Genomic DNA, 72,089 nt, shown 5'->3' on the forward strand with positions numbered 1-72,089 from the left:
ATCATTAGGGAAACTATATACTCTAGAATGTCCTAGATTGAGTGGTTTCTAAGGTTTTTGTTACTTTTATTACTAGAATTGGGACTTTTATTACTAGGACTTTTATTACTAGAATTGGGAGAATTCTTGGTAAACTGGGATAAGCTGGTCACCCTAATTGTAGCAGTATCTGATTAGGTGCAAAATGAATAAAAGAACCAATGAGGACTGTTGAAGGTTGAAATCAGTAACATAATGGTAGCTGGCAGTTCTGGATAGTGCTCTGTATTTTATAATTGACTATCTCATCTTAATCTTATGACAAATAAAAGAAGGCAGAAGAGGTGTAATTATCACTTTGTACTGATGGAAAAATTGAGCCACACAGATTAAGTGGCTAACCAGATGACACACAACTGGTTAGTGACAAAAGACTTGGGTGTTGCCTCCAGCTCTCGACAAATAAGATAGCTTGCATTGATTTGAATTGCTGGAGTCCATGTTTCTTCCTCTGTACCATATTGTTCCTCTGGTACAAACACAATGGAATTGCTTTTTTTCTCATTACTTAGCTATTTTTTGTCATGGTGCTCTGTTATAGAACAACAATCTTGCAGTTAAGAAGAAGTAAATAGAAATTCATGACCATTATCCCCTCAACTACTAACCATCAGGAAGCACGGAAGCTAGACATGAGTTGTGACCCCCACACACAGGCATGCTAAAACGTTGTTGCCAAAGATCATGCTTACAAAACCTGTGATATGGTTCCTGGTGGAGGAAAGAACTGAAGACTACTACCACTAGTCCAACAGAGAAAACTGAGTGGAAAACTGAGAAAACAAGAAAGCGAGAGTCACATATTGAAGTCAAGGTGACAGCCAGAGTGACCAGCCTCTAGGCCTGGAATTGAGGAGATACACACAGCCTTCTAGCATGAGAAACAGGGCTCAGCAATTATGAAACAGAGTGTGTTAAGGCTGTATTTGAAATTGTTCTGAAGAGCAAGAAGAGCATAAATTATGATTATGACACGGATAACTTGATATCAGGTAGAATGAAAACCCTTTTTAAAATTAGAAAAGTTACAACCAAGCCCAAACCAACATTTCTTTCTCTTTTTTTCAATATCAGTCACAAGAGTATAAATATGGAAAAAATCCTAAAGCTACAGTTTTCTGGCCAGTTCCATTTCTAGAAATTCAAGCAGCATTTGGTTTATTAAATGGTATATATTGTCAGTCTTAAATTCAAGTTGGTATACTGTCTCTCAAACCAGGAGAAACCACTTGCTACAAAATGATATAAACATAATCTGCAATAGAAATGGAATAGCTTTATCCTAGTGGAAAAAACCCTCCACGTTTTTGTAGAACCAATGTGGAATGTCCGTATGCATGGAACAGGGAAGAGCTCAGGCTTTGCAGTCAGGGAGACTGAAGTTCAAACCTCAGTTGTGTTGGTGAGTAATCTTGGGCATTATGTCTCATTTTTTTTATCTGAAAAATTAGTGTAATAATCTATATACTCCACAGACTTATTGTTAAATGGGATAATGTATACAGAATATCAGAATAGAGCCTGGCACACAGTAGGGATTCATTCAGTGCTATTCCCTGTCTATTCTCTCTCTTTCAATAGCTGCTCCACCATATGCTACCCTCAGACTCCCTCTTTTCCTAAATCTGGAAGTAGGACTGTTTCCTTGGTTCCTTCTACCTGATGTCCCAGAGCACAGCATATAGAATAGGGTCAAAAACATTTCAAAGGATATAAAATCATGGTTCCCTAACTATAGTCCCTAATGCACCTGAGATGATATCTAGGAAATTCCTGCCATTAATCAACATCACCTATTCCATACTGGGAAGGATTAAACCATAGTATTTGTATTATACATTGTAATACTTAAACTCTTTTCAAGCCATTAAAAGGCTTACAGTCTAGAAAAAATCTCCAATGCATTTTAGAAGAGCTATAAGGACCCTTTCTTTCTTTATATAAAACTAATGACACACAAAGGGACACTAAGGGGTATATGAAATAGGTTGTCAACTCAGACCTCCTGTCCCTTCCCATTGGGTAGTACTTACCTAATGCTATAATTAAAGCATTGGTTCACAGACAGAAAGCTCCAAGAGTTTAAATGGCAAAATGGCTATAAAAGCCTCCAGAAGGATACCTAGTTAAAAAAAAATAGTCTTCTCCCTTCAAACATTATTTTTCTAGGCTCTAGAGTTATTGAGACATTTTACATTTGATATCATGCTTTTTGGCAAATGTATAAATGGAAGAATAAATTTTGATGAATTATTTATCTTTGAAAAGGAATCTGTGATAGTTAATTGTGGTGTCAAGTTGAATAAGAAACACCTAGCAGATTAGTAGAGCACTGTTCTGGGTGTGTCTGGATGATTTACTGAAGACAGAAGACCCACCTTGGGTATGGGTGGCACCAACAAATAGGATTTTAGCCCAGAAGGAATAAAAAGGGGAAGAATAAGAAGAAAGTCTTGTTTTCTGCTTCTTCAGAGGAGCTCCAGTTTTTGTCATCACCTTTGGATGTCCATCTCCAGGCTTCAAGTACAGACTCCAGCCTTCCAGCAAAGACCCTTCAGGTTCCTGATACGGACTCCCATAGCACTCTGCAGTGAGCTTCAACTTTTAACTACATCCTCTGGCCCTCCAGTGCAGAGACTAGCCTTTTGCATTCTTCAACCCCTGACTCTGAAGGTACCCATTGTAAGTATACCTTGTAAATCTTTTATATGACAATTTACATATGATGTTACATTATATATTATGCATATTTATATTAAATCTGTTTCTCTAGTGAACCCTAACTGATACAGAGAACTATAGAAACAAAATTTATTTTGTTATCTAAATGTCTCATTGTATAGTAATACCGATACTATTTCAGTCATTAAGAAATTACATAAATGGCACACACTACTGAGGTCCTGAGTCACACGGAACATGCTGAATCAGCCCACTGCAGACAGGCAGGTCTGCACACTTGCTACCGAGGTCCCGAGTCATGCAGAACATGCCAAATCACCCCACACCCTGGCAACAATCCACTGGACACCTCCCCCCCAGCTCCTCTGTACAGCCACCTGGTTCCACACTACAAAGACGCAGAGGACACTGGACCTCCAGGCTACTGTACTGAGTCTCGCTGCTCCTGGCCCAGAGGAAGGGGCTTCCTGGCCACCATCCCTATTGCTGCTCCCGGACCCTGTCCCGCCTCTCCCAGCTCAGAGGAGGTAATCTGTGCAGGTGCCAAAAGCACCCCCCCCAGTCGAAATGAGAAAACACGTAAATAAGTCTCAAAACCAGACTTCCAGATCACCTACAGCAACCCCAAAGGGAAATGAGATGGAACACTCTGATACACAACCAACTGGACCCACTGAACTGACAACAAAAGGGGATCTGGAAAAAAATGAAATCAGAAATAATTTCTCAGATAACAGGAGAAATTGTGCCCCTAGTGCAAGACATGATTAATAAATATAGAGAGGAGCTCAGGAACATGATGGAATCCCAACATAGGAAACAAATGGAATCCATAAAACAGATGCAAATAGATTTCCAGGACATGAAAAACTCCATTGAAAGCCTACACAGCAGAATGAGCCAATGTGAGGACAGAATTTCAGATATAGAAGATAAGATTGCAATTAGTGACCAAGAAAGAAAACCTGCTTCAAAATTATAAGGGAACATGAGAAATCAATCCAGTAGCTGCTAGATAATGCAAAGAAGAATAACATAAGACGGATTGGAGTCAATGAAGAAACAGGAGAGAGTGGAGATGACATAAAAAAATGTCTTCACAGAAATAATGGCAGAAAACTTCCCAAGCAGGGGAAAAGAGCTTGACATACAGATAAGTGAGGCATATAGTACTCCAAATAGCCTTGATCAAAAAAAAATCTACACATAGGCATATAACTGTTAAGATTCCAGAAACTCAACAGAAGAACAAAGTTCTCCAAGCAGTCAGAGAAAAGAAATAAATCACATACAAAGGAAAGCCCATCAGAATCACAGCAGACTTCTCAATGCAAACCATCAGGGCAAGAAGAGCTTGGAGTGACATATTCCAAGCCCTGAAAATAAACAGCTTCCAACCCAGATTGATGTAGCCTGCAAAACTATCTTTCAAATTTGATGGAGAAATAAGATACTTTCATGACAAAGAGAACCTTAGGAACTTTGTGAATAAAAAACCAGCACTCCAAAGAATTTTACCCAATATCCTAGGAACAGACATTGAGGATCACAATCCCAGGAAGCAAAGCAGAATGAACCCATCTGGCATGACAAGAAATTAAATGTAAAGGGGGAGGACCCAACAAAAAGAAAAAGTCATGGCAATGACAAGTCAATACGTTTCAGTTATAACCATCAATGTTAATGGTCTCAATTCACCAATCAAAAGAAATAGACTGGCAGAATGGGTCAAGAAGCAAAATCCAACAATATGCTGCATACAAGAAACACACTTAATTCGAAAGGAAACTCATAGACTGAAAGCCAAAGGGTGGAAAACAATACTCCAAGTGACAGGAACCTGAAAAAAAGCAGGAGTAGCTATCCTCCTTGAAGACCAAGTAGATTTTAAACCAACACTGATTAAGAGAGATGAAGAAGGACACTACATCCTTGTAAAAGGAAGAATCCAAGAGGAAGGGATGACAACCATAAATATCTATGCACCAAACACTAGTGCACCCAACTATATAAAACAAATACTAGTGGACATGAAAAGACATATATGCACTAATACAATTGTAGTGGGGGACCTCAACACCCTACTGTCACAAATAGATAGATGAACTAGACTAAAAATAAGTAATGAAATATTAGAATTCAATCAAACTCTAGAACAAATGAATGTAACAGTTGTTTACAGAGTCTTCCACCCCACAAAATCAGAATACACATTCTTCTCAGCTGCACATGGGTCATTCTCCAAAATAGACCACATACTCACACAGAGAACATGTTTAAGTAAGTGCAAAGGAATTGAAGTTATCCCCTGTATATTATCAGACCATAGTGTGGTGAAATTGGAGATTCATACCAAAAGAAACTCAAAAAATTTCATAAACATGTGGAAATTGAACAACACACTTGTGAATAACCAATGGGTCACAGAGGAAATTAAAGAAGAAATCAGACAGTTCCTTCAATTAAATGACAATGACAATACAACATATCGGAATCTATGGGACACAATGAAAGCAGTCTTATGAGGGAAATTCATAGGAGTGAATACACATATTAGGAAAACAGAATGAGCCCAATTAAACAACCTGATGCTGAACCTCAAGCTTCTAGAAAAAGAAGAGCAGGACAACCCCAAAGCTCATACAAGGGAGGAAATTATAAAGATCAGAGGAGAAATCAATGCAATGGAGACTAAGAAAATGATACAAAAAAATCAATGAAGCCAAGAGTTGGTTCTTTGAAAGAATCAACAAAATTGACAAATCTTTAGCCAACCTTGTGAGAAAAAGCAAAGAAAAGGCCCAAATGCATGCAATTAGGAATGAAAAGGGTGAAATTACAACACACCCAGGAGAAATCCAGAGGATCATCAATACCTACTTCCAGAACCTATGCACCAATAAGATGGACAACACAGAAGAAATGGACAGATTCCTAGATACATAGGAATTACCAAAGTTGAATGAAGAAGACCTAAAAATTCTAAACAACCCAATATCAACCAATGAAATTGAAAATGTAATTAAAAATTATCAACTAAGAAAAGCCCAGGCCCTGATGGCTTCAGTGCTGAATTCTACAAGACATTTAGAGAGGAACTGCCGCCACTACTGTTTAAACTCTTCAGTGAAATTGAAAGGGAAGCAATACTCCCAAATTCATTCCTGGAAGCAAGCATCACCTTGATCCCCAAAGCAGAGAAAGACCCAACCGAAAAGGAGAACTATAGGCCAATCTCACTAATGAACATAGATGCAAAAATCCTTAATAAGATACTTGCAAACAGAATGCAGAAGATCATCAAGAAGATCATACACCCTGATCAAGTGGGATTCATCCCAGGGTTGCAGGGATGGTTCAATATACGAAAATCAATCAATGTAATACACTATATCAATAGAGCCAAGGACAAAAACCATATGATTATCTCAATAGACCCAGAAAAAGCATTTGACAAAATCCAACATGCATTCATGATAAAAATCCTACAAAAAATTGGAATAGATGGTCTCTACCACAAACTGATAGAAGCCATCTATGAAAAACCAACAGCCAATATCATACTAAATGGTCAAAAACTGAAATCCTTCACACTCAAATCAGGAAAAGACAAGGATGTCCACTATCACCACTCTTGTTCAATATAGTTCTGGAAACATTAGCCACAGCAATTAGACAAGAGAAAGAAATAAAAGGAATAAAGATAGGAAGTGAAGAAGTCAAATTGCCATTAATTGCAGATGACATGATACTCTATATAGAAGACCCAAAGAACTCCACCAAAAGTCTTCTAGACTTAATAACCAAATTCAGTCAAGTAGCTGGTCACAAGGTCAACTCACAAAAATCAATAGCTTTCTTCTACACAAATGACAGACTCACTAAGAGAGAAATAGGGCAAATAATCCCTTTCACAATAGCATTCAAAAAACTGAAATATCTAGGAATTAAGGAAAGAAATCAAAGACCTGTTCTCTGAAAACTATGGTACTCTGAAAAGAGAGATTGAAGATGATATCAGAAAATGAACAGACATCCCCTGTTCCTGGGTAGGAAAGATTAATATAGTGAAAATGGCCATACTTCCAAAACTGCTATATAGATTTAATGCAATTCCAGTTGAGATCCCAGCAACATACTTCATGGACCTTGAGAAAACAATCCAAAAATTCATTTGGAACAAGAAGAGACCCAGAATAGCAAAAGCAATTCTAGGTAACAGAGACATGGCAGGGGGTATCACAATCCCCAACCTGCAACTATACTACAAAGCTACTGTGATAAAAACAGCATGGTACTGGCAAAGAGACAGACCTGAGGACCAGTGGAACAGATTAGAAGATGCAGAAACAACACCAGACACACTCAGGATTGTCATCTTTGATAAAGGAGCCAAACACGCTCACTGGAGGAAAGATAGCCTCTTTAATCAATGGTGCTGGACAAATTGGGCTTCAACTTGCCAAAGATTAAACCTAGACCCATATCTCTCACCATGCACTAAACTAAAATCAAAATGGATTAAAGATCTAAATATTAAAATAGAAACTCTGAACCAGTTGGAACAGAGGTTAGGTAGAACCCTTGAAGACATCGGTGTAGGAAAAGATTTTATGAACAAAACCTCACTTGCCCGTGAACGAGCACAAACAATCAACTACTGGGATCTCTTCTTATTAAAAGGCTTCTACACAGCAAGAGAAACCACCAGCAGTGTGAAGAGACAACCCACAATGTGGGAAAAAGTCTTCATCTGCTCTTCCTCAGACAAAGGTCTATTATCTCAAATGTATAAAGAACTTAATAATATCAGACCTCCCAAATTTAAAGACCCAATCCGAAAATGGGCATCTAAAATGAGCAGACATTTCTCAGACAAAGAAGTAGAAATAGCAAATAAATACATGAAAAAATGTTCAACATCACTGGTCATTCGAGAGATGCAAATGAAAACAAGCTGAGATTCCACCTCACTCTGGAAAGAATGGCTGCTATCATGAAATCAACCAATAACAAATGCTGGCGGGGCTGTGGGGAAAGAGGAACCCTGCTCCACTGCTGGTGGGAGTGTAGACTGGTGCAACCACTGTGGAAATCAGTATGGAGATACCTCAAAGAACTGGGACTGGAAATCCCATTTGACCCAGCTATTCCCCTGCTGAATATCTTCCCCAAAGAATTAAAAGAATCATACCACAGTGATGTATGTGCACCCATGTTCATAGTAGCACAGTTTGTAATAGCTAAAAGTTGGATACAGCCCAAATGCCCATCAAGTGGAGACTGGATAAAGAAAATGTGGTTTTTTAATAAAATGGAGTACTACTCAGCCATAAAAAATGAGAAATTAGAGACATTTATAGCTAAGTGAATGCACATTGAGGCGATACTCTTAAGTGAAATAAATAGGACACACATGTGTAAATCCCAAATAGTTTCTCTAGAGTGAGAAACTGAAAATGTAAATAAGGACTAAAATGTATAATAGGTAATGTGAAATAGGAAGAAAAGAGGCAAAGGGGAAGGAAGTGGGAGGGCTAGGGGAAAGGATAGAAGGGAATGGGATTAATATGAGAAAATGGAAAAATAGGAACAAAATCTTTGTAAATAGGGAGGAATGGAGGGGTTGAAGGGAGGGCTGGGCAAGGGTGAAAAGTAAGAACCAAGAGAGACTATGTAAAGGTGCAAATTTCCAATGATGAATGTCATTATATTGTATACCGAAAATGTACCAATGATTAGAATGAATAATCGATAATGCAAAATAGGAAGAAAAGGTCCAAAGGTGTAGGGGTAGTGAGAGGGGCAGGGGAAAGGAAAGAAGGGAAAGGAAAAATGCTGAGAAATGGAAAAAATGGAAATAAAGTCTTTGTAAATAGAGAAGGATAGAGGGGGTGAAGGGAGGGTTAGGAATGCGGAAAAAATAAGAACCAGGGTGCATTATGTAAAGTTACAATTCCCAATGAGAAATGTAACTGTGTTGCATACCTAAAATGTACCAATAAAAAATTTTAATAAAAAAAATTTAAAGAAAGATGGTACATAAATGTAGATAAGGTAGGAGTAGGTTGCTTTAAGTCATCTATCAGCTTTCTATAGCAGTGATTTCATTTTTAAATTAATATTTAATGTTGCAATCAGTTATGAATAATTTTGTTGCACACGAGAAATGAAAATGTTGTTACCCTTCTTAAAACCTGCAACATAGAAATTACATGAATTAAATTTCAGGACCTTTAATCAGAATGAAGAAACCTCAAAATTTTTATATATAAAAATGTTTTTATTGGGCCGGGGATTTAGCTCAGTGATTCTGCCGCCTGCCCTGCATGTGCAAGGACCCGAGTTTGATCCCCAGTACCAAAAAAAAAAAAAGGTTTATATTTATTCAGCTATAGAAACTGAAAATCCTAGGATTTTAAAGTTTTTTTCTGAATATTCCGTTTCTAGCTGCACTAGAAACCAGTACTTGTATGGGTGGATGTATATTTATATATTTTCCAAGTTGGGGTATTTTCTTTCTCTAAAAATTCAGGTGTGACAATAAGCAGTAGGTTGGAAAAGATAAAAGCCAAAGTTTGGTTGAATTGAATAAAAGTATGGACTGCTTTCTATTTAAGTTCCCCAAATATTAATAATCTTATAGAAAACAAATTTTGTTGTTGGTCAGTTTCATTATGGTTAGAAATAATGCATCCCAGGAATAATTTTTTTTTTTTAGTTTTTCCAAAGATTTATTGAAGCAGAAACAAGTTGGTCAGATACTTGCTGGAAAAAAAGCAGTTTTAATGGTATTCAAAAATACTTTGTAAAAAGTATTCTAGCACAAAACTTCCTTGTAAACTACATTATGTTGTAAATTTTTTAAACACTTTTAGGAGTGTTGGTTGTTAAGAACTAGAGTTTATATCTATTCCAAATCTATCTTGCACTCCTGTAAAACTGCAGAAAACACTTGAAAGCTGTTTAAGATATGGATCTCTTTTTTATTCTTGCTGGTAAAATTCTGCCGCACCGAGTATGTGCACTTTTTATTCAAGATCATCGTGATGCTGAGAAGTTTCACTGATAACCTGCCCATCTCTAGTTTCAATTGTCTTAATCAGAAGTGTCCTTTTTGAGTGGGTGTCAACCAGAGGGAGAGACTCCAAGTTGGTTTCCCTCAGGTTCAGGGAAGAAAAGTTTGGAAGAGGCAGAGAAATCCTGCTCTCCTCGCCTTCCAGCACCTTCCTGTAGGTGGCGATCTCAATGTCAAGAGCCATCTTTTTTCCTTTCCCTTCCCTCCCCTCCCCTCCCCTCCCCTCCCGTTCCCTTCCCTTCCCTTCTCTTTTCTCTTCTCTTCTTTGGTACCCGGGAAGAGCCACCTTAACATTGAGTAGCAGGTCTTGGTATTCACGAAGGTGACGCACCATCTCTTCCTTCATGTTCTGAATCTCATCCTGCAGGAACCCACTGGTGTCTTGGTAGATAGCAGCTTGGACAGCAAAGTTCTCCTCCATTCACACATCTGGCGTTCCAGGGACTCGTTAGTTCCTTTAAGCGCATCCACTTCACAGGTGACTCATTGGACTCCCGCTTTGCCTGGTGCAGGGCATCGTTGTTCAGGTTCGCAGCCTCTGAGAGCTCTGCAAACTTGGACTTGTACCATTCTTCTGCCTCCTGAAGGTTCTTGGCAGCCACACTTTCGTACTGCTGAAGTACGTCACTCAGGGAAAGCCTTGAGATCAGGCTTGGAAACATCCATGTCGATCTGGACGTGCTGTTCCTGAATCTGGGCTTACAGCTCTGGATTTCCTCATTATGTAGTTTCTTCAAAAGGGCAATTTCTTCTTGCAAGGATTCCACTTTACATTCAAGGTCAAGTGACAGACACGTGTTGTCCACACCCTGTCTGAAAAATTGCAGGGTGTCCTTGGCTAAATATTAGCTAAGAAGAATGACAGTGAGGCTTATCTACTGTTAAGGAGTGAATTTCTGTGTACCCCAATCCCCAAGTGACTATACTGAAGCTCTAACCCCAATGTGAAGGTATTTTGAGATGGATTTGGGGGGGATAATAAGAGTTGGATGAAGTCGTAAGTGTTAAGATCTAGTCCAATGAGATTAATGTCGCCCCCTATGAGAAGATGCTAGAGAAGGCACACTTTTTTTTCAGATTTTATTTATTTATTTATTTATTTATTTATTTATTTATTAATTCATTTATTGCTACATTTTAGGTATGCAATACATTAACATTTTTCATTGGGAACTTGTACCTTTACATGATGTATCTTGGTTCTTTTTCTCCATTCCCTGCACTCCCTTCAACCCTCCACCCTTCCTATTTACAAAGACTTTGCTTTCATTTTTTCCATTTCTCATCATTTTTCCTTTCCCTTCTTTCCTTTCCCCTGTCCCTCCCACTTTTCCTACCCCTTTGGACCTTTTCTTCCTATTTCGCATTATCAATTATTCATTTTACTCATTGGTACATTTTAGGTATACAGTATAATGACATTCATCATTGGAAATTTGCACCTTTACATAATCTCTCTTGGTTCTTATTTTTCCCCATTCCCTTGCCCTCCCTTCAACCCCTCCATTCCTATTTACAAAGATTTTGTTCCTATTTTTCCATTTTCTCATATTAATCCCATTCCCTTCTATCCTTTCCCCTACCCCTCTCACTTCCTTCCCCTTTGGCCCTTTCCTTCCTATTTCACATTACCTATTATACATTTAGTCCTTATTTACACTTTCAGTTTCTCACACCAGAGAAACTATTCAGTATTTACACATGTGTCCTATTTATTTCACTTAAGAGTATCGCCTCAATGTGCATCCACTTAGCTATGTTTCTAACTTCTCATTTTTTATGGCTGAGTAGTACTCCATTTTATTAAAAAACCACATTTCCTTTATCTAGTCTCCAGTTGATGGGCATTTGGGCTGTTTCCAAGTTTTAGCTATTACAAACTGTGCTACTATGAACATGGGTGCACATATATCACTGTGGTATGATTCTTCTAATTCTTTGGGGAAGATATTCAGCAGGGGAATAGCTGGGTCAAATGGGATTTCCAGTCCCAGTTCTTTGAGGTATCTCCATACTGATTTCCACAGTGGTTGCACCAGTCTACACTCCCACCAGCAGGGAGCAGTGTTCCTCTTTTCCCACAGCCCCGCCAGCATTGGTTATTGGTTGATTTCATGATAGCAGCCATTCTTTCCAGAGTGAGGTGGAATCTCAGCTTGTTTTCATTTGCATCTCTCGAATGACCAGTGATGTTGAATATTTTTTCACGTATTTATTTGCTATTTCTACTTCTTTGTTTGAGAAATATCTGTTCATTTTAGATGCCCATTTTCGGATTGGGTCTTTAAATTTGGGAGGTCTGATATTTTAAAGTTCTTTATAGATTCGAGATAGTAAGCCTTTGTCTGAGGAACAGCAGGTGAAATTTTTTTCCCACATTGTGAGTTTTCTCCACACTGTGTGGTTTCTCTTGGTGTGCAGAAGCTTTTTAATAAGAAGAGATCCCACTTGTTGATTGTCCTAGTTCACAGGCAATTGAGGTTTTGTTTATAAAATCTTTTCTTATAACAATGTCTTCAAGAGTTCTACCTAATCTCTGTTCCAGGTGGTTCAGCATTTCTATTTCAATATTTAGATCTTTAATCCATTTCGATTTTAGTTTAGTGCATGGCGAGAGATATAGGTCTAGGTTTAATCTTTGGCAAGTTGAAGCCCAATTTTTCCAGCACTATTTATTAAAGAGGCTATCTTCCCTTCAGTGAGGGTGTTTGTCTCCTTTGTGGACAATGAGGTGGCTGAGTATGTCTGGAGTTGTTTCTGCATCTTCTAATCTGTTACACTGGTCCTCAGGTCTGTTTTATTTGCCAGTACCATGCTGTTTTTATCACAGTAGTTTTGTAGTACAGTTGCAGGTTGGGGATTGTGATACCCCCTGCCATGTCTCTGTTACCTAGAATTGCTTTTGCTATTCTGGGTCTCTTCTTGTTCCAAAAGAATTTTGGAATTGCTTTCTCAAGGTTTGTGAAGTATGCTGCCAGGATTTCAATTGGAATTGCATTGAATCTATATAGCACTTTTCAAAGTATGGCCATTTTCACTATATTAATCCTTCCTACCCAGGAGCAGGGGATGTCTGTCCATTTTCTGATATCATCTTCAATCTCTCTTTTCAGAGTGCCATAGTTTTCAGAGAAGAGGTCTTTGATTTCTTTCGTTAGGTTGATTCCTAGATATTTCAGTTTTTTGGACGCTATTGTGAAAGGAGTTATTTGCCCTATTTCTCTCTCAGTGAGTCTGTTGTTCGTGTAGAGGAAAGCTATTGATTTTTGTGTGTTGACCTTGTATCCAGCTACTTTACTGAATTTGGTTATTAAGTCTAGAAGACTTTTGGTGGAGTTCTTGGGGTCTTCTATATAGAGTATCATGTCATCTGCAAATAATGATAATTTGACTTCTTCATTTCCTATCTTTATTCCTTTTATTTCTTTCTCTTGTCTAATTGCCATGGCTAACGTTTCCAAAACTATATGGAACAAGAGTGGTGATAGTGGACATCCTTGTCTTTTCCTGATTTTAGTGTGAAGGATTTCAGTTTTTGACTATTTAGTATGATACTGGCTGTTGGTTTTTCATTGATAGCTTTAATCAATTTGAGGTAGAGCCCATCTATTCCAATTTTTTGTAGGGTTTTTATCATAAATGCATGTGAGATTTTGTCAAATGCTTTTTCTGCATCTATGGAGATAATCACCAGAAATCAAACCACACCGATACCTTTATCTTGGGCTTGAATCTCCCGAACAATGAGAACCTAATTTCTCTTATTTAATGCATCCAGCTTGTGTTATTTTGTTGTAGGAATCTGAGCAGACTAATATATTTACTAAAGGGAACATGGACTTACATGCTCTTGCTAGGAAGGAATGATTACATATCATTGAACCTAAATGAAATGGGGTGCCTTCTTGAAAATTTAATTTGTGCCTGTATTTATTTGTTTATTGTTTGTTTTGTTTTTGCTCCTGGGTCATCCTTTGGAGCATATTCACTGTTTTCATGAACATGGCTTAGTCCCCTTATGACTTACCCCTTATTGGAATAATAATCAAGCCCAATGTCAATGAACAGTGGAGAAAACTAAGAAGAGCTTTGTACTGAGAATACTAGGGACGACGAAGCCTTTGTAGATGAGGGTCTGAAAATGAGTATATTCCCAGCCTTACTCTTGGTATTTAAATCCCTAGGAAGATAAAAGACACGCTGGTTAGGTCTCCTTAAATGGTGGATTGTTAAGTCATTCTGACAGCACTCTTGGAACAACTGGTACTTTCAAGGCTGGTTTCAAATTAAACTCTTACCCTGGGAACTCAAATCATGGGTTCTGGACTAAGTTTAGATATAAGAAAGAAAATTAGCCTCATTCAAAGATCCAAAATGGTAGAACCAGCTTTTTTAAGGGCATAGCTCCCAGTTTCCATCTACCACCAGAGAACTGATCCAAACATTTCTCATTGCCCATTAGATCTTATGAGACAATTTTTCTTCAGCGATATCACAACTTAGTGAGAGGCTTTGGCAATAAATATCTGATCTCTGCTTGGATGTGGAAGTCAGTCTGACCCTCCATTATTCTGTGTACATCCTTGAGGTTCTCTGATATTGAAGAGGAAGAGTAGTTTCAAAGAGACTGAAATTCTTAATAATCTGAGATGTGGTATTCAAGTTGATTTTACATTTTAATTTAGAAAATAAAAGTAATCTATATATCCTTGCAGTAGACAAGTGTGATTGACTACCATGCATGACCATGGCAGTGTGTACCACAGTAGTTCTAAGTATGTGCTCTATGGGAGACTTGAGGCCAAACAAATGGCCATTTAGAAAGAAATCAAGGTCTCTGTGCTTCTTTTCAAGGGAATTGCGGAAGAATTTCTTTCCCAAATGTTTAACATGTAGTTGCATATAGAACTAAATGAGACTAAAAATGACAAAACTCATTTCTGTATTTGGTCTATTCTGGAACATCTCTTAATTCCTCTCTCAAGCTACCTTCACAAGTAAAATAAATGAGAGAAACATGTGAGATCTAACTTTGCAAAAGAAGAGTTGCGATTTAATCCTCCATTTGAGAATCTCTGTGAAAATGAAATAACTGAAAACAAATCTCAGGTTGATAACCTGGTAGACAGACAGGCATAATATATACATACTAAGAGACCAACCAGATTAATGTACTCAATTAAGTCTTTCAGGATGAAAATCAATTATGTTTTCTGCTACTAAATAGTTTGAAGTGCGATGTTTTTCTCTCCTTCGTGATTCTATATGAAGAATCTTGTTCTGGATTTGTTAACTTTCAGATTCTACAATAATTTCAAATGAAAGAGAGATTGAGTTTTACGTGCAATTTCTCTTAACCTTTTTGTCTTTGTTTCTCTTCACTCTCCTTTCATTCCACACCTAAATCTCACCTCCACCCCAACCACTTGGAAGAAAGTTTCTTATGTAAACTCACCAGCATTCTGGTAATATTCTTCTTTTACTTTGTAATGGGGATCAATCTTGGGACCTTGTGCTTGTGAGGCAGGCTGCAGAAACACTGAGCTAAATCCCCGGCCCTCTGGTAATATTTTTAAAGATCCAATTAAAGAGGTATAAGGATTTGATTATATGATCAGGATTCTTTTAAGACCAAAAATTATACATTTCTTATACTTTCATGATTAATCTTTCCCCAGTTGAAACTGATACAAACAAAATAAAACCCTACTCATATTAAATTAATATTTAGAAAAATAAAAAGATGAGTACTTGGTTGAGTTTTTGTTGCTACTTTTGATTTTCCACACTTTGAATAAAAGAAGGTTCATAGAAAACATTCTTACATTTGTACCCTGAATAGTTGAAGTAATCTATCTTGTTCTACAAGTTGACATGTTAGATATGTATGTTATCTTGCCATGACAAAATGTTTTTTAAAAATATTAAAACTGTGTGGGCTTGATTCTTTGTAGATATGTAAGCCATTGTCAGATTACCAGGTTAACACTGTAATCCTCAATCTGCCATCTTTATCTAAAAACAAACTAACTCTTATCTAGGATTTATTAATTTGTCCCTTTTGCCTTTTCTTGTGAAGTGGCTCATTTTTACACATTTTAATCTTCTCAGTGCATATCTGTGGTTGGCAAGGAAACAACAACACAACACTTAGCTCTGCTGTTAAAAGGTAGATAACCGGTTAAAAGAAGGAAGAAGCAAATGAATTAAAAAAAGATTAAATTTTCTGCTCTTTCTAAAATCTATAAGTTTTCTTAATAAAAATCAGTATGTGTTTGTGGCTAGTGAAGTGTTTTGCAGTTATAGATGCAGACTAAATAATATTTAGTTCAGGAAAGCTAACTGTATGTACTTAATTGTTGGACTGTTTATAGTAATCTCATTTCTAACTGGAAAATGTTTTCAGCATCCAAAGACACAAAATTTTAAATCAGTCTTAATTCATGTGGCTTTATATTGGCTGTAAAAGAAATGGAATGACAAAATTTTAGTGTAAAATATTTAAAACAAAGCATCCTGTTTTAAAATATACCCTATGCTATAATTTACTCTGTTACCATTAATGATTAGGTATCTCAATCTTCTCTTACATATTAGAAATTTCTAGTAGCCTTCAGTGTATCTATGTGTATGTTTGATGGTGGTTGGCAGTTTCTCCCTGGTACTTATTTTGCACAGAACTGATTCATTCTGCTGTTACTGACTGCTTCCTTGTCAGTGTTCCTACTGGGTAGTGAGTTCCTTGAGACCCCAAACTCTCTTTGTTTTATATACTTCTGCTTAATTCAATCTTAGATATGCATTTGCTTTTCTTCCATAATTCACTGAATAGTAAGTATGAGGGCAATTTATTTGACTTACTTCCTATCCTCGGAACAATCAAATAGCACGGACATCTCATTGTCCTCATTTTTTAGGTGAGGAAATGAAGGCATAGAGAACACAGCCTAAGATCATGTACATGGCAGAAGCAGGCTCCAATCACAGGCAGTCTGACTTTAGAGGCTTTGCTGTTTCTTTCATAAATAGTGCTCTACATGAATGATTTGAGATGAATAAGGTAATTGAGAGAGAATGGTGGTGAGGAAATCCAAAATAGATGGGTGGATAATAGAAAACATCTTCCCAAATCTTTAAGCCAGATCTTTGAAAGTTGCTTATTACTTGGCTCCAGTTTTCATTCCTCCACCCCTCTTTTTTATCTTGCCTATAAATTATTTGAAATATGTTTGTATTCATATTAGTATATGGTTATATCCCCTCACAGTTAAAAAAGATCAGAAGTGCTCCAATGGAAATCCATACTCCAGAGGTGATTAGTTAAAACTGGAAGGTTCTCAATAAGGACTTTGCACTCCCAAAGCAAATGTTTCAAATATTATTATCTATATATCCTCCAAAATGTTGGTTATGAGGATATTAGAAATTGTTTTCTTATCAGTGAGATAAATTGTGATTATAATAGACATTTACTTCTATTAGACAGAAAGGTTTGTATATAAAACTTCTCTTACGGGAATAAAATTTGGGAATCCAAGTTGCCCCATAGCCAATGCCTACGATACAGTGCCTTGGTGTAGAATTCTGGTCAGCCCTATGTCCCACAGCGCCCCTTTTAGAGAGGATTTTGTTAGCCAGTTTACCTGGCTGAGTCTGCTAATACATGTTCCATTTACCAAAGAGACTTGCAGGCAAGATGCTCACAAGAACACACAGAAAGGCAGAAACCCTTTCACCAACCTCACAAAAACTGGCTCTCGGAGTAGGTTTTGTAGACATGTCAGAATTTGGTCCGAAACTTGCAGGTAAGAAAGTTGTGATGAAGAAGATGTAGAGTTCTCACCCTCTTCTGATCGTCTGAGGCTACCAACAATGATAAATTGTTAATGGCCAGGGTGGGTTTGGACATTTCATAAAACCTAACTTTCTCTTTCTACTGTCTGAGAATATTAAAATTATCTCTCATAATGCCATTTACCTGCTGCTGCAATTCTCTTACTTTGCACAAGGGCCACACCCTGTGTATGCATAGAAAATTTTTCATGCATCTAACCTGCAAGTATGAACACATGGTATCATATTTCCCCTGAAGGGCTTACAGAAAAAGTCTTCAAGCTCCAGTGTGACATGGGGTGACTTTACAATGAATTAGAATTAGACAACTCAATCAAGCATTGAGTAACAAAATTTCCAAGGATGCCAGTGGCCTCTCATGGCTTCCTTTTCCTTTCTGAAAATAAAAATTTAATAGTAGTACCAAAAAGGGAATTAAAAAATGTAAACTTTTGACTCCAGTTGGAAAAATCCCCACCCAGAGGATGTTACCAGAAGCACTGCAATAGTACTTCTAAATGCACCTCTGCAAATGATGACCATTACATCTAAGCTGACTGAGGGAAGAAAAATCTGTCACTCTAAGCATTCACGTAATAAAGAAGATAAAAACCAACATTCTCTGTTTATATTATTACCATTATATCTACCATTGGGCACAAATATTTATGGAAGGCTATATTCATATTATTGTTTTTCATTTAGGTACTCAATCCAGGAATGTGGATTTTAATTGAGTGATTAAAACTTCCTCTGGCTTCTAGAAAATAAGAATACTATAGATTTTCAGCAAAATAATTTTCAAAAGAAAATACATAGTGTTCTAGTTACTGAATATTTGAGAAAGTCTTTGAATTTTGGTATTTTCTTTTGCTGGTAATGGTTTTAGAAGATTTAAAAGGCTAAATTTATTCAATTTTTACATCTAAGAACTCAGTACTACAGAAGACTCTGAGACTTCCTCTTGTATCCCCATCTTTCTCAATCAAAACAAAATATTTGGGAGAGATTTCCTTAATGCTATTCTTAAATATCTATAAACTGAGAGATTCCATAGCATACATTTCTACCTATAAACAAATTACATTACAAGTCTGTTTTACTACATTCTATGGTTTGGGTGGTTTTGTTTTGTTTTTTGTGCAGTATTGGGAATCGAACCCAGGGCCTTTTGCACTGAGCTAATCCCCAGGACTTTTGTTTTTTTAGATTGTAAGTCAGGGTCTACTAAGTCACTAAATTACCCAGGCTCCTCTCAAACTTGTGATCCTCCTGTCTCAGCCTCACAGAGTGCTGACCTAAACTTTTAAACTATGCCTCCACAAGCTCGGATTTACTCTCCCATTTAAATTAGGTTGCATCAGGAAGAACTGACAAAGTATCTGGAGAGCTGTAGTACTATTTACCAAGTTAATTTAAACATTGTATGACAGTGATGAGCTATGGGATCCAACCCACGTTTAGTAAATGTCTGCTAAGTACTAGGCACCCTGCCACACAAGAATAAATTATGTGTGTCCCTGCCGCTAAAAGGAACACCCCTGTTGGTCACCAGGAAAAAGGCTAAAGCCTGAAGTAAACTAATCCCATCAAGATATGTGGAATAACTACATTTTAGCCAAAGAAATGTCAAACATAGCCTTTCTGCATGCCGGTGTATACATCTTGCTTTGTAATCTTTCTTTTCTGCTTGGCTAAGAGGAAAAGGGAGAGTAAAAGTGTAAAGATAAGTAATTGAGAACAGAAGATGTAGAACAGGGAATGCTGTGGCTTGAATATGTCCTTCAGAATTCTCATGCTAGACAATTAGACCCCATGTGGCAGTATTGACAGGAGTAAGGCTTTTAAAAGATGATTAGATCATTGGGGCACCACCCTCATGAACTGATTAATGCTGTACTCAAGGGTCTGGATTAGTTATCTCAAGACTAGGTTGTTACAAAGTGAGGCTACCTTTTGGGTCTCCTGTCTCCTGTATGCACCAGCTTGCCTTTTATTCCTCCACTGTCTTATGATACAATGTGAGGCCCTCACTCAAAGCCAAGCAGATGCCAGTGCTGTGATATTGGACTTCCAGCCTCCAGAACTGTGAGCCAAAATAAATTCATGCTGCTATCTAGTTTTCAACTTAATTAATGTTCAATAAAATCGAAAACTAAGTTCCTCCCTTATACTATCCACATTGGAGTGAGTGGAGTTCATGGCTACTGTGTTGCGAAGCATAAATCATAGTACATTTCCACCACCACAGAGAGCTCTGCTGATAAACCCTGCTTTACATCAGTCACTTCCCAAATGCCCCAATTTGAAGAACAGGGTGGCTCTGGTGTCTACATTGTTCATTTGTGCATATGGGTCTCATAAATGGGAGACTGGAACTCAAGTTGCCTTTTATGGCGACTCTAGGTGTCATCGATGGAAAGAGGAGCAGATAGAACATTTTTGAAATTGCCAACACTGCTGTTTTCCTCCATACCATACTTATTGAGGAGAAAGCAATTTGATAACACAATGGTCCCAATACATATCCCCAGCCAGCAGAAATCCTACATCCTAAGTCCGCTCTCAGAGAATCAAAGTGCCTCACAGATCCATCCTGACAGCTACCAAAGGTGCTGATCTCAATGTCACTATCAGTATTGTCCACGTTCTGTTTTTACAGATCCAGGTATTAAGTGAGCCATTGATGATTGCTCTTTTATGTCATAGGTATATAATTGTTCAATCATTAGAACTACTATAATCATGAATATTAAAGATGTCCATAAACCTGGGTGAATGGGAACTATTCTGAAAAAGATTGGGACTCTTTTCTCTCATTAAAATTTATCCCGTATTTAAATTCTCTGGTGACTCTCATATCTTGGCAATACTATTCCTTGATCTATTTTCACAGTAAAACATATCCACATCTCCTTGGGAAAATCTGTAAATACAGATATGATTCAAAAAATATGGTGAATGTTTAAATTTTAAAAACTTTATTGCAGAAAAGGTATTGCCATTCATCCCTCTCAATTAATCCTCTAACAGCATATTCTATAATTTGCTGTTAAACTATCTTCAATTTTTTACTATGCAAATGATGAAAATTTTAACTATAAATTTTTCCAGCATTTAGAAAAACTTAACATCTGCTAATTTTTAAAAATAAGTTTTACTTATAGTGTTCAACATAGTGTTAGGAGACACATATAGATAATAAAGTAATTGATCAACTTAACATACTCATCATCAAAGTTATCTTCCCATTAATGGTCAGAATAACTAAAATCTACTCATTTAGCAAAAATTTCAAATATGATAGAATTTTATTTCCTATAGCCTTCATGTTTTATATTAGATCTCTGGGTTTGTTCATATCCACATATCTGCTTCTATGTATTCTTTGACCTATATCTTCCCATTTACCCTCTTCCGGAGGTAGTCACTGTTTTTGTTCTCCATCTCTGCATATTTGACTTTTTAAATATATTATACAAGTATGATTGAAACATATAATGAATGCTTGAATTTTTAAAAAATGTATCACAGTAGACGTCATATTGCCATTAATCCTCTTCAAAATATCCCCTTACCCTGCTTCAAACACACTTATCCTTTCATCCTTCCACTCTCTGAAGCAGTGCTGAAGTACTCTTTCATGATGTCTTCAGTCCTGCTGTCATGTCTGCTTAGATATTCTCAATTGATTCAAAATGTTTACCATTTATAGTCATTTTGACTTTGAAGAGGAGCCAGAAGTCACACAGGGCTGGATACAGTGAATAAAGTGGATGAGGACACACTGTAATGTTTTTCATGAGCCTGCCTTTCCATTGGATGACCCTCAGCATCAGCAGCAGGATTCACTATATTTTTTTTATTCACCATATTTTTAAATCATGCTCATAAAGACACTTACAAAAGACAATTTTCAGAACTACTTCAGAAAGTGGTATGATTGGATAAATGTGTTTGAAACGAATATGATTATTTTGAGTGGAATTAATGGTAATGTGTCTTTTACTGTAATTTTAAAAGATTTAAACATTCACTGTATTTTTTAAATGTATAACTTTATTATCATTCACTAAACACACACATACACAAAAATTCAAATTATTCAAAGAAAAGCAATGCAAGGGAAAAACTATAATAACATTCAAATATAACAACTCAACCAAAGGAAAACTGAAAAATACTTAAACATTTTTCCATATAATTAAAAAAATCTCAAGCATTAACAAGACAACAGAAGATGTGATTTGTTTTAGAAAGATTTTCAAAACTAATATTGAACAAATAGTGGTCTGAAAAGAAATTCTAATTAGCTAGTAGACTCCACATAGGCCAAATTTTTTAAAATTTAAATTTCAATACAGTCATGTGACACGTGATGGAAGTATAATCTGAGAAATATGTTATTAGGCAGTTTCATCTGTGTGAATCGCAAAGTACTACACAGAGTGCCAACTACTAAGTGCAAACTGAGAAGGTATATGTCAATCATCTGTGATGGCCCCTTGATATTATCCAAATACGCAGTTAAACACGAGATACATGAGGCTACCACTGGCACAGCAGCACACTGTTTTACAGTAAGATCTTTTATATAAGTAGGATTATGCTCTAAAGGATGAAAAGCACAGCATGTTATGATAAGTACCTAAAACAGTAACAGTTATTTATCACTCTATCGAGTACTGTGTAGTGTAGATAGTTGTATGTGCTTCTTCTGGAAACATACCCTTCTCTCCTTTGATCTCAGTGACTCTTCCTTCCCAACCCACTGATGAGCTCCAGCCTAGTCTCTATCTACATCTCTTCCTATAGCTTTAAACACAATCTATATATGGATTCTTTGCAGATTCCATCCTGTAACTCTGATCTCTCCCTTTCCCCTCCTGCCACCCCTACCACTTTGAACTTTTCTTCCTATTTCAAATTATCCATTATTTGTTTTAATCATTTTAATCCTTAATTATACTTTCAGTTTCTCACACTAGAGAAACTATTCGGTATTTACACATGTGTGTCCTATTTATTTCACTTATGAGGATGGCCTCAATATGCATCCATTTAGATATAAATCTCTCTAGTTTCTCATTCTTTATGGCTGAGTAGTACTCCATTTCATAAAAAAACCCCACATCTTCTTTATACATTTTCCCACTTGATGGGCACTTGGGCTGTTTCCAAGCTTTAGCAATTATAAACTGTGCCGCTACAAACATGGGTGCACATATATCACTGTGGTATGATTCTTTTAATTCTTTTGGGAAGATACCCAGCAGGGGCATAGCTGGGTCAAATGGGACCTCCAAGCCTAGTTTTTTGAGGTAGCGCCATACTGACTTCCGCAGTGGTTGCACCAATCTTCACTCCCACCAACAATGGAGAAGGGTGCCTTTCTCCTCACAAGCCCCCCAGCACTTGTTATTGGATGATTTCTTGATAGCAGCCATTCTTTCTGGGGTGAGGTGGAATCTCAGTATTGTTTTCATCTGCATCTCTCAAATAACCAGTGGTGTTGAACATTTTTGCACATATTTATTTGCTGCTTCTACTTCTTTGTCTGAGAAATGCCTGTTCATTTCAGATGCACATGTTTGAATTGGGTCTTTGAATTTGGGGGGTCTGAATTTTTTCAGTTCTTTATTCTAAATAGTAGTCCTTTGTCTAAGGTACATCTGCTGAAAAATTTTTCCCACATTTTAGGCTGTCTCTTAGCTCTGTTGGTGGTTTCTCTTGCAGTGCAGAAGCTTTTTAATGAAATGAGATCCCAGTTGTTGATTCTTTCTGCTAGTTCCCATGCTACTGAGGTTTTGTTCATGAAGTCTTTTCCTATGCCAATATCTTCAAGAGTTCTACCTAACTTATCTTCCAGCAAATTTAGTGTTTCTGTCTTAATATTTAGATCTTTAATCCACTTCAATCTTAGTTTAGTGCACAGTGATAGATATGGGTCTAGTTTTAATCTTTGGCAGGCTGAAATCCAGTTTTTCCAACACCATTTATTAAATAGGCTATCTTTCCTCCAATGAGAATGGTTGGCTCCTTTGTCAAAGATGAGGTGGCTGAGTATGTCTGGAGTTGTTTCTGCATCTTCTAATCTATTCCACTGATCCTCGTGTCTGTTTCTTTGCCAGTACCATGCTGTTTTTATCACAGTAACTTTGTAGTATAGTTTCAAGTTGGGGATTGTAATACCCCCAGCCATGTCTCTGTTGCTCAGAATTGCTTTAGCTATTCTAGGTCTCTTCTGGTCCTAAATGAATTTTTGGATTGTTTTCTCTAGTTCTGTGAAGTATATTGTTGGAATTTCAATTGGCATTGCATTGAATCTATACAATAGTTTTCAAAGTATGGCCATTTTCACTATATTGATTCTTCCTACCCAGGAACAAGAGATGTCTTTCCATTTTCTTATATCCTCCTCAATCTCCTTTTTCAGAATGCTATAGTTTTCAGTATACAGGTCTTTTGTTTCCTTTGTTAGATTGATTCCTAGATATTTCATTTTTTGGATGCTATTGTAAAAGGAATTGTTTCCCTAATTTCTCTATCAGTGAGTCTATTATTTGTGTATAAAAAGGCTGTTGTTTTTTGAGTGTTGACCTTATATTCAGCCACTCTACTAAACCTGTCAATTAAGTCTAGAAGTCTTTTGGCAGAGTATTTTGGGTCTTCTATTTAAAGTATCATATCATCAGCAAATAATGATAGTTTAACTTCTTCCTTTCCTATCTTTATTCCTTTTATTTCTTTCTCTTTTCCAATTGCTATGGCTAATGTTTCCAGAACAATATTAACAAGAGTGGTGATAGTGGGCATCCTTGTCTTGTTCCTGATTTTAGCATGAAAGTTTTCAGTTTTTGACCATTTAGTATGATGTTGGCTGTATGTTTTGATCACATCTCATATTCAATTAAGTACAACAGACATAATATAAGTAGTCTCTTATCCATTCAGAGCAGGCTTCTCTACCATATTTGTCAAGATTACTAAGCCATTTTCAAAAAAGAATAACACCTTTATTTTTTGAGATTGTGGCTTTTGAAATTGTGAAGGAGAGAATACAGACTAACAACTTCTATTTCCTATTCAACTGCAACATGTTCTCTAAGAAACGTACCTTGGGCTGAGGGTGTAGCTCATTGGTAGAATATGTGGGTAACAGGCATGAAGTCCTGGGTTTAATCCCTACCACTAAAGGGGTGGTGGCAGGAGGCACGGGGGAATGTAGTTCAGTGGTAGGGCAGTTATCTACTTGTAGCATCTATAAAGCCCTGGGTTCATCTCCAGCGCTGGAAAAAATAATAGCCTTACCTACTTTTGATAGGTTAAAGTTAAGACTACATTTGAAGGTCTCCCCTGGAAACCTGCATTTTAAATAGTTTATCAATAGATTATCACAGTGCAAGTTCATTGAAGAAAAAGAATCTGTCTCCCCCCTCCCGCCCACTATATTACTAATACCCAGTTCAATGCTGCAATAATAGTAAGCATGCAGTAAAGTCTTGGTGAATGGATAAAGGAGAGGCTAGATAAGCAGTGGCCTTTTTTCCTCCAGTATCTTTTTTCTGTAAATTGTCAGTGGCAAGGACTGATGTGTATTTACTGATACCTATTCTCTTCAGCTCACAGACATACAGCTAGCCTGAATTTTCCAGCTCATCTTGCAGTTAGGTTTGGCCATGTGACTAACTGCTTGTCTATAAAATGTGGGCAGAAGACATGTATGTCCCTCAGGCTTGCCCCACTGAATTCATTTATGGCCCAAACCAAATATTCCAGGGAAGAACTCTGAGGCTCTAAGGCAGAGCCCACACAATGGAATGAAAGCCCTATAGAACCATGTGTTCCTTTGCCAGAACTGCCCTAGTGAAGTGCCATGAACGAGGTGGCTCCATATACAGAAATTTATTTACAGCTTTAGAGGCTAGAAGTTTGAAGTCAGGTGTTGGCAGGTTGGTTCCTTGTGAGGGCAGTGAGGAAAAGATCTGTTCCCAGCTTCTCCCTTAGCTTATAGGTGGCCATCTTCATGTTCACAATGCCTTTCTCTCTGATTGCATGCTTATGCCCAATTTTATAAGAAAACCAGTCCTACTGGATTAGAACCTCCCCCTTCCACCTTCACTATGGCCTCATCATAACTAATTACATCTATAATAGCCTTATTTCCCAGAAGATTACATTTTGAGGCACTGGGGCTCAAGGCTTCAACATATGAAAGTTTTAATCCATTAACAGGCCACAAGGAAGGAGACCTAGCAAAGAAGGGCACCTACGTTGTATAAGACATTTCCATGTTAAGTCACTGAGATGCTAGGCTTGGTGTCTCTTGCTATAACTAAGATACCATCTCATCACACTAAGCTTGTTTTTGGGAGTAGCAAATATAGTAATCTACCCTTATATCACACCTTTGGGAAATGTAAGAAATAAAAATAAAAACAAAATAAGTAAGCTTCAAGCTGTCTCTCAGCATCCAGGGTTAAAATTCTGTCTGGACTTCCAATATTTGATTGCTTCCTTGAATGGGTCACTGTCTGGAGACAGCCACTATCATTTGGGCTGTGACAAAAAACCAAACAGGCCTTGAAGGTGAAGAACCTAGACTTCAGTTCTGTAATTGCCTTTAAAAATCAATGTGACCTCAAGGCAAATCATGTTTTTCTCTGAGCTCTCATTTATTCATTGGCAGAAAGAAAACAGTACTTCCCTTTTAGGACTGCTAAGGGAATTAATCTAATTGAACTAATCTTCACAATTATCACAGAGTCTAGCAAGGGGTAAATTCTTAATACAGTTTTTAAAAAGTTAAGAGGCAGATTTTTTATCTGGGAACTGTGATCTCACCCTCCACATCAGCATTTAGTGTTCAAAGGACATAGGATTTGGCATCTACATCAGTAAAATAAACCTGCGGACCAATGTTTGAAGATATGTCCTGTAGAAGAGGAACTATATGTGTTCTAGGTTTGAACTTAATACGAACTGTCAGCTGTCCAAAGCAAGTACTGTGTTCTTGTCATTGATCTACTCATAAGCCGTATGTTCTTCGGTAATCATCTGTCAAAACCATTCCACAGTCCAACATTTTAAGGAATAGCCTACCTGTGTGTCAACCCATGCCAAGCTCAGCACCATGAAACTAGGCCACCACCCACCAGGACCTTGAATGATCACTCTGAGACAAAGTCCAGGCTTCCTGGCCTCAGGCTCCCTCGAAGGTGACCTAGTCCTGAGCAAGCACAGAGCAGGTTGTTGATACTAGACTTTCAAGACACAGAGTGAGAATGGCCAACTCCATCACTTACCAAAGGCTTCAGGGGGCATCATCTTGAATATCTTGCATTCAGATAACCCATCACACCTCGCATTGTTTCTGTTCTGAATTACTACCTGAGGTAGGAGCCTCTCTGGCTTCTGTGCTCCTCTGTGATTTTCTTGTGCTTTCTGTCCCCTACGCAGCCTCCTGCTGCTCTTTTTTCCCCATCAGCTTTTCCTCTGAATCATATAGAATCTCCATACTGTGGTGAATACAGTATATTCCTCATTTCCACTTCCTTGGCCTGGTTGAACCCTGGCTCTCCCTAGACCCAAAGCTTCTCTTGCAGTTGTTTGTTCTCACACACTTATATATGATGCATGCCCCAGGGAAAGTGAGTCTGGGCACCAACTGCCACCACCCCCAGCCCCACTTCCGGATCATCACTCCTCTACCATAAGCTAAGAAAACTTCCTCCTGGGAAGGCAGATGCCATCTGGCTCCACTTTCAACTACATGCTTAATTGCTGCACAAATGGTGGAAAGGACTAATTTTAGCATTTCTATCATTTCACAAGTCACAAATTTAGCAGCATGAATTAGTTCCACTTAATGTAGGTTGGAATCTTTGCTCTGCCCCTAACTAACTATTTGACCTCTAGAAAAATTAACCTTTCTGGGCTTCAATACTTTAAAACATGGGAATAAAAATGACTACTGAAGAAGATGACCATGTGAATTGAATGGCACACTATAGGTGAAATTGTGGTAATAATCATGTTACTGAATTGAATTTGGACAGAAGTATATTTAATAATGTGAATATAATTTACCCTGAGGTAACAAAAGCTAAGTTAAGGCTATTTTCTTAATTCAGTCTTATTGCTTTCTTAATATTACATAAGGACCTCTTGTCAGATGACATATCCCATTTAAGACAGAGGTCCCATAAGATTGTAATGGAGGAGTAAAATGACAAATTCCTGTTACCTAGTGACATTATGGCCATCATAATGTTATAGTACAGAGGTCTGCCCATGCCCTACCTGGGTCCTGAGTCACAAGAACACACCACATCACCCCGCTGCAGACAGGCTGTTCTGCCCATGCCCTACCGAGGTCTTGAGTCACACAGAACACACCGAATCGCCCTGCTGCAGACAGGCAGGTCTGCCCACACCCTACCGAGGTCCCCAGTCGTGAGGAACACACCCTGAATCAGCCCGCTGCAGACAGGCAGGTGTGTGCATGCCCTACTGAGGTCCTGAGTCTCCCAGAAGACACCAAATCACCCCGCTGCAGACAGGCAGCCACCTGATTTCACACTACAAAGACGCAGAGGACACCAGATCACCAGAACAAGGTACTGAGTCCCACTGTTCCTGGCCCAGAAGTAGGGGCTTCTGAGCCGTCTTCCCACTGCTCCTGGTCAGAGGAAGGGGCTCCCAGTCACCATCCCTCCCACTGCTCCCAGCCCAGAGGAAAGGGCTTTTGGGCCACCTTCTGTCCTGCTGCTCCTGGCCCAGAGGAAGGGGCTTCCGGGCCAGCATCCCTCCCACCGCTCCTGGCCCAGAGGGAGGGGCTTCTAAGCCACCATCCCACTGCTCCTGGTCCAGAGGAAGGGGCTTCCCAGCCATCATCCCTCCAGCTGCTCCCATCCCACAGGAAAGGGCTTTTGGGTCACAATCCCTACTGCTGCTCCCAGCCCCTGTCCCACCTCACCCAGCTCAGAGGAGGTAATCCGTGCAGGTGCTAACAGGCCCTGCCCCAGTTGAAATGAGAAAACATGTGCATAAGTCTCAAAACCAGACTTCCAGATCACCTACAGCAAGCACAAAGGGAAATGAGATGGAACACTCTGATACTCAACCACCTGGACCCACTGAACTGGCAACAAAAGGGGATCTGGAAAAAATGAAATCAGAAATAATTTCTCAGATAACAGCAGAAATTGTGCCCCTAGTGCAAGACATGATTAATAAATCTAGAGAGGAGCTCAGGAACATGATGGAATCCCAACATAAGAAACAAATGGAATCCATAAAACAGATGCAAATAGATTTCCAGGACATGAAAAACTCCATTGAAAGTGTACAAAGCAGAATGAGCCAATGTGAGGACAGAATTTCAGATATAGAAGATAAGATTGCAATTAGTGACCAGGAAAAGAAAAATTGCTTCAAAATTATAAGGGAACATGAGAATCAATCCAGCAGCTCCTAGATGATGCAAAAAAGAATAACATAAGACTGATTGGAGTCAAAGAAGAAACAGGAGAGAGTGCAGATGACATAAAAAAATCTCTTCACAGAAATAATGGCAGAAAACTTCCCAAGCAGGGGAAAAGAGCTTGACATACAGATAAGTGAGGCATATAGGACTCTAAATAGCCTTGATCAAAAACAATCTACACATAGGCATATAATTGTTAAGATTCCAGAAACTCAACAGAAGAACAAAGTTCTCCAAGCAGTCAGAGAAAAGAAAAAAATCACATACAAAGGAAAGTACATCAGAATCACAGCAGACTTCTCAACACAAACCATCAAGGCAAGAAGAGCTTGGAGTGACATATTCCAAGGTCTGAAAGAAAACAGCCTCCAACCCAGATTGATGTAGCCTGCAAAACTATCTTTCAAAATTGAAGGAGAAATAAGATACTTTCATGACAAAGAGCACCTTAGGAACTTCATGAATACCAAACCAGCACTCCAAAGAATTTTACACAATATCCTAGGAACAGACATTGAGGATCACAACCACAGGAGGCAAAGCAGAATGAACCCATCTGGCATGACAAGAAATTAAATGGAAAGGGGGAGAACCCAACAAAAAGAAAAAGTTGTGGCAATGTCAAGTCAATATATTTCAGTTATAACCATGAACATTAATGGTCTCAATTCACCAATCAAAATAAAGAGAGTGGCAGAATGGGTCAAGAAGCAAAATCCAACAATATGCTGCATACAAGAAACACACTTAATTCAAAAGGAAACTCATAGACTGAAAGTCAAAGGGTAGAAAACAATACTCCATGTGACAGGAACCTGAAAAAAAGCAGGAGTAGCTATCCTCTTGGCAGATCAAGTACATTTCAAGCCAACACTGATTAAGAGAGATGAGGAAGGACACTACATCCTTGTAAAGGGAAGAATCCAAGAGGAAGAGATGACAATCATAAATAACTATGCACCAAACACTAGTGCACCCAACTATATAAAACAAATACTAACGGACATGAAAAGTCATATATTCAATAGTACAATTGTAGTGGGGGACCTCAACACCCCACTGTCACAAATAGATAGATCAACTAGACTAAAAATAAGTAATGAAATACTAGAACTCAATCAAACTCTTGAACAAATGAACTTAACAGATGTTTACAGAGTCTTCCACCCCACAAAATCAGAATATACATTCTTCTCAGCTGCACATGGGTCATTCTCCAAAATAGACCACATACTCACACAGAGAACATGTTTAAGTAAGTGCAAAGGAATTGACATTATCCCCTCTATATTATCAGACCATAGTGTGATGAAATTGGAGATCCATAGCAAAAGAAACTCAAAAAATTTCATAAACATGTGGAAATTGAACAACACACTTCTGAATAACCAATGGGTCACAGAGGAAATTAAAGAAGAAATCAGACAGTTCCTTCAATTAAATGACAATGACAATACAACATATCAGAATCTATGGGACACAATGAAAGCAGTCTTATGAGGGAAATTCATAGCAGTGAAGACACATATTAGGAAAACAGAACAAGCCCAATTAAACAACCTGATGCTGAACCTCAAGCTTCTAGAAAAAGAAGAACAGGACAACCCCAAAGCTCACACAAGGGAGGAAAATATAAAGATCAGAGGAGAACTCAATGCAATGGAGACTAAGAGAATGATACAAAAAAATCAATGAAGCCAAGAGTTGGTTCTTTGAAAGAATCAACAAAATTGACAAACCTTTAGCCAACCTTGTGAGAAAAAGGAAAGAAAAGGCCCAAATGCATGCAATTAGGAATGAAAAGGGTGAAATTACAACTGACCTGGCAGAAATCCAGAGGCTCATCAATACCTACTTCCAGAACCAATATACCAATAAGATGGACAATACAGAAGAAATGGACTGATTCCTAGATACACATGAATTACCAAAGGTGAATGAAGAAGACCTAAAAATTCTGAACAACCCAATATCAACCAATGAAATTGAAAACATAATTAAAAACTTATCAACTAAGAAAAGCCCAGGCCCTGATGGCTTCACTGCTGGACTCTACAAGACATTAAGAGAGGAACTGCTGCCACTACCGTTTAAACTCTTCAATGAAATTGAAAGGGAAGCAATACTCCCAAATTCATTCCTGGAAGCAAGCATCACCTTGATCCCCAAAGCAGAGAAAGACCCAAATTAAAAAGAGAACTATAGGCCACTCTCACTAATGAACATAGATGCAAAAATCCTTAATAAGATACTTGCAAACAGAATGCAGAAGATTATCAAGAAGATCATACACCCTGATCAATTGGGATTCATCCCAGGGATGCAGGGATGGTTCAATATATGAAAATCAATCAATGTAATACACTATATCAATAGAGCCAAGGTCAAAAACCATATGATTATCTCCATAGACCCAGAAAAAGCATTTGACAAAATCCAACATGCATTTATGATAAAAACCCTACAAAAAATTGGAATAGATGGTCTCTACCTCAAACTGATAGAAGCCATTTGTGAAAAACCAACAGCCAATATCATACTAAATGGTCAAAAACTGAAATCCTTCACACTCAAATCAGGAACAAGACAAGGATGTCCACTATCACCACTCTTGTTCAATATAGTTCTGGAAACATTAGCCACAGCAATTAGACAAGAGAAAGAAATAAAAGGAATAAAGATAGGAAATGAAGAAGTCAAATTGTCATTATTTGCAGATGACATGATACTCTATATAGAAGACCCAAAGAACTCCACCAAAAGTCTTCTAGACTTAATAACCAAATTCAGTCAAGTAGCTGGTCACAAGGTCAACTCACAAAAATCAATAGCTTTCCTCTACACCAATGACAGACTCACTGAGAGAGAAATAGGGCAAATAATTCCTTTCACAATAGCATCCAAAAAACTGAAACATCTAGGAATTAAGGAAAAAAATCAAAGACATCTCTGAAAACTATGGTACTCTGAAAAGAGAGATTGAAGATGATATCAGAAAATGGACAGACATCCCCTGCCCTTGGATAGGAAGGATTAATATAGTGAAAATGGCCATACTTCCAAAACTGCTCTATAGATTTAATGCAATTCCAATTGAGATCTCAGAAGCATACTTCACGGACCTTGAGAAAACAATTCAAAAATTCATTTGGAGCAAGAAGAGACCCAGAATAGCAAAAGCAATTCTAGGTAACAGAGACATGGCAGGGGGTATCACAATCCCCAACCTGCAACTCTACTACAAAGCTACTGTGATAAAAACAGCATGGTACTGGCAAAGAAACAGACCTGAGGACCAGTGGAACAGATTAGAAGATGCAGAAACAATGCCTGACACACTCAGCCATCTCATCTTCGACAAAGGAGCCAAACACCCTCACTGGAGGAAAGATAGCCTCTTTAATAAATGGTGCTGGAAAAATTGGGCTTCAACTTGCCAAAGATTAAAACTAGACCTATATCTCTCACCATGCACTAAACGAAAATCAAAATGGATTAAAGATCTAAATATTAAAATAGAAACTCTGAACCAGTTGGAACAGAGGTCAGGTAGAACTCTTGAAGACATCGGTGTAGGAAAAGATTTTATGAACAAAACCTCAGTTGCCCATGAACTAGCACAAACAATCAACAAGTGGGATCTCTTGTTATTAAAAAGCTTCTGCACAGCAAGAGAAACCACCAGCAGTGTGAAGAGACAACCCACAATGTGGGAAAAAATCTTCACCTGCTCTTCCTCAGACAAAGGTCTACTATCTCGAATCTATAAAGAACTTAAAAAGATCAGACTTCCCAAATTTAAAGACCCAGTCCAAAAATGGGCATCTGAAATGAACAGACATTTCTCAGACAAAGAAGTAGAAATAGCAAATAAATACATGAAAAAATGTTCAACATCACTGGTCATTCGAGAGATGCAAATGAAAACAACGCTGAGATCCCACTTCACTCCAGAAAGAATGGCTGCTATCATGAAATCAACCAATAACAAATGCTGGCGGGGCTGTGGGGAAAGAGGAACCCTGCTCCACTGCTGGTGGGAGTGTAGACTGGTGCAACCACTGTGGAAATCAGTATGGAGATACCTCAAAGAACTAGGACTGGAAGTCCCATTTGACCCTGCTATTCCACTGCTGGTGATCTTCCCCAAAGAATTAAAAGAATCATACCACAGTGATATATGTGCACCCATGTTCATAGTAGCACAGTTTGTAATAGCTAAAACTTGGATACAGCCCAAATTCCCATCAACTGGAGACTGGATAAAGAAAATGTGATTTTTTAATAAAATGGAGTACTACTCAGCCATAAAAAATGAGAAATTAGAGACATTTATAGCTAAGTGGATGCACATTGAGGCAATACTCTTAAGTGAAATAAATAGGACACACATGTGTAAATCCCAAATAGTTTCTCTGGTGTGAGAAACTGAAAGTGTAAATAAGGACTAAATGTATAATAGGTCATGTGAAATAAGAAGGAAAGGGGCAAAGGGGAAGGAAGTGGGAGGGCTAGGGGAAAGGATAGAAGGGAATGGGATTAATATGAGAAAATGGAAAAATAGGAACAAAATCTTTGTAAATAGGGAGGACTGGAGGGGTTGAAGGGAGGGCTGGGCAAGGGTGAAAAATAAGAACCAAGAGACTATGTAAAGGTGCAAATTTCCAATGATGAATGTCATTATATTGCATACCTAAAATGTACCAATGATTAGAATGAATAATCGATAATGTAAAATAGGAAGAAAAAGTCCAAAGGTGTAGGGCTAGCGGGAGGGGCAGGGGAAAGGAAAAAAGGGAAAGGAAAAATGCTGAGAAATGGAAAAAATGGAAATAAAGTCTTTGTAAATAGGGAAGGGTGGAGGGCGTTAAGGGAGGGCAAGGAATGGGGAAAAAATAAGAACCAAGATGCATTATATAAAGGTACAATTCCCAATGAGAAATGTAATTGTGTTGTATACCTACAATGTACCAATAAAAGAATTTAATACAAAAAAAATAATGTTATAGTACAATGAATTACTCATGCAATTATGGTGATGCTGTTGTAAATAATGCTACTGTGCTGTCAGTCCTATAAAAGTATAGCATCAGCACTTATGGTCAGCATATAATATTTGATAATGAAGCAACAGTTATTAAATTTTATTAGGCTATAACTTTTATCATTGTTTTAGAGTGTATTTCTTCTACTTATATGTAAAACAGTTTTTCTATAAAACAGTAAGGCATATTATGCAGGCAGTATCCTTGTAAATCTCATCGTTACCATATTTTTGAATTGCATTTAAAGGTCATGTTGAGTGACTGACCCATACCATCTGGATTGGTTTATGTGTACTCTAAATTAACACAGTGATCCAAGTACATTCTATGATGTTAACACTCAATGACAATGCTTAAAGATGCATTTTTGAGAATATTCCTGTCAGTAAGCAAGACACAATTATATTTAAAAGCTACTTTGAAAAACTCTTCTGCATGATATTATAATGGGGGATGCATGTCATTATATATTTGTTAAATCCCACACATTCTACAACACAAAGACTGATCTCTGACACAAACTGTTGGCTTGAGTTAATTATACTGGTTCAGTATTAACTCAGTGATATTATAACAAATGTACCACATTAATATAAGATAATAACAGGGGAAACTGGGAAAGGAATTATTGGGAAACTATTAACTTTTCACTTACATTTTCAGCAAACCTAAAGCTACTAAAAAAACTATTAGTTGAAAAAACAATTTATACGAAACAAGTTTCTCCACGAACTGATAATTATTGAAGCTGGTGATGGGTACATGCAGATTCACTATATTCCTTCTAAGTCTATAATAATAACATTTTTTAAAATGTGTTTGCTTAAACTGAGTCTCTTAATCAACCAGAAGGAGATAGTTCACAACTTCTCCAAATAACAGGAATTCACTTTAATTCATCTAGTATTTATTGATTTTTTTAATCATTAAACTTGAGAAGTTCAAGAACACTTTTGGATATGATGGAATCCTCCTTCAAAATTCTTAAATCTTATTGTAGAGGTAAGAGGACTACGTATGAAATGAACAACCCTAGAAAACTTCATGCTGGAGAATTTATATCCATGGCACAAAACGAAAGTTTTTAGGAAAAAGTCTGAAGAAACTAAATAAAATTTCTACCAATAAACCAGGAAGTTCTGAATATCTGAATGTTAGGAGTTCTGCCAGTAAGAACATATGGATTTTTGACCAATTTGGAGACATAGGTTGTCACATTCTTTTCAGCCCAGATTTCTATTTTTTAATTTCAAAGAAAAGGAGAGATGATGCTAAAACCATACATTAAGACCTCATTCTTAAGAAAGAAAGAAGGAAAAGATGAAGCACTGTTAAAGTACACCTTAAGGACACAGCTGGGCCTGAAGTTGGGCTAGATGATATCTTCTGAGCAGAGAACAGTGCTGAGCATCAAACTGCCAACAAATGCTCCTTCACAGGGTCACCAGACTTAAGAATGTTAGTATGAGCTTTGGAAGAGTTCAGATAAGAAAACAGTTTTGTTTTAGGCTAGTTTTGTTTATGTGAATACATACTTTACAGATTTACTTTGTTCCTTTTTAAAGTGGTTGAGATTTTAGAGTACTTACGATAAATTTTGCCTTCTTGGAAAATTAAATGATAGTTCTGCATAAAAGTTTAATGTTGATTGTCACAGAATTTACATAAGTGATTTATCAAAAAGGATTGTGCTTTTAGAGTTTCACAGAGAAATGCTGAAATTATAACTCCTTGGAACATAGAGCATTTGGGACTCTGTGCAGGACTATTTGTTATCCTAAAATTAGGTCTCAAAATCAAATTTCCTGAAAAAGTGTCGAAGGGATTGTAAATTTCAAATTGTGGCAGCTTTCACAGCACACAGGTACATTGTGATGGCTTTTAATTTAGATCATGGAAAAGGAGAATAGAGATTTGAACCTAATCTCTTCTCTCTGTCTCTCTGTCTCTCTCTCTCTGTCTCTCCCCCCTTTCTCTCTCCCTCCCTCCCTCCCTCCCTCCCTCTCTCTCTCTCTCTCTCTCTCTGCTATGAAGTCCTTTGAATAATAAGTGAAATCTTGGAAGAATAATACAGAAGATGTCTAGTCTGCAATTTCCTTCCCTGACTTCTCATGGGAGTTTTAAATCATTCTCTATGCTACTAATTGCTTCCAATTCCTAGAAATTTCTTTGGTTTTAAGAAATAAATCCAGGAAACCACTGCCTCAGTCTAGAGGGAAGAAAGCAAGGTATGTGTGCAAAGTACACTTTTAAACACAGATGCAGCAGCAGTCACTGAGAACACAGGCACCGTGATTGATGTTCACCTACCCTGATTCCTGTGACCACTCTGCCAAAGAGCTACTTCTATTTTCAGGGGTGGTGGTGCTGCTGGCAGGGGCCCACACCAGCTACACGAACTGCTGTGCTCCTGCTGCTGCTGTTTGGTGGCACTCAATCTGTAAAGTGCTAAGGACACACAGCTAGTATGTGGCTAAGGGTTTAACTCCTCCACCTGGCCCCAAAGCCCAGCTTCTTATCATGACGCTTGCATAGTTTTAGTTTGAACATCACACTCTGGGTCAATAATTTCAACACAGGAGAAAAGGTTAAATTTTTTGTTCTGTTTCTTTAAGACATTATAGTTATTATAATGGCAGACGGTAAAATGTGCAAATTAAACTCTAGAAGAAATCTTTGGCCTATCCCACAGTTTTGCTCAAGGACAGCTCTTCTTTTAAAACTCATATTATTAGGTATGATTATAATTTCTTATCCAGTTCCACCAGATTTCTATAAAACTGCTATAAATTACAAGATTATTTTTTAAAAGTAAAAAGCCTACTTCTTACTGTTAAGATCCCTAAAGTATACACACCATTATGTCAAGAATATGAAAATTGCAGTGTCTCGAGATAAGCTGGAGGGAGCATCAGGTAAACACAATCAAAACTCCTGGGAACAGAAATTGAAACCATTGATTTCATAAAGCTAACTGGATTATGCTGAACCTTGATTCCTCACCAAATAAAAAATGGACAAAATGTGGAGACTTTCCCAAAGTCACAGGCAGAATGCCTATCAAGTGGTAATAAATGACAGACCTCTTTGCTTTGCTCTCTGATGTGACCCAAGTACCTGGAACAATACCTACCACATAACAGGCACTCAATAAATATTTGTTGAATTTTTTAAAAAAGGGGTAACCAAAAAGAGTTGCAAGAAGATCAGCCAAATGGTACACATTTTCCTGACAAAAAGTGCCACTTGGGGTTTGATGAGCTTTATAAATACTGTAACACTGAGGATCGCTCCTCTAGTCCTGAACGCTTAATGCTTAAAGTTGAAATCCCTTCTTTCATGTTTTCTTCTTATGGCTAAATAGAGAGATAAGGTTTTGTTGGATATTTTCTGAATGGTTTTCCATAGCATATGTTTCTCTGTAGGAGGTGGTGGCTGCATTGGTAAGAAGTTGCCCTCTTGAATCCAGATCTGGCAATTCTAAAAGGCAGTTTCAATTTTAGCAGGTAACCAGTCAGCTGCAAAGCTGTGTCAGCTGTGGATGCAGTCACCTGAGGCTTAACCAAGCTACAGGATCTGTTTCAAAATTCATTCATATGGCAGCTGGTTTCCCAGTTCATTACAGACTGGCTGTCTTCAAAGGACCTAGATAGGTAAGTGAATTCCAGGTCAAGGAAGAGTTTAACAGAAAAATTGTTTTCTTACTGTTTTTCTCTCCCTTTTGGTTGTGATATTTTAGCATTGTGTCCTCTTTTGACTCAGTTTGCCCTGAGGTGTGAAGTGTCTTGTTAGAGCTCATGTAGGGTTCATATGTAGCCTTCATTCTGGCAATGAAGGAGCCAAATCTCTGCATGACAACTGGTAAGAAAACCTCATGCACATACCAACAAAATGATGGCTATGAACTAGAAAAGCAAAGAGAAAGATGAGAGACAATCTTTAGAGGAAATGACTGCTCACCTGAGTGAAGTAAGCAATGCTCCTAGGAAATTACCTTCCCAGAGAATGAGGCACAAGTGTTCATATGTCTTTGTTGGAAAGTCTGTTCAAAATTCTCATCATCATTATCTAATCAGTTTGTCCTACACTGTCTGAATGGTGACTTAAATTCCCATAAACGAAGCTTGCTTTTGAGGGAAGAATTGGGCAATTTGGCACTTTAATTTTGTACATGGGCCACCAAGGTGCCCTGCGATGGAAACTCTCAAAAGAGAAAAGACCCACAGGACACTTTGAAGTCACTGGGCACAGCTGGCTCATAGTGAAATGGAGCTCTAAAAATGCTGGGTTTCCAAAGTTTCAAGAGCAAAGACTTCATTGGGAAAAAGGGAAGCATATGGTTCTAAAATAACCCATATGATTTTTCTTAGCAATAAAATTAAACAACTTGTCTTTAAAAGGCTGAAAAGCCTCTTTCAGGACAGAGAGAGAGAGAGACTGAGACTATTATTTGTTTGTGTCAAGCCTGACATTAAGGAAAGATATCACTGAACAAAATAACCAGATGAATGGAATAACAAATTGGAAAAAAGAAAGAAAGAAAGAAAAGATGTCCTGCTTGTAATGTGTGTGTGAGAGAGTTGAGCAAGTCCAATCAGAGCTGTGCTTCTCTTCCACATTTCCTAGTCAGGTCGCTTGTAGGTACATAAAATTCAGATTCTTACACATACATTCCTTTTCCTTGTTACTTTACTTGAGGTATTTATCCTGTTCATCTACTCCTTAATGAAAACATGTTTAAGACTTGGCTCATCTTGAAGGTCTCTGTAAAGCCGGTTTCATTCATAATTTGTTAAATGTTAAAATGCCCTACAGTTAGCACCAGATAGATTACTACTGATTCATCTCACCTAGGACAATCATAGACTAATAGCATGGGTTTGGCTTTTAGAAAATTGGTAATTGTCTTTAACTAAGGTATTTAATATATACTTTATTTCTCTATCCACTTTATATCATTGAATTGATCAAAAGAGTTTACTTTTTTATCTTAGATGTGTTCTAAATATATTTCTATTTTATTTTAGAATAATTTTGAAAGTTTACATACAAAAACAGTAAAAGATTTACATATTAAAATATGTAATTTATGTTAAAATAAAAAATAGAAATAGAATACATGGTTATTTATTATAAGTGCTACATATAAAAATATAAGAAAATAAAATCTCTCTGACCTCACCATTCAAAAATAACCAAGTTAGTGTATTTTCTTCCACTCAGTTTTTGTTTCTATCCCATATTTGTACATGGCTAGTATCATGTTTTTCAATTTTTTTCACCTTACATCAAACATACTATTATTTCATAAATATTTTTCCATATCATTAGTTTTTGAAGAACTTAAGTTCATATAACATATCTTAATATGGATTGAGAATACTTTACACTTTCTATCGAAAGATACACTATTTTACTCTATTCAAAATAATGCTGTAATTATTAAACATTTTTTTCCATAAATTCCTAAACAAACTTTCCCAGAAGTAAAAGTAGAGAGCCAAAGTTCAGGCTCCTTTCTCAGGTTTACAGACCACATCATCACATTGCTTTTCTTATCCATTGAGGGCATCAGCAGTGTGAGAACATCCCTATTCCCACTTCCAAACACTTAGAGATAATCTCACTAAATTTTTATATTCTCACTCAAATATTCTCATATCTTCTCTTTTTTCCTTTTCTTTTTCTTTCTCCTTGAAATTAACTTTAAGTATCCCATTATTGCTTTGCATTTCTTTGGCGAGCACTGCAGTTAAGAATTTTATCACGTCTATTAATCATTTATAATTCTCTTATGTGAAATATTTCCAAAGTTCACTTTTGGAAGTGACTTTCCCTTTTGGCTGGGGACTAGTTCTAGGACTAGTTCCAATAAATGTACACATTCCCTTCTGATTCAGTGAAAACAGACAAATATCCAGAAGTAATGATTTCTCCACTGCTGATATTACTTCAAATGTCCACACAGAACATTTGATTTTAAGGTGCAGTAATGTTTTATAGGACCATTATGTAGCTGTAATTATAAATTATTATACAACATCCTGAATCTTACACCCTTTGTGGTAAGAACTCATTCTGAAATGACATTTAAAATCAAAATTTAAATTTTTTTTTGTCTTTATTCCATCTTGGGAGAGTGTCCTAAAATCAAGTTGGCTGTGAATTTTGGGAAAATCTTATCCACAGGTCATAATGTTCCCATGTGCCAAAATTACTTGGCTTAGGAATTCTGGATAAGATTTAGACATATAGGATGAGTCTTTTTATTTGGCATAGAATTGGCTGCACAAGAAAATACTTAAGGGATATGTAAAAGGAAACTATCAATTAAGAAAGATCAGTTGCTTGTTTACGAAAACAGAGCTTGTTCCCTCGGTGTTTCTCCATTCAAAATGTAAGCCAAATCATGTTTCAGTAGTGAGGATTATGCACTGACTATTTCAACTCAAAGTGGAAGTTAGGCCTACCCTCTTCTCCCAGTGGTCCATCTCTGCCATTTCCCCCCTGCTTTCACCTTGTCCTCAATCCCCTCATTCACTCTGCTCCATCCACTCTTGGGTCTGGACTGTTCCTGAAATAAGCAAACCACCTGGACTTTACATTAGTTGTTCTCTCTGATTTAGCATTCTTTCCCTAAAGCATCAATGGAACAAAGTTGCTTACTGGTTCAAATACTTAAATATCAGCTCTTAGTAAGCTATGATAAAATACCAGACATAAACAATATAAAAGGATGGAAGGTTTATATTGGTTCATGATTTTCACAGCTTTCAGTGCCGTCAGCAAGTTCCATTGCCTTAAAATCCCTGGTGAGGCAGAACATCATGGCAAAAAAAAGCATGGTAGAAGAAAGCCCCTCACCCCATGTGATGAACAACAGGGAGAAAGGAACCAGCAACAAGATATAGTCCCAAAAAGTACTGCCCCATTACCACTCCCTTCAACTATGCTCCTGTTTTCATTACCTCTCAGTACTTAAATCAAATTATGATCCTATCAGTGGGTAATCCATGAAGTTAGAGCTCTCTTGATTAACACTTCTGCATTGGTTCAATGCATGAGTCTTTTAGGGATGCTTCGTATTTAAACCAGAATATCACCTGACTCTTTTATTTAAAATTGTGGCCTAAACTCTATTCTCCCTGAATATCAAGGACTGGTGACTGCTTTCTCTTACTATACTCTTCATGCAGATCACTTCTTGTCAACAAAATGTGTTGAGTTTTTCCACACACCAAGCAATTTTTTCAAGGGACAGTGGAAACTAACTGAATATCTTATAATTCAATTCAATTCAATTCTGACACTAATCAGACTTTAGCCTCATAGGGTAAAGTTTAGTCCATGAAACTGTCCTTCACTTCAAAGGTCTATTACAAATTCCAGGATGTGACATGTACTTCTGACCAATTGACTATAAATCATCAGTTCCCATGATCCTTCCATTCTGTTTTGATAATTTGTTGTCAAGACTCACAGAACTTAGGGAAACACTTTATTCATGTTTGCCTATTTTAAAAGATAAAGATGAACAGCCAGATATGGAGGTATATAGGGCAAAATACAGTATATGGGAGGGGGCATAGAGTGTCCATGCCATCTCTGGATGGGCCCTCTCCTCATACCTCCATGTGTTCAGCAGCCCGGGGCCACTCTGAACTCTGTGGTTCAAGGGTTTTTATGGACCTGTAAGAAAGTATTAACTCCATAATCTGTTATCTGTCCATCTATTTATATTTCCTATTGGTTCTCTTTCTCTGGAAAATACAGACGGACAAATCCTGACCAATTCAGATTTTGATACTAAAAGGAGTTCTAGAGGAACATAATTATAAAGATGGGTTTTCTAAATTGGTTCTGAAATTGACTTTCTATTCTATTTGATTGAAAGATGCTAATCACTATTTCCAGTAGTAAAGATAGGATTATAGGCATCAGCATGACTTTATAGAGAAATGAAAAATATCTGCATTGAGTACTCCTGATCAACTATTTATATAGAATCAATACATTAGGGGGTTCTGTATATGATACTTTCAAAAACTTTTTGAAAATTAATTAATATAATGATATTGGTTTTTGTGTCTTATATTGCTGGATGAAGTGTGTATTAAAATTAAAATTCCCAGCCCAAGTAACATATAAATGATCTAAGAACTTGTATGTGTGCTCTGATGGGATCCTTTATCTCCTGCAGGTACTTAGCTAACATTTCTGAAAATCAAATGTAAGACTTCATTGTGCAAATGGTGGAATCATGACAGAATTTGAATTCCCAGCCTTGCAGGATTTCTACTATGAAAATGAAGGCACTGATTGGGAAGGAACAGGGTCTTACAAGGTCTGATGAGGATATATGAGAAGATGCTTGATAAAACAGGGATCACTGAGGCCCAAAATTCTGAAGCATCTTCTTTACTAGTGGAAGAGTTGCTCCCAACCCCAGTAACATCTGAGTATCAGAGAGTGAGAAATCAACCCAACTAAAATTCAGAAATCTTCCTCAGTGAAATTTCTAAAAGTCTAGTAGTGTGGGTTATATGGTGATACTCTTTCTAAGGAGAAGGATAATTTTTTTGTGTCTGGCTTCTCTGACAACCTTGAAATAGAATGTCAAGTGGGCATCTCTGGATTTTAGAAGTGACATACTCTTCATTTGGATGTGTCATTCTGCTCACTGAGTGATCTGGAAAGCTCCTAGTTCAGGGATGGGGCCCAGAACAAGACAAAGCTCCACAATTAGTCCAGGCTGCTCTGCCACTTGGGCCATATGATCCAACAGATACTAAAGTACTTGAAGTGGCAGTGGCAGATGGGGATACTATTTGCAAGTCTCTATAGGAGAATGATAGCACAGGCCTTTAGGATTTTGGAACAAGATCCTGCCATCACCCACAGAGAAATAGCTGTTTGCCTACTGCTGAGCCTTAGTAGAGATGAAATACTTGACCATGGACTACCAAGTCAACATATGGCTTAGACTGATTGATGTTATCTGACCCATCAAGTCATAAAGTTGGGAATGCACAACAATATTCCATTATCAAATGGAAATGGGACATATGATGGGAGATGAACAGGCCCTGAAAGCACATGAAATATTAGCCCAAACACACTGGCTCTTACCCCTGTTACACTGCCTTCTCTCTCCTTTTCAGCACCAATGACCTCATAGAGAATTCTATAATCAGTCAATGGAAGAGGACAGGATTCAGGCAGATTTAGAGGTAGTTATGTATGTTATACAGGTACTAACCCCAAATGGACAACTGTAGCACAACCCCTCTCTGCAACATCTCTGAAGGAGAGTGGTAAAGGAAAATCCTTCCAGTGTTCAGGAAGGAGAAGAAGAAATAAACATCCTTTCAAAGAAGGAATAGTTAGACATGAAATTGTATGCCAATTCATAGACTGTGGTCGATGGTTTGGCTGAATGGTTAGGAACTTGAGAGGTATATGGTTGGAAAACTGTTGGCAAAGAAATTTGAGGAAGAGGAGAATGGATAGAGATCTTTGAATGAGAAAAGAAAATATATTTGTGCCCCATGTGGTGCTTACAAAAAGATGGCCGCTACAGAGGAAAAGTGGAAGAGTCAAGTCAGCAAGACCCATTCTAGTTAGGCTGTCGGGCTACTAACTAGATACTAGTCAGGCTCTTTCTCTAGCTACCTCTGCTATCATCCAATGGGCTTATGAATGAAGCATCCTTAGTGCCAGGCATGGAGATTATTCATGGATTTAAATTTACCAAGGCCAACCTGGCTACAGCCATCACTGAGTGGTCATTTTCTAGCCCTTGATATGACACCATTCCCCAGGGTGATCAGAGGCTTGGTAGCAGTTTGATTATACAGACCATGTGTATCATGGAAGAGGTAACATCTGTCCCTAATTGTATACACATTTTGCATAAAGATTTGGCTTCTTTATGTAACTTCTAACAAAAATACTTACTGTGGACTTACATAATATCTTATCTACTATCATAGTACTTCCAACAATTGCTTCTGATCAAAAGAATTCACTTCACAGCAAAGAAAAGGTGGTAATGGGCTTCTTGCTCATAGAATTCACTGGCCTTTCAGATCATCCTCAAGTAGCTACCTTGATAGAAGGGTAGAATAACCTTTTAAAGACTTAGCCATGGCATCAGCTAAGTGATAATATCTTTCAGGGTTCCAAAATACGCTGAGTCAGTATCCAATATATAGTGTTGTTTCTGTAATAGCCAAAACTCACAGGTGCAGGAACTAAGGGCTAGAAATGGGAGTGATATTACTTTCCCATAGTGATTGACTAACAAAATTTTACATCCTATTCCCATTACTTTATATTCTATTGGCCTAGAGGTCTTACCTCAGAGGAAAGAATGCTTCTTCCAGGAGAAACATCAATAATTCCATTGAAGTGGAAATTGAGACTGTCACCCAGCTACTCTGGGCTCTTCATTCCTCTGAATCAACAGACCAAGAAGGGAGATACGATGTTGCTTGGGGTGATTGATCTTGACTACTAGGAGAAATTGGATTACTACCCAGTGGAGGTAAAGAAGAGCATATCTAGAATGCAGGAGGTGTCCTAGAGCAGTGGTGACAAACCTATGGCACGCATTCTGCAGTGGGCTGTTTGTATCATTGAAAGCCCTAAAAGGTTTGCCATCACTGCCCTAGTGTCTCTTAGTATTAACTTGCTCTGTGATTAAGGTCAGTGGAAAACTACAATTCAGTATAAGCAGAACTATGAAGGGCCATGCGTCTTCAGTAATATAGGTTTGGGTTACCTTCACCCAGTAAAGAACCATGACACACTGCGGTGCTTTCTAAAGGCAAAGAGAATGCGGAATCTGTAGTAGGAGAAGGTAGTTATAAATACTAGCTACTAACATGTGACAGAAACAAAGACTATAATTGCTATAGTTTCTCTTATTTTCTTTTAAATGTTTGTGTGTGCATGTGTGTGTGTAAAATAAATATCTTGGTTTTCTTCCCTCTTGTTCCCTTGTCATACAATTTAAGATATTTTGACCTCTGTATCAGTATTTATTGTTAATTTTACATGATGGTATTTAAGTTTAGCTCTATCAATGAATAATGAACACTACTCTTGGACTTTATTTCCTTTCCCATGGATATGATTGGTGCATATTTGGTTGTATACAATATAACTGTATCATGTTAGGTGGAATTATGGTGTAGTTATTGTCCTTAGAGGTTAAGTATATTTAAGAACATATCTTCTAAAGAGTGTGGATTTGTAATTGTTGATTTTATGTGTCACTTGACCAGGCTAAGACATCCCCAGGTAGCTGATAAAACATTATTTTTGTAAGGGTATTTCTGGATGAGATTAGCATGTAAATTAGTATATTGAGTAAAGATTGCTTTCAGCAATGTAGGTGAACATCATTCAATTTGTTGAGGGCTTCAATAGAACAAAAAGGCAGAAGAGGACAAATTTCCTCTCTGTTGGAATTGGGACATCCATTTTCTCCTCCCTTCAAGTATTGGCATCCTGGCTTTCAGTCTCTGGACTGGAACTGGGAGTCAGACTATCAGCTCCCCAGTACTTAGGCCTTCTTGTTTGCACTGGAACTACACTGCTGGCTTCCCTCATCCCCCTTTTGGAGATGACAAACCTTGTGACTTCTTAGCTTCCAAAAGCACATGAAGGAATCCTGTGTAATAAATCCCTTTCTGTATAGCCATATAAATATCCTATTGATTCTGCTTCTCTGCAAAACCCTGACTATAGCATCTAACCCAGTCTTAGTAAAGAGTGACTAGGAAAGACTGAGGACTCCACTGTGAGACCTGACCAAAAGGGGAGAGGCCAGAAGGTGTGGGGGAAGGCATGCAGGAGGCATTCAGGTAAAAGAGGTGGCTCATTCAAAGGTCTGCTGCATTGTGGCTCCTGCTAACCCCCACTTTATGCTAAGGGTTTGGGCTTTGTCCTGAGAGCAGTGAGGACCCATTGAAACATTTCAATAGCATTGTAACTGGCTAGATTCATATCTTATAAAGAGCATTATTTCTTCTGACTTTTGAGATGTGTGTTCAAAATGAATGAACTTGTATTATAATCAAAATGTTCCTCCTTTGCACTTTGGAGAAAATTAGCACCGGATGTCTGTGAATTGTTAAGACTACATTGGCAACTTATATCAAGCATTATATTAAGCATACTTTGGTACTGGTTTAAATGCATAGTTTAATATATATATTATTTTTCAAAGTTGATTGCAATATATTTATATTAGACACTAAAGAAAAAATATCCACAAGCTTACTGAGAGGGAAAAGGAATACATTTATAACTAAATAGTTGGGAGACTTTGTTGCTACTTCATAAATGTGCAGCAGAAACAACCTAAAATGTACTCTAGAAGCATGTTTAATGTATGTGACTAGAATCTGCAAAAAGGCAACACTATGTTCTTTACAAGCTCTGGGCCTTTCTTGCTATCTTACTGTCGGTGTCAAATACTGTCATCAGTGAATCTGAGATGTGGCAAGCATTTTATGCTACACTCTTCCAATGTCCAGCATTAGAGTCCTGGTACTGGCCATAATAAAAAATCTCCAGAGCAGAAAAACATGGTACGCCCTTAATGTTCTTTTTCTGATGTTGCATGATTTCTATTCACTTCTGGGATTTCGTGTCAGAGAGTTGGGGGATTGTGGGGAGATGAAAGGCACCTTCATAAGGGAATGCATTGCTTGGGGTTAGGATTTTTTGCATTCACGGTAGGATCTTGTTCAAAGGTTATCAAATTCAAAATAGTGCTTTTGACTCTGAAAGATATACATTTTCTTTAACATGTACTTCCTACAGTACTGTCTTACTGCCTTTGAATATCTTTATAAAAACACTTTAATTATTTGAGCTCTGTTTTAGTATGGTCCCTTTTTTCTTTTTATAATTTCTGTGGTTAAGAACATGAACTCTAAAGCCATACTGTGTGGGTAAAAACCAGGCAGAGCAACTAACTAGGTTTGTTACCTGAAGCAAGTCATTTAACTTCTTTCTGCCTTATCTTTTCTCAGCTGTTCATGAAGAAGATGACATTCTCCACCCCATAGAAGTGTAGGCAGAACAATTATTAAGGTCTCAGAACAGTGCTAGCATGGGACAAGCACTTTGCAACTTGTTCCTCGATATTTTAAAGAAAAGTCAGTATGGAAAGCAATTCCACAAAATGGGCAAATACTAACTCTAGAGTTAACAATCAGATCGGACAACTGATCACTTCTTGTTTTAACACAACTTCTTTGATGGCACATGTACAGTGACTACAGCTATGTCTGAATTAGTAGTAAAAAAATCAAAGGCTAACAGAAGCTTTGACAGGGCCAATATAGAATTGTTTCTACTAAAATAGATTTTTCTGTTGTATTTTGTTTTTACCTCTTGTTTCCTTGCAGTTTTATTTTTTCATGTTCAAAAGAAACATGCTCCATTTAAATAATACAGGCCCAAGGACAGTAACATCTTAACTCATAGTAATATATTAAAACACATGCAGCTTTTAGTGAAGCCCCTGAATTAACAGAGCAGCAGAACTCAGACCCAGAAACATGTCCAACATCCAGCAGCCAAAACTCGCCTCCCCAAAGAGTCTCATTTATATGTATTAGAATCCAGGAAGTATCTGATACCAGTAAGCAGAGTCTCCATATTATCAAAACTGAACCTTTTTACCCGTTTATGGCTAACACAGAATGGTGAACTTTCCTTAATCATCTATAAAAGTTTCACATGTTTGGAACTCTAGAAAAAGGGCTTAGTTTTGATAAACCAGGAATTAAGGGTCATGTTGAAAGAATGTAAGAAATAAACATTTTTATTTTGGCTCTTATCCTTTTGAAGATCATATAAATATGCTTATGATTGGAAGCATGCATTCTTTTTTTACAGATTTGAATTTTGGAAATGGAAGAATTTCAATTGATGCCATCATTACAAGTTGTTTTTTATTAATTTTATTGGTACATTTTAGGTATACAATATCATGACATTAATCATTGGAAATTTGCACCTTTACATAATCTCTCTTGGTTCTTTTTTTTTTCCCCTTCCCCTGCCCTCCCTTCAACCTCTCCACCCCTCCCTATTTACAAAGACTTTGTTTCCAGTTTTTCATTTTCTCATATTAATTCCATTCCCTTCTTTCCTTTCCCCTACCCCTCCCACTTCCCCTTCTCCTTTGCCCCTTTTCTTCTTAGTTCACATTATCTATTATACCTTTTATTCCTTATTTACACTTTCAGTTTCTCACACTACCAACACTATTTGGTATTTACAAATGTGTGTCCTATTTATTTCACTTAAGAGTATCACCTCAATGTGCATCAATTTAGCTAAAAATGTCCATAATTTCTCATTTTTATGGCTGAGTAGTACTCCATTTTATTAAAAAGACCCCACATTTTCTTTATCTAGTCTCCAGTTGATGAGCAATTGGGCTGTTTCCAAGTTTTAGCTATTACAAACTGTGCCACTTTGAATATGGGTGCACATGTATCACTGTAATATGATTCCTTTAATTCTTTTGGGAAGTTACCCAGTAGGGGAATAGTTGGGTCAAAGGGGACATCTAATTCTAGTTCTTTGAGGTATCTTCATACTGATTTCCACAGTGGTTGCACCAGTCTATACTCCCACCAACAGTGGAGAAGGGTACCTTTTCCTACACAATCCCGTCAGCATTTGTTATTGGTTGATTTCATGATAGCAGCCGTTCTTTCTGGGGTGAGGTCAAATCTCAGTGATGTTTTCATTTGCATCTCTCACATGACCAATGATGTTGAACATTTTTTCATATGCTTATTTGTTATTTCTACTTCTTTGTCTGAAAAATGTCTGTTCATTTCAGATACCCTTTTTTGGATTGGATTTTTAAATTTGGGAGGTCAGATTTTTTAAAGTTCTTTATAGATTCTAGATAGTAGACCTTTGTCTGAGGAATAGCATGTGAAAAATTTTTCCCACATTGTGGGTTGTCTCTTCACACTGTTTGTGGTTTCTCTTGCTGTGCAGAAGCTTTTTAATAAGAAGAGATCCCACTTGTTGATTGTTTGTGCTAGTTCATGGCCAACTGAGGTTGTGTTCGTAAAATCTTTTCCTAGACCAATGTCTTCAAGAGCTCTACCTAACCTCTGTTCCAGCCGGTTCAGCCTTTCTGTTTTAGTATTTAGATCTTTAATCCATTTTGATTTTAGTTTAGTGCATGGTGAGAGATACAAGTCTAGTTTTAATCTTTGGCAAGTGGCAGCCCAATTTTTCCAGCACCATTTATTTAAGAGGCTATCTTTCCTCCAGTGAGGGTGTTTGGCTCCTTTTTTGAAGATGAGGTGGCTGAGTGCATCTGGTGTTGTTTCTGCATCTTCTAATCTTTCCACTGGTCCTCAGGTCTGTTTCTTTGCCAGTACCATGCTGTTTTTAATCATAGTACCTTTGTAGTATAGTTGCAGGTTGGGGATTGTGATACCCCCTGCCATGTCTCTGTTACCTAGAATTGCTTTTGCTATTCTGGGTCTCCTCTTGTTCCAAATGAATTTTGGGATTGCTTTCTCAAGTTCTGTGAAGTATGCTGCTGGGATTTCAATTGGGATTGCACTGAATCTATATAGCAGTTTTGAAAGTATGGCCATTTTCACTATGTTGATTCTTCCTACCCAGTAGCAGGGGATGTCTTTCCATTTTCTGATACTGTCTTCAGTCTCTCTTTTCAGAGTGCTATAGTTTTCAGAGAAGAGGTCTTTGATTTCTTTTGTTGGTTGATTAGTAGGGATTTCAGTTTTTTGGATGTTATTGTGAAAGGAATTGTTTGCCCTATTTCTCTTTCAGTCAGTCTGTTGTTCACGTAGAGGAAAGCTATTGATTTTTGTATGGTGACCTTGTATCCAGCTACTTTTCTGAATTTGGTTATTAAGGCTAGAAGACTTTTGGTGGAGTTCTTGGGGTCTTTGATATAGAGTATCATGTCATCTGCAAATAATGACAATTTGACTTTTTCATTTCCTGTCTTAATTCCTTTTATTTCTCTCTCTTGTATAATGGCTGTGGCTTATGTTTCCAAGACTATATTGAACAAGAGTGATGATAGTGGACATCCTTGTCTTGTTCCTGATTTTAGTGTGAAAAATTTCAGTTTTTGACCGTTTAGTGTGATATGGACTTGGTTTTTCATAGATGGCTTTTATCAGATTGAGGTAGAGACCATCTATTCCAATTTTGTGTAGGGTTTTTATCATAAATGTGTGTTGGATTTTCTCAAATGTTTTTTCTGCATCTATTGAGATGATCATATGGTTTTTGTCCTTGTCTCTATTGATACAACATGCTCCATCATTACAAGTTTATTGATCAAATATTTATTGAGGAACTCAGGTTTTAGATACTATTTTGCATATTTAAAAACAGCAACAGAAAAAAGAATGACAAAAATTCCTGCTCTCAGAAAATATATATTGTGGTGGAGAAAGACAAAGAGAAAACACATGAGTACAGATACATAATGTGTCAGATGAGGATAAATATAGAAAAGAAAATATAACTTTTCTAAGAGGGCTGCTATAATTTTAAGCAAAGTGGCCTGGGATGGTTTTTCCAAAAGGCAACATTTAGCAAAGGTCTGAAGGAATTGAGGGCTTTATAAGGGAAGACATTCTAGGCAAAGGAACTAATGGATGGGAAGGTTCTGAGGTGAGTCTGTGTTTGGGGGCTCAACAAGGCTGGCTGTAGTAGTAAGCAAAGGAGAAGAGGAAGAGAGTAGAACAAGCCAGCCTCAGAGAGGTGACAGAGATACTCCAAGAACTTTGTTTTTTTCTTTTCTACTGTCAGTAATTTTGAGAAGAGGAATGATGTCTTGCATTGGAAAACAATCCATATGGTTACTGAGTTAAGAAGAAAGGAAACAACTCAGACTAGGTAAGAGGCTATTTCTGTGATTCAGGTGAGAGACAACGGTATCTTTAATGGTGGTAATATCAGTAATAGAAGTGAGAAGTGGGTGGACTGTGTATATTTTATAAGGTAAAATTAGCAGGATTTGCAGGCGGATGACATGTGATATGTAAAAGCAAGCAAGGAATCAAGAAGGACTCCAAGGTGTGGCTTGAGTGACTCAAAGGTGGGAGCTGCCATGTGCTAAGGCAGAGATCACACTGGGTAAAACAGGTCTGGAAAGGTGGAAACCAGGCATTCAACATAGCCTGTTACATCTGACATATTTGCTAGGTCTCTAAGCAGCCATGTTGAAAAATCGGTTTGCTGTAAGATTTACCTCTGCTCTGAACATTCCTTACAGCTGGGGGCTTCTGTGGTACTGAGACCTATGAATTGCTGCTCCATACAAACATGTTTATGAGCTTCAAGAAGGTCAGGGCCTTAACAACTTGGAAAACAAAGCAAAATAGAACAAAAACAAGTTGGTAACAGTAAGATACCACTTCATTATTTAAAGAGTCCTAAAATAAAGTGAATGGTTTAGCGTAACCCCAACAGGTCACCACAAAGCAGAACAGAGCAAGTTTTGCTGCAGGTAACTTTTAAGTAGGCAGTGGTGTTAGTGTCTCCACAATTTTTGGTACTAAGTATAAATTAGTCATTTTCAAGCACAAAGAAAAATGATTTCTCTTGTCCCAGATATGTACCTATGCAGAAAATTAGAAATCAAATCACAGTTGACCTCTGGTAGTCATGACAATACTTCCAAAAAACACAGCATCAGCAATGAAAAGGATACCATCGGGATAAATTTAAAGCCACAGAGAAATGCCAGTGAAGAAATTTTAGGATATACAAAACTCACTGTAGAAGTTCAATACCCTAATGGCTGCTGGAGAGAGGCGGATAACTCAGTAGGTAAAGCTGACCTAGCGCACACACACAACAACAGGAAGTGGTTGGCTCTGTGGTGACCTGCAGGGCACAGGGTGGAAATAGGGATAGAAGAAGGAGGGGTGCCAGGAGGTTGGGAGTCCTTCAAGATGCAGAATTGGGGAAGGAGACCGTACAGCCAGAGTTTTGCCTTACTTCCCAAATAGCTTAAAGTCTGAATACTTACATGCAATCTCCTAATTTTTAAATGTTATCATTGAGTTCACATTGTCAAAACTCTCTGTCTAAAGCAAACAAAGAATATCTTCAGGCTGCTTTTGGTCTACAACTTCTAGCTTTGCCATTTACATACAAACAGTTTTAATTATGGACTATACTGAATCATTAAATCCCTACCTAGTTATGAGAAGTATTCCTCCTACACAGGAGAAACCATTCTTTTTGTATATGACCTGAAGTTTCAGTTTCAATATGATGTCCTAGTGTTCAAAGAGAAAAGGGTAAAGGTAGAATAATAATAGAATAAAAGCAAATTTCTACCTACTTTTAAATAATTTTTTAAAAATGAAAGCTACCAACTTTGTTATTATTTTTGCATAAATCTCAGATTAATTTGTCTACATTAAACTAAGTATGTGGAATAAGGCTTCTTCCAAAATAGTTAGACATTTTGTAAAATGCTCCTGGAGTATCTCTCTGAAGGATGCTTGGCTTCAGAAATCATATAGGTGATGGAAAAGGGCCAGCTCTTTCTGGAACAAACACGTGGAAGAGAGGTTTTCATTATGACTCTATTCTTCATTTTCTCCTAGCAACTCATTCTCTCCATCATCCTATCTAGAAATTTTTACTGAAAAGCCAGAGTACTGGCTTTTCAGTACTGGCTTTTCACCCCCTCCACCCTTCCCTATTTACAAAGACTTTATTTCCATTTTTTCCATTTCTCAGCATTTTTTCCTTTGTTTCTTTCTTTCCCCTGACCCTCCCACTACCCCTACCCCTTTGGACCTTTTCTTCCTATTTTACATTATAGATTATTCATTCTAATCATTGGTACATTCTAGGTATACAATATAATGACATTCATCATTGGAAATTTGCGCCTTTACGTAGTCTCTCTTGGTTCTAATTTTTCACCCTCGCCCAGCCCTCCCTTCAACCCCTCCATTCCTATTTACAAAGATTTTGTTCCTATTTTTCCATTTTCTCATATTAATCCCATTCCCTTCTATCCTTTCCCCTAGCCCTCTCACTTCCTTCCCCTTTGCCCCTTTCCTTCCTATTTCACATTACCTATTATACATTTAGTCCTTATTTACACTTTCAGTTTCTCACACCAGAGAAACTATTCGGGATTTACACATGTGTGTCCTATTTATTTCACTTAAGAGTATCGCCTCAATGTGCATTCACTTAGCTATAAATGTCTCTAATTTCTCATTTTTATGGCTGAGTAGTACTCCATTTTATTAAAAAACCACATTTTTTTTATCCAGTCTCCACTTGATGGGCATTTGGGCTGTATCCAAGTTTTAGCTATTACAAACTGTGCTGCTATGAACATGGGTGCACATATATCATTGTGATATGATTCTTTTAATTCTTTGGGGAAGATCACCAGCAGTGGAATAGCAGGGTCAAATGGGACTTCCAGTCCTAGTTCTTTGAGGTGTCTCCATACTGATTTCCACAGTGGTTGCACCAGTCTACACTCCCACCAGCAGTGGAGCAGGGTTCCTCTTTCCCCACAGCCCCGCCAGCATTTGTTATTGGTTGATTTCATGATAGCAGCCATTCTTTCTGGAGTGAGGTAGAATCTCAGCTTGTTTTCATTTGCATCTCTCAAATGACCAGTGATGTTGAACATTTTTTCATGTATTTATTTGCTATTTCTATTTCTTTGTCTGAGAAATGTCTGTTCATTTCAGATGCCCATTTTTGGATTGGGTCTTTAAATTTGGGAGATCTGATATTTTTAAGTTCTTTATAGATTCAAGATAGTAGACCTTTGTCTGAGGAAGAGCAGGTGAAGATTTTTTCCCACATTGTGGGTTTTCTCTTCACACTGCTGGTGGTTTCTCTTGCTGTGCAGAAGCTTTTTAATAAGAAGAGATTCCACTTGTTGATTGCTTGTGCTAGTTCATGGACAACTGAGGTTTTGTTCATAAAATCTTTTCCTACACCAATGTCTTCAAGGGTTCTACCTAACCTCTGTTCCAACTGGTTCAGAGTTTCTATTTTAATATTTAGACCTTTAATCCATTTTGATTTTAGTTTAATGCATGGTTAGAGATATAGTTCTAGTTTTAATCTTTGGCAAGTTGAAGCCCAATTTTTCCAGCACCATTTATTAAAGAGGCTATCTTTCCTCCAGTGAAGGTGTTTGGCTTCTTTATCAAAGATGACATGGCTGAGTGTGTCTGGCATTGTTTCTGCATCTTCTAATCTGTTCCACTGGTCCTCAGGTCTGTTTCTTTGCCAGTACCATGCTGTTTTTATCACAGTAGCTTTGTAGTAGAGTTGCAGGTTGGGGATTGTGATACCCCCTGCCATGTCTCTGTTACCTAGAATTGCTTTTGCTATTCTGGGTCTCTTCTTGTTCCAAATGAATTTTTGAATTGTTTTCTCAAGGTCCGTGAAGTATGTTGCTGGGATCTCAATTGGAATTACATTAAATCTATAGAGCAGTTTTGGAAGTATGGCCATTTTCACTATATTAATCCTTCCTACCCAGGAGCAGGGGATGTCTGTTCATTTTCTGATATCATCTTCAATCTCTCTTTTCAGAGTACCATAGTTTTCAGAGAAGAGGTCTTTGATTTCTTTCCTTAATTCCTAGATATTTCAGTTTTTTGGATGCTATTGTGAAAGGAATTATTTGCCCTATTTCTCTCTCAGTGGGTCTGTCATTCCTGTAGAGGAAAGCTATTGATTTTGGTGTGTTGACCTTGTAACCAGCTACTTGACTGAATTTGGTTATTAAGTCTAGAAGACTTTTGGTGGAGTTCTTTGGGTCTTCTATATAGAGTATCATGTCATCTGCAAATAATGACAATTTGACTTCTTTATTACCTATCTTTATTCCTTTTATTTCTTTCTCTTGTCTAATTGCTGTGGCTAATGTTTCCAGAACTATATTGAACAAGAGTGGTGATAGTGGACATCCTTGTCTTGTTCCTGATTTTAGTGTGAAGGATTTCAGTTTTTGACCATTTAGTATCATATTGGCTGCTGGTTTTTCACAGATGGCTTCTATCAGTTTGAGGTAGAGACCATCTATTCCAATTTTTTGTGGGGTTTTTATCATAAATGCATGTTGGATTTTGTCAAATGCTTTTTCTGGGTCTATGGAGCTAATCATATGGTTTTTGTCCTTGGCTCTATTGATATAGTGTATTAGATTGATTGGTTTTCGTATATTGAACCATCCCTCCATCCCTGGGATGAATCCCACTTGATCAGGGTGTATGATCTTCTTGATGATCTTCTGCATTCTGTTTGCAAGTATCTTATTAAGGATTTTTGCATCTATGTTCATTAGTGAGATTGGCCTGTTGTTCTCCTTTTTGGTTGGGTCTTTCTCTGCTTTGGGGATCAAGGTGATGCTTGCTTCCAGGAGTGAATTTGGAAGTACTGCTTCCCTTTCAATTTCATTGAAGAGTTTAAAGAGTAGTGGCAGCAGTTCCTCTCTTAATGCCTTGTAGAATTCAGCAGTGAAGCCATCAGGGCCTGGGCTTTTCTTAGTTGATAAGTTTTTAATTACATTTTCAATTTCATTGGTTGATATTGGGTTGCTCAGAATTTTTAAGTCTTCTTCGTTCAACTTTGGTAATTTATATGTATCTAGGAATCTGTCCATTTCTTCTGTAGTTTCCATCTTATTGGCATATGGGTTCTGGAAGTAGGTATTGATGATCCTCTGGATTTCTGCCAGGTCAGTTGTAATTTCACCCTTTTCATTCCTAATTGCATGCATTTGGGCCTTTTCTTTCCTTTTTCTGATAAGGTTGGCTAAGGGTGTATCAATTTTGTTGATTCTTTCAAAGAACCAACTCTTGGCTTCATTGATTTTTTGTATCATTCTCTTAGTCTCCATTGCATTGATTCCTCCTCTGATCTTTATAATTTCCTCCCTTGTATGAGCTCTGGGGTTGTCCTGTTCTTCTTTTTCTAGAAGCTTGAGGTGAAGCATCAGGTTGTTTAATTGGGCTTGTTCTGTTTTCCTAATATGCGTATTCACTGCTATTAATTTCCCTCGTAAGACTGCTTTCATTGTGTCCCATAGATTCTGATATGTTGTATTGTCATTGTCATTTAATTGAAGGAACCCTCTGATTTCTTCTTTAATTTCCTCTGTGACCCATTGGTTATTCAGAAGTGTGTTGTTCAATTTCCACATGTTTATGAAATTTTTTGAGTTTCTTTTGCTATGGATCTCCAATTTCATCACACTATGGTCTGATAATATACAGGGGATAACTTCAATTCCTTTGCACTTACTTAAACATGTTCTCTGTGTGAGTATGTGGTCTATTTTGGAGAATGACCCATGTGCAGCTGAGAAGAATGTGTGTTCTGATTTTGTGGGGTGGAAGACTCTGTAAACATCTATTAAGTTCATTTGTTCAAGAGTTTGATTGAGTTCTAGTATTTCATTACTCATTTTTAGTCCAGTTGATCTATCTATTTGTGACAGTGGGGTGTTGAGGTCCCCCACTACAATTGTATTAGTGCATATATGACTTTTCATGTCCACTAGTATTTGTTTTATATAGTTGGGTGCACTAGTGTTTGGTGCATAGATATTAATGATTGTCATCTCTTCCTCTTGGACTCTTCCCTTTACAAGGATGTAGTGTCCTTCTTCCTCTCCCTTAATCAGTGTTGGTTTGAAATCTACTTGGTCTGCCAAGAGAACAGCTACTCCTGCTTTTTTGGGGGGTTCCTGTCACATGGAGTATTGTTTTCCACCCTTTAACTTTCAGACTATGAGTTTCCTTTTGAATTAAGTGTGTTTCTTGTATGCAGCCTATTGTTGGATTTTGCTTCTTGACCCATTCTGCCAGTCTATGTCTTTTGATTGGTGAATTGAGACCATTAATATTGATGGTTGTAACTGAAATGTATTGACTTGTCATTGCCATGACTTTTTCTTTTTGTTGGGTTCTCCCCCTTTACATTTAATTTCTTGTCATGCCAGATGGGTTCATTCTGCTTTGCTTCCTGGGGTTGTGATCCTCAATGTCTGTTCCTAGGATATTGGGTAAAATTCTTTGGAGTGCTGGTTTTTTATTCACAAAGTTCCTAAGGTTCTCTTTGTCATGAAAGTATCTTATTTCTCCATCAAATTTGAAAGATAGTTTTGCAGGCTACATCAATCTGGGTTGGAAGCTGTTTATTTTCAGGGCTTGGAATATGTCACTCCAAGCTCTTCTTGCCCTGATGGTTTGCATTGAGAAGTCTGCTGTGATTCTGATGGGCTTTCCTTTGTATGTGATTTATTTCTTTTCTCTGACTGCTTGGAGAACTTTGTTCTTCTGTTGAGTTTCTGGAATCTTAACAGTTATATGCCTATGTGTAGATTTTTTTTTGAGCAAGGCTATTTGGAGTACTATATGCCTCACTTATCTGTATGTCAAGCTCTTTTCCCCTGCTTGGGAAGTTTTCTGCCATTATTTCTGTGAAGAGATCTTTTATGTCATCTGCACTCTCTCCTGTTTCTTCATTGACTCCAATTAGTCTTATGTTATTCTTCTTTGCATCATCTAGCAGCTCCTGGATTGATTTCTCATGTTCCCTTATAATTTTGAAGCAATTTTTCTTTTCCTGGTCACTAATTGCAATCTTATCTTCTATATCTGAAATTCTGTCCTCACATTGGCTCAGTCTTCTGTGTAGACTTTCAGTGGAGTTTTTCATGTCCTGGAAATCTATTTGCATCTGTTTTATGGATTCCGTTTGTTTTCTATGTTGGGATTCCATCATGTTCCTGAGCTCCTCTCTAGATTTATTAATCATGTCTTGCACTAGGGGCACAATTTCTCCTGTTATCTGAGAAATTATTTCTGATTTCATTTTTTCCAGATCCCCTTTTGTTGCCAGTTCAGTGGGTCCAGGTGGTTGAGTATCAGAGTGTTCCATCTCATTTCCCTTTGGGGTTGCTGTAGGTGATCTGGGAGTCTGGTTTTGAGACTTATTTACTTGTTTTCTCATTTCGACTAGGGGAGCGCTGTTGGAGCCTGCACGGATTATGTCTTCTGAGCTGGGAGAGGTGGAACAGGGTCCGGAAGCAGCGGTAGGGATGGTGGCCCAAAAGCCCTTTCCTGTGGGCTGGGAGCAGCGGGAGGGATGGTGGCTGGGAACCCCCTTCCTCTGGTCCAGGAGAAATGGGATGGTGGCTCAGAAGCCCCTACCTCTGGGCCGGGAGCAGCGGGACTCAGTACCATTTTCTGGTGGTCCAGTGTCCTCTGTGTCTTTGTAGCGTGGAACCAGGTGGCTGTACAGAGGAGTGGGGGGGGGGGGTCCAGTGGTTTGTTGCTGGGGCGTGGGCTGATTTGGCATCTTCCGTGCTAATCGGGCCCTCGGTAGGGCGTGCGCAGACCTGCCTGTCTGTAGTGGGCTGATTCAGCGTCTTCCCTCATAAAATTCTTATTCGCTGACATCTGAGGTAAAGAGTGACTATTTCCTTTTTTCTTGCAAGTGGCAGGAACCAAGAAGGCAGACTATATGCTAATGATGGAAGCTGCTGAAATCTGAAAAGTGGGTGTACTGGCGATGTCAGGGCATCACGCAATTCTGCCTAGAGTCAAAATTCAGGTAGAGCCTTTAAGTCACTTTGGCTAAAGAAGTACAGGAGGTAGCCAAGGGGATGATGCTTGGCGAAGTTCAGTGTTCATGGCTGAATGGAGATATATCTGTGAGGAGAGGCTTCATTTAAACATATCTTGTGCTTTTCTGCAATGCCTTGTAGAAGGGGCAGTGGCCCTCTCAGAGATAGTAAATACTAGTTCAATAAATGCAACACTTTCAAGTGGATTTGTGACTCTGGTGGCAAGCTACTGTACATATGATCATTTGACATTTTGGGGGAGGGGAGTTGAGACAGGGTCTCGCTATGCAGTTCAGGCTGGCCTTGAACTCACTATGTAACCCAGGCTGGCCTCAAATTCATGGTGATTCTCTTGCCTCAGCCTCCCCAGGGCTGGGGTTATAGGCATGGGCCACCATACTTGGCTCTCATTTGACATTTTACATTCATCTATATTCTAGTATATTGAAAGGTTCATCTGTGCATGTATTTTTAAAGTTGTTTATCAGATTTTCCCGTGGTTTCTTACTGACTACAGACACATTCAATGTGCAGTTTAAGAGTGGGAAAAGGTATTGTCTTTCGATGATATTTTCATTGTAACTGAACTGTGCTACATACGAACAGAAAATTGACCAATTTTTAAATATTTTAATGAAAATATTTATGAAATTACTGCCTTTTTCCTGCCTCAATAAATCAGAATAAGTAATAAAGAGCAAAATGGAACTATGTCTTAATCACACTGCAAGAGCTCCTTTGGTGCATCTGTTAACACCATTGGGTTATTGAAGGATTCAAGGTGCCCAGCTGTGATGATTTATAGTTTGGGGCCATTATGCCATTTATGTTTTATTACTACATTTTAAATATACATAATGATAACATTAATCATAGGGAATTTGTACCTGTACATGACATATCTTATTTCTTCTTTTCTTCCCATTTCCCTCCCCTCCCTTCAACTCCTTTTTCTGTCTTTATTTACAAAAGCTTTGTTTCTGTTTTTTCCCTTCTATTCTCTTTTTATTTCTTGTACCCTCACCCTTGCCCTTATTTGAACATTTTCTTCCCATTTCTCAATATCTATTATACATTTTGGTCCTTATTTATACTTTCTGTTTCTCACACCAGAGAAACAATGCAGAATTTGAACATGTGTGTCTGATTTATTTCACTTAACAGTATGGTCTCAAGCTTCATCCATTTAGGTAGAAATGCCTCAAGCTTATCCTTCTTTATAGCAGAGTAGTACTTCATTATATTTTTTCAAAAACCTACATCTTCTTTATCCATTCATTGGTTGATGGGCATTTGGGCTGTTTTGAAGATTTAGCTATTACAAACTGTACCACTATAAACATAGGTATGCATATATCCCTGGGGTTAGATGCTTTTAATTTTTTTGGGAAGATACCCAGTAAGGGAATAGCTGGGTCAAATGAAACCTCTAGTTTTAGTTTTCTTAAGGAATCTCCACACTGATTTCCACAGTGGTTGCACTATCTATACTCCTGCCAACAGTGGAGAAGGAATCCTTTTCCCCCACAGTTCTCCAGCATTTGTTATAGGTTGACTTCTTGGTAATAGCCATTCTTTCTAGAGTGAGATAGAATTTCAGTGTTGTTTTAATTTGCATATTTTGAATGACCAGTGATATTGAACATTTTTTCATTTTTTATTTGTCATTTCTAGTTCTTTTGCTTAGAGGTGTCTATTCAATTCAGATGTCCATTTTTGGACTGGGTCCTTATATTTGGGGGATCTGATTCCTTTGAGTTCTTTATATATTCTAGATATTAGTCCTTCATTAGAGAAACAGCTGGCAAAATTTTTTCCCACACTGTGAGTTGTCTCTTCACTCTGTTGGTGGTTTCTTTTGCTGTGAAAAAGCTTTTTAATATGAGATCCCAGTTGTTGTTTCTTTGTGATATTTCCTGTGCAATCAGGGTTTTGTTCATAAAGTCTTTGCTTACACCTATGTCTTCAAGAGTTCTACCTATTCTATCTTCCAGCAGACTTAGTGTTTCTGATTTAATATTTAGATTTTTGATCAGTTTTTATTTTAGGTTAGTGCATGGTGAAAGATATGGGTCTAGATTTAATTTTCGGCATGTGGAAAGCCAGTTTTCTCAGTACTATTTATGAAAGAGGCTTTCTTCCAGTGAAGGTGTTTGGTTCCTTTATCAAAGATAAGGTGGTGGCTGAGTTGTTTTGAGTTGTTTCTGCATCTTCTAATCCATTCCATTGATCCATGGGTCTTTTATTTTTTGCCACTACCATGCTGTTTGTTTGTTTGTTTGTTTTGGTACCAGGGATCAAACTCAGGACCTTGTGCTTGTGAGGCGGGTGGTGGCACCACTGAGCTAAATCCCTGGCCCCATACAATGCTGTTTTTATCACAGTAGCTTTGTAGTATATTTTCAAGTTAGGGATTATGATGCCCCCTGCCTCGACTTTGTTACCCAGAATTGTTTTTGCTAGTCTAGGTGTCTTCTGGTTCTAAATGAATTTTAGGATTATTTTCTCTAGTTCTGTGAGATATACTATAGGTATTTTGATCAAGATTGCATTAAATCTCTATACCAATTTGGGAAATATGGCCATTTTCACTATATTGATTTTTCCTACCAAAGAACAAAGGATATCTTTCCATTTTGTGATATCCTCTTTGATCTCCTTTTTCAGAATACAGTAGTTTTCAATGTAATGGTCTTTTACATCCTTTGTTAGATTGATTCCTAGGTATTTCTTTTCTTTGGGGGGATGACAATGTGAAAGGCGTCGTTTCCCTAATTTCTCTCTCAGTAAGTTTGTTATTTGTATATAAGAATGTTATTTATTTTTGAGTATTGACTTTGTTTTTTAGTTGTTGTTGGGTTTTTTATGGGGGGGTACCAGGGATTGAACTCGGGACCTTACACTTTGGAGGCAGGTGGCAACACCACTGAGCTAAATCCCTGGCCTGTGTATTGACTTTGTATCCAGCTATGCTACTGAATTTGGTTATTAAATCTAGAAATCTTTTGGTGGAGTTTTTGGGTTCTTCTATGTAAAGTATCATGTCACCTGCAAATAAATGATAATTTGACTTCTTCCTTTTGTATCCTCATTCATTTTATTTCTTTCTCTTGTCTAATTTCTCTGGATAATATTTCCAGAACTATGTTGAATACGAGTAGGGATAGTGTACATCCTTGTCTTGTTCCTTATTTTAGAGTGAAAGCTTTCAGTTTTTGTCCATTTAGTATGATGTTAGCTGTTGGCTTGTCAGAGATGGCTTTTATCAGATTGGGATAAAACCACTATTTCAATTTTTCTGCAGAGTTTTTTTTTTTATCATAAATGAGTGTTGGACTTTGCCCAAGACTTTTTCTGAATCTATTGAGATAATCATATGGTTTTTGTCCTTAACTCTGTTAATATTGTGTATTACATTTATTGATTTGTGTATGTTGAGCCAACCCTGAATCCCTGGGATGAATCCTACTTGGTCATAGTGTATAATCTTGATGATTTGCTGCATTCTGTTTGCCAGTATCTTATTGAGGATTTTTGCTTCTCTTTTCATTAGGGAGATTGGCCTGTAGTTTGCTTTTCTGGTTGGATCCTTCTCTGGTTTTGGTATCAGAGTAATGCTTGCTTCCAGGAATGAGTTTGGGAATATTGCTTCCCTTTCAATTTCATTAGAGATTTTGAGCAGTAGCAGCATTAGGTCTTCTCTAAATTTCTTGTAGAATTCAGCTGAGAATCCATCAGGGCCTGGGCTTTTCTTTGTTGGTAGGTTCTTAATTACATCTTCAATTTCACTGACTGATACTCATTTATTTAGAATTTTTATGTCTTCTTGATTCAGCCTTGGTAATTCATATGTACCTAGGAATCATTCCATTTCATCTGTGTTTTCCATCTTATTAGGATATAGGTTCTTACAGTAGGTATTGAGAATCTTCTGGATTTCTGCAGGATCTGTTGTGATTTCACCCTTTTCATTCCTAATTTCATGGACTTGAGGGGTTTTTTTCCTTGTTTTAATAAGGTTGGTTAGGTGTTTGTCGATTTTATTTAATCTTTCAAAGGACCAACTGTTCAATTCATTGATTCTTTGTACTGTATTCTGTCTCCATTATACTAATTTCTGCTCTGATCTTTATAATTTCCTCCCTTGTATTAGCTTTGGGCTTAACTTGCTCTTCTTTTTCTAGATGTTTCAATACAGGTTGTTTATTTGAGCTCACTCTGTTTTCTGACATGAGAATTCACCACTATAATTTTCACTCATAGAATTCCTTTCAGTGTGTCCCATAAGTTCTGGTATATTGTATTGGCATCATCATTTAATTGTAGAAACTGTCTTCTTTAATTTCTTCTTTAATTTTATCTGTCAACTATTGGTTTTTCAAGAGGATGTTTTTTAATTTCCATGTGTTTATGAAATTTTTATGGTTTCTTTTGCCATTGATTTCCAATTTCATTGCACTATGGTCTGATAACATGCATGAGATAATTTCAATGCTTTTGTATTTATTTAAGCATGTTCTATGAGCTAGTATGTGTTCTATTTTGGAGAATGTCCCATGTGCAGCTGAGAAGAATGTATATTGTTATGTTGTAAGGTAAAACACTCTGTAGACATCTACTAAGTCTATTTGTTCAAAAATTTAGTTCAATTTGATATTTCTTTGTTGATTTTTTTGTCTAGTTGATCTATCTATTTGTGACAGTGGGGTTATATTTATGATTGTTATCTCTTCCCCTTAGATTGTTCCCTTTACAAGGATCTAGTGACTTTTGTCGCTCTTAATCTTCCCTTGAAATCCACTTTGTCTGCCAATACAATAGTTACCCCTGCTTTTTCCTGGATTCCTTTTGAATGGAATATTGTTTTCCATCCTTTGACTTTCAATCTATGAATTTCTTTCTGAATTAAATTTGTTTCTTTTATGGAGCATTTTGTTGGGTCTTGCTTCTTGATCCATTTTCCAGTCTGTTTCTTTTGATAGGTGAATTGAGACCATTTATGTTGATGGTTATAACTAATGCATATTGGCTTATCCTGTTATTTTCCTGTTGTTGGTTCCCCTTCCTTCTCCCTCTATTTAATTGCTTGCCTTGCCTGGTGGACTCATTCTTTTGTGGTTCATGGAATTGCAGTCCTTCTTATCTCTTTCTAGGATGTCCTTCAGAACATTTTACAGTGCTGGTTTAGTGGTCATGGTCTATGTTTTTTGTCATAGAAGTATCTTCTTTTTTTTTTGGTACCAGAGATCGAACTTGGGTCCTTGCACTTGTGGGGCAGGTGGCAGTACCACTGAGCTAAATCCCTGGTCCTGTCATAGAAGTATCTTATTTCTCCATCAATTTTGAAAAATAGTTTTGTTGAGTACATCAATCTTGGAAGGAGGTTGATTTCTTTTAGGGCTTGAAATACTTCACTCCAAGCTCTTCTTGACTTGAGGGTTTGTGTTGAGAAGTCTGCTGTGATTCTGATGGGCTTTCCTTTATAGATGATTTGTTTCTTCTCTCTATCAGCTTTTAATATTCTTTTCTTGTGTTGAATTTCTGGAATCTTGACTATTATATGCCTTTTACATTTTTTTGATCATGGCTAATTGGAGTTCTATATGCCTCACTTACCTGTATGTCCATTTTTTCCCCATGGTTGGAAAGTTTTCTGCCATTACTTCTGTGAACAGGTTTTCTATGCCATTTGGACTTCCTCCTGCTTTTTATTGATGCCCATCAATCTTGTGTTATTTTTCTTTGCTGCATTTAGCAATTGGATTGATTTCTCATAGTCCCTTCCTATTTTTAAGAGATCTTTCTTTTCATGATCACTAACTGCAATCCTGTCTTCTATATATCATACTCTGTCTTCACATTGGCTCATTCTGCTGCGTATACTTTCAATGGAATTTTTAATCTTCCAAATATCTGTTTGAATCTGTTTCATGGATTCTATTTCCTTTCCATGTTGGGCATTCATGTTTCCATCGTTTTCCTATGCTCTCCTATTTTTTAAAAAAATCTCTATCTGTTCTAGAGTCACTAAACATATCTTTCATTATGGCCATTATTTCTGTGGAAATTATTTCTGATTTGATTTTTTTTAGGGTCTCATTCATCTGCTTTGTTACTTCCATTGTTACCACTTCAGTGAGTCCGGGTGAGTGGCTTTTGAACCGTTCCACCTCATTGTCCCCTGGCTTTGCCTTTGTTAAGCTGGAAGTCTGCAGTTGTATCTTGCTTGTCTTCTAATTTTATACTTTTTTAGTTTAATTCCTGGGTTGATGCTTATAAATTGCTTAGGGCAGGTAGCTTTATTACTAGTATTGAGAACCCCTAGGAAATGACTACTTCTTAGAGATGTCTTCCAAGTGTACTGTCTTTTGGATTTTAAATCTGTTGCAAGATCCTACCTTTTCAATTTATTGAAGATGAGAATTTATTGAGGCCTATTTGGCCCACTCCCTGATTTTTTGGCACTGACCTATAGCATTGTTTATGACCCTTAGACAATCTTAGTCTTGGCATACCAGGAAGAACAACTGATTGGGACAACTGTTATGTTGACTAAAGTAGTACAATCTGCAATAACAATAGAATCAAACACAGCCTAGGGAATGACAAACTGTGATAATTATTAATTTGCCACATTTAACCATATGAACTATTTCTGTGGCTATATAAGAAAATCTAAAACCAGAAAATTGTATACAGTAAATATTCCCTCAACATGGTGATTTTACCCTCAGGAGAGAATACTTAAAAGGTGTTGGGGGAAAAATAGAGAAATAGGAGAAGAGGAGAGATTAGAAGCAAAGCTGGAGGACAAAGGATGATTACATGAACTTTGGAAAACTAATGAAGAAGAAGACAGGAGAGAAAGAGAGAAGAAAGAAATAAAAAAAAAGAACAGAACAATAACAACAAAAACTTAGAAGCAATGTTCACACTCATATAAAAACAAGAACAATTAAGAAAAAATAAAGGAAAACAAAAAATACAAGAAAAGAGAAAAAAGGAGAAAAGAAGAAGAAAATGTCCACTTCAAGGCATGTCTCTGCTATCACTGGCAAACAGAGTGGGCAGACAAAGCCCAGATCCATATTGATTAATCCCAGCAGTCCAGCTGTAGATTTATGGTGGGGTTTCACTGAAGTTCAGGCTGATTTATGGCTATGATGCTGGAGCCTGATTTGTGCAGCCTAGTACATTCTGTGTGCCTCCTGCTGGCTTGAACTCAGCTTCCTGCCTGCTTGAACTTGGCTCCTTGACCACCAGCCACTGAAGTCTGATATGTCTACTGCTCTATTCCACTGGTATGTTTTTCTGTGGAGGTCCCTGGGTTTACCAGTAGTCATTGTGCATCTGCAGGATTGCGCCACCCCTCTCAGGCAGTGAGTCAGGATTGAAGGAGAAAGTGCCACTTGCTACCTGCTTCTGCATTGATGTCTCTCTCTTTGCTCTCCCCATGGGCTTCAGTTCTTGCTTCAGATCCTTGCTGTGTCCTGTGGTCTCCTTCTCTTCCTCACATTGCTACATTCCAGCGTCTGAACAGTTAATCTTGGAGAGGCTATTTCTCTGCTGTTCACCACTCTGCCATCTTCCATTACCCCATTTAGATCATTTGCATGCTTTTGCCACCTTTTTTTTCTCCTTCTTTACTGTGAATTATCAATGGAACTTATACTAATACCTCTTGATCTCTCTTGATCTGCTAAGTTTAATATGCAATAGCTTGGGAATCCAAACTTCTAAGTTTACACAAAGGGCACGTCAAATAATATTAGCTCATACTTATTGCATACTTTCTATGTGCTAGGTTCTGTTCTGTGCACTTTAAATAAACCCTCTTATTTAACCCTCATACAAACTCTTTGGTGAAGATATTATTTTATACATTAGGAAACTGAAACACAAAGAGGTCAAAAAACTTGGCAATGGTCAAATGTACATCATACAATTAGTACATAACAGAGCCTTAACTGGTACTCAAGCCATCTGACCCTTGTACCATGCTGTGGACTGTTTTTTCAGGAAAAAGATTAATGATTTTTTTGAATGATTCTTTTATTAGTAAAATGCATGGATTATAATGCATGAATTTTACAAAATCAATTGGGTTTACTCAAACTAAAAATTTCCCTTTTGTCTTCAGCTGTGTTTTGGATAGTTTATATTGCTATTTGAAAGTTATCATTATTGTATTTTACATGTAAGAAAGTTATTTACATTTTCAGACCTAGTTTTTTTTCTCAAGAGTAGTTTTACGGGGTGAGTATGGTTCTTGTTTTTCTATAGTCCCATCAGTGACAAATAAAAGTTACATCAGGTTCTTCAGAGAATTTGAAAAAGTATTCTATTGCTTGAGATGAAAATAGAAAATGACTCAGATTTTAGAAAGAAGGTCAATTTTAGTTACCCTCCCCCATTCATAGATGGCAACAAATCTTTTCATGAAGACTTTTAATGACCAAGGAAGAGATGCCTAGAATGCTATGGAGGAAAAAGAGAAGCTGGAGAAACTTGACTCAAGGGGAAACTGAAAAATGTAGTTTTGTCATTTACCTGTAAATTTAGCAAGTCTTAACATTGCCAACTTTGGAGAGATCTACTGACAAAGGCTAGAAGTTGTAAAGTGGACCTGGAGGCTGCTGTTGAAAAGTTGGTCCTTCTTAAAATAAGAAAATTCTCACACTGATGTGGCTCTGCTCCAGGTGCCAGCCTGCCATGTGTGCTCAGTGATTTCTTTGGCACTTTGCAAGACCTTGCAGGATTTCAGGATATTAGTGTTTTTCTCTGACTTACTCTGCATAAACTTTAAGTCCCTTTATATACCCTTTGCTGCTAGTTAGCTCCATGCAAAATTCTTTTTTAAAACAATGTTAAAGAAAAATAAAACAAAATTTCATAAGAAAATAGCAATAGTTAATACACTGTATATCATTATCTTTAAAGTAGATACTCAGAGTACAAGGTGTATACCAAAAAGATTATTACAAAAAAGAAGCAGATAATAACACAAAACTTTCTTTTCAATGAGTTAGTATAAATTAGTAGCTGTTGCCTTACTCTCTTCCATTGTTTTACCAGGTTAAAGAACAGTATTTCTCTAGAGAACCATTGTATTATTTTATTCTTGTGAAATGACTGGGTTATAGATATTTAGTCATCTAATGGGATTTATGTTTTCAACCCACAACTGCTTTAGATAAGAGATGCTTTCACCAAAAATTATGTTGATTTTTCATTTCTCAAGGAAAAAACTCACCTGACATCATAGTGTATATCTTTTTTTTGTTTGTTTCAAATATCTGAAATATACATTACTTTCTTGGTCTTAAATACTCTTTCTCTACCAATTTAGATTATTATCTTCATTGTTCCCATTTACAAATTTGATGGTGCTTCAATGAATCATGTAAAAAATGCACAATTCTAGTCCAGATCATGTACTTGATAGAGCATTTCTGTGCATAACTTCTTTGGGTCTTCATTCTTCCCCAGATGCTGTCTTGACAGCTCAGTCATAAGAGGAAGCAATTCTGTTCAAGAAATAGATACATAAGGCAAGGCAAAATAAGGACCCAGCTGGGAAGCAGCACCATGGAAACAGGCCTACACTAAAAGAGGAAGAGCCCTGAATCCTGCTTGGATTGGGCATGCTGATGCAGGACTTTATTGAAGAACATCCTCCTTTTCCATTTTACACATTGGGGAAGGCGCAGAAGTTACCACCAAAGAAGCTGAAGCTGCCATTGCTAGCACAGATGAAAATCCATGGGCAAAGAGTAGAAGACAGGGACCTGCCCAACCCCCATGCCCCACAACATATGTGCACTCACTTCTGGGTGGGGAACTGTGAGCTTTGGCATCAGACTTCTGGGAATCCAAATGCATTCTCTGCCAATTACTAACAATCACTTGACCATTCAAAGCCTCTGTTTCCTTGTCTCTAAAATTAGGATAGTATCTGCCTCATTGGCTTGTTATGAGGACACAAGGAGACAATTCAGGTGAAACAGCACAGAGCCTGACATGTAGTTCAAGAATAAGCAATCAAGGAACTCTTTCCTCTAAGAATATATTTTATGAAACATTCAGCAAGTTCATCACTCATTGTGGATTAGACAAAAAGGAGGGAGAGTTGAGCATTGGTAGGAGAGGAGAGAGAAGGGAAGACACATGACAGGAATGGAAGGACCCTATAAAAAGGAGAACACAGATAGCTCCCAGAGGAACGAGGTCATCAAAGAAGCAAAAAGAGCCTTTGAATGAGGTAAGTTACAGGCATAATAATGTGTATTATAAGAAAATAACTTGATTCCAGCATTCTAGGAATATTTCTATGTTTTGTATTCTCACCTTTATGTTATGCATGGCCTTACTTCATCAAGTCCCTTTTCTTCCTTATAAAAATTTCTATAAAGTTTCTCTCATCTCTCTTATTTGTGCTCTCTTCTCCACCCAGTTTCTTGCTCTTTGTTCTGTTTGGTATCTCCACCATGATTTATTTATGCATTTCCATTCATTCATTCGAGACAGGATCTTGCTAAGTTGCTGAGTTGGGTAGGCTCAAACTCACAATTTTTCTGCCTCAGCCTCTCAAGAGTGCTGGGAATACAAGCATGAGCCACCACACTCAGTTCCTATATTTTCTTATTCTCTAGCCTGCCAGTTACTTTTTATTTTTGTCCTTTCCAGGTCACAAGAAAACTTTTTTCCTTTCTCCAAAAAGCAATAAGCATTTAACAGACTTCCTTTAAATCTCTTCCTCATATCCATTATTATCTGCCCATCAGTAGTTAATTGTTTCTTAGCAAATTTTTATTATTTGTGCCAGTTGGAGATGCTGATCAAAGGGATTCATCTGCACATGTGTTAATAAAGCAAGCATTTAAAGTTTCTATACTGCAAAACCTTCATTAAAGAACATTTCTATATTAACAATGGATCTATCTATTATCACCTTATAAATACAACTACTAAGCACATGTATTGTCTGTAATAATATTTTTGTCTGATATTTCAGAAAAGTGTTAAAATTTTTCTAGTACTGGTTAACAACAATTACCCAAATTACCCAATCAAAAAAAATAATTTCTCTTGCCTCTGTCCAATTAACTGAAAATGAGGGTGAGTTTGGTTTCTTGGCCACTGGTGGCTTGTTCTGTCTAAAAGACCCAGACTTTAACTTGAATGAGGGTATAGATATGAATAAAAGTATGATTTAATTAAAAGCAACTCTCTGAGGCCATGGGGCAGTCTAGGTTTCTCTGTAGGATGGCCATGTTGACAGAGAGCCCCCACTTTGACTGCCAGAGGTACCTCCTCTTTTCCATTAAATTGCCCAGAAGAGGAAAATTTATTACAATAAGATAAAAAGAAAATAATGAACTTTTGTTTAGTTTCTGTATCAATCTGGCAAAATTTATTCATAAACACCATACTGTAATCATTCATGGAGCCACAAGAATTTTCCCCCAAAGTCCCAACACATCAAAAATTCACCATTGCCAGGCACAGTGGTGCAGCCCTGTAATCTCAGCTACTTGGGAGGCTGAGGCAATAGGATTAGAATTTCAAGCCCAGGTTGGGCAACTTAGTGACTTAGCGAAGCCCTGTCTCCAAATTTAAAATAATAATAATTTTAGAAAAGGGCTGGAGATGCAGCTCATTGTGAAGTCTCTGAATTTAATCTTCAGTGCCACACACACAAACATGCACATGCACACATACAGACACACAAACGCACGCAGAAACTTGACCATTATATGACAGGTGCTTTTAGGAGTACATGGAGGAAATTTTATAGTAATTTGATTTGTAACAAAAAAGAAAATGTCAGCAGCCAACAAATCTGAGTGCTAATGCTATACCTCTCCCTGCCTCCCTATTGCTCAGGGCATATCACTTGACACTTTTCATTTTACCATTCTCATCCGTGAAATAAGCTTGCCTTGGGTATCAGGTTACTGTGGCTGACCATATAAACTTGAGGGGTTTCACTGAATGGTTTCATTTTATGATATGAAATGCTATTGAGGGTAATAACGAGATTGAGATGATCATAGTGGTGACTCGTCTGCTTGTATCTCGGCCTAGTGTGTTAAACAGTGACTGCACAGACTCTAGAGCCAGACCAGAGGTTAGTGAACCAATCTGTGCCTTAGTCCATTGCTGCATCTGTTCTTTCTAACCCAGATCTAGGAAACCCTCAGATCCAGAGATAGATCACTATCCTTTGCTTTCCCTGTTGAGCAGGGCTATACTGACCTGGGATTTTCTGAACGCTCCTTATAACAGAACTGTATTAGGGCTGGGGATTTAGCTCAATGGCACCGCACCTGCCTGGAAGCACAAGGTTCTGAGTTCAATTCCCGGTACCACAAAAAACAAACAAACAAACAAACAAAAAAACTGTATTCAAAAAGAAAAGTAAGATGTGTCCTGATCTTGGCCCACAAAGGCCTGGAGTTAGAGGGCTCAAAGATACAAGGGTGGCTCTTACAAGCTGTGTGGAGTCCCAGGGCCCAGCACTGCCAATGAACCAGGATAGTGGGACACCTAGGTCCTGTTGGTGTGCCTGACTATCCTTGTCCTTCACCTCTTTATAACATTTTTTTAAAAAGCAAGATAAGAAAGGAGAGGCAGTATCTTCATATTTCTCTATTTTAATGACATGTACACTTTAGTTTAATTACTCTGGATGCAATGTTACCCAGAAGTCAATACATCAAATCCTCTCCATAGATGAGGATAGGTTCCAGAACGTACCATTTATTCTTCACTTATCTAACATCCCATTCTCCCCCTGTGTGGTTGATAAATTCTGGTTATAGAACACTGAGAAAAATGGTGATGAGAGGAACTTTTCAGATTCCAATCTTTCTTGACCTATTAACTCTTAATTATGTCTCACTTTAGCTGATCATTTTAATGAGCTTGATTATACAAGTAAAACACTTAGATAAGCAGCTTTAAGAATTATGTATGATTCTGAAACTCAAAGGTAGAAAGGAAACCATTTGGCCTTTCCATTACTATGGCCTCTCCTTACTTCAATACGAGGGCCCCTTGCCTGGGCCCTAGAGAAAGCATGAAAATGAGCAGAACCTCTGGTACCACCCCACCTGCTCCAGGAAACGACCTTCACACAGGGCTTTTTTCTCTGAACTCTCTGAGGTTGCAGCCCAATCAAGGCTTAGTACTTTCCTCGAGTCAGTTCATCACTCAGAAATCTCCAGTGGTTTCTTGCTTTCCACCTAC

General features: G+C 37.6%; 1 pseudogene; it reads right to left on the reverse strand.

The window, feature by feature from the left end:
• Positions 1 to 9,699: 9,699 nt before the first annotated feature.
• LOC101707424 (vimentin-like) lies at positions 9,700 to 21,079 on the reverse strand (annotated as a pseudogene).
• Between the last annotated feature and the right edge of the window lie 51,010 nt (positions 21,080 to 72,089).

Source organism: Heterocephalus glaber, unplaced genomic scaffold, assembly GCF_053883595.1.
Source record: "Heterocephalus glaber isolate CG9 unplaced genomic scaffold, H.glaber_assembly_v1.0 deba00001569, whole genome shotgun sequence".
NCBI lineage: Eukaryota > Metazoa > Chordata > Mammalia > Rodentia > Bathyergidae > Heterocephalus > Heterocephalus glaber.